Source organism: Rattus norvegicus, chromosome 3 (assembly GCF_036323735.1).
Source record: "Rattus norvegicus strain BN/NHsdMcwi chromosome 3, GRCr8, whole genome shotgun sequence".
NCBI classification, from domain to species: Eukaryota; Metazoa; Chordata; class Mammalia; order Rodentia; family Muridae; genus Rattus; species Rattus norvegicus.
Window position 1 is genome coordinate 3,160,412 of NC_086021.1, and position 72,089 is coordinate 3,232,500.

The 72,089-nt window shown below is 41.7% G+C and overlaps 1 pseudogene; it reads left to right on the plus strand.

Annotated features, from left to right (window-relative positions):
• Positions 45,431 to 46,069, plus strand: Olr1789-ps (olfactory receptor pseudogene 1789; annotated as a pseudogene).

Below are 72,089 nucleotides of genomic sequence, written 5' to 3' on the forward strand. Positions count from 1 at the left end.
GGTTATGTATGGACCTTGAATTCCTATTCTTTCCAGGACTTTTATCATGAAGGGGTGTTGAATTTTGTCAAATGCTTTCTAACCATCTATTGAAATGATCATGTGGATTTGTTCTTTCAGTTTGTTTATATAATCGATCATGTTGATGGTCTTTCGTATGTTAAACCATCCCTGCATGCCTGGGATGAAGCTTACTTGATATTGGTGTATGATTGTTGTGATGTGATTTTGGATTCAGTTTACCAGAATTTTGTTGAGTATTTTTGCATCGATATTCATAAGGGAAGTTGGTCTGAAGTTCGATTTCTTTCTTGGGTCTTTGTGTTGTTTAGGTATAAGATCAATTTTGGCTTCATAGAAGGAATTTGGTAGTGCTCCATCTGTTTCAATTTTAGAATAGTTTGGATAGTATTGGTATGAGGTTCTATGGAGGTCTGATAGAATTCTTCACTAAACCTGTCTAGACCTGGGTACTTTTTGGTTGGGAGACCTTTAATGACTCCTTCCATTGCCTTAGGAGTTATGGGTTTGTTTAACTGGTTTATCTGTTCCTGATTTAACTTCAGCGCCTGGTATCTGTCTAGGAAATTGTCCATTATTAATCTGTAAGTGCGCCAACACATACACAAACACATACACACACACACACACACAAACACACACACACAGAGGACAAAGGACAACTTGTGAGGGTCAGCTCTCTCCTTACACCATGTGGTACCTGGGTATCAAATTTAGGTTGTCATGCTTGGGACAAGCCTGGGTCAAGCATATTCAAACCATGATGATGCCTTTATCACTATAGCCTAGTTTTTGCTTCCTGGAATATACAGATTGATTCAGGATACAAGCTCTTGTCCCTACTCTCTTCTTTCAAGATTTCAAGTTCAGTCCTAGCTTATGCCTGGCTGTATGGTGGCTATGAGCTTTCTTTTGGCTCCTTCCAGGCAGAGTCATAGAGCAGGATCAAAATAGTTAACCAGTATTTTCCACACATTACTGTACTAACATGGGTCCCCAGGGCAAGGTCTATCAAGGCAGAGCAATAACCAGGCTAACTTTTACTTGTTCCCAAGAATGTTTTTAAAAATTCTCTTCTAATCACCCTCGTCTACAAAACAAGTTCCAGGGCAGCAAATGCTACCTTGTAAGATCCTGTCTCAAACATAAAGTGCAACAAAATGCAATAAATACAATAAAATATAATAAACACAAGACAAATAAAATTTTATAGCTATAATCATAGAAAGATTATTTGTCCTTAACATTTATGCTTGCATGTCAGAACAGGATTCAATGTACAATGGTCTTAACACTCTTCCAGGCAAGCCACACATCCAGGGAGGGGCTGATGTGAGTGGATCCACACTGAGTTGCAGTAACCTAAATCTCAGCTGTTCTCGCCATACTGAACGTGTTACCTTTCATCCTCTGTGTCTGAGACCTTGTATGAACAACCCTAAGAAACCTAGTCTCTCCTGTTCTGTCCAACTCATTAAGTCTCTCAGAAACCAAATTAGGAACCCCAGTGTGTTCCATTACCATAACCTTTCTCTGCCTGAGGCATCTCATCTGTAAAATAAGAATAAAAAGCCTCTTTGTTTAACAAACACTTAATGTGGCTGAGACCCGGGAGCTGCCCCAGGTGCTGAACACAGAGTACAGCCAGACACAGGTTCAGTGCTCATGAGAGTTAAAAGCAGAGCTGGGAGAGATGCATAATCAATACGATCAAATATGTATATAATAAAGAACTTGGAAGTGGAAAAAATCTTGAAAGAAAAAAAATAAAACAAGGAAAAGAACAGAGAATCAAAACAGAAGGTACAGTTGTGGTTAGACTGGAAATCACGCCCACTGCAAAACAGGCAGGATGGCACAAGGTCACTTCCGAAATAAATAACTCTAAAGTTCCAGTTCTGTGCTCAGAAGAAAAAAAGTGCCTATTAAAGAAAAAACTTTTAAAAAGTTTTGTTTTTTCCCAGACAACATCTAATGGAATTGCTAACCAACTGGACTAATTGAAGGAATGATAAAATGGTGCCACAGAGACGACATAGTAATTAAGAATGCAAACTGCTTTTACAGAAGATCTGAGTTTGGATTCAGGCTCCTGTGTCCTGTGACCCACAACCACTTGTTATTTCAGCTCCAGGGGATCTACAACCCCTGCTGGCTTTCTTGGACATAGTGCTCATATGTGTACACACACACACACACACACACACACACACACACACACACATACACAGACACACACAGAGATAATTAAAATTTAAAAAGTAGACTTTGAAAAAGAATGTTACAGAAGATTCATTTAAGGAGACGAAATAAAGTGTCAGAAATTGATATTCATACACAGAAATCAGTGCATGAGGGACAGGGTAATTAAAACAGGACTAAAATTAACATTTTCAGTCATGATTGCTCTGTAACATGAAATAATAGCAATATATGTTCACATCTGAAGTAAATATAAAATAGACAGCAAGCTAGAGCAGATAGGAAGGAGTAACTGGAAATATAAGATTCCACAGGCTACGTATTAATACATATAAATTAATACAAATAAAGAAGAATTTAAGTAGAAGTGTGTCTGGATTCTTTGACACATATTGTAAATACCAGGTGTGGTGGGAACACATAAAACAAGTGCTTTATTTTTTTAAATACATCTCGATGCTGAGGACCAGGGATTCCAGAACATCTGCTTACATCCTGCTACTAGAAAAAGAGTGGCCTCATCTTTAGTGCCGATTCTTGGGAAGGTGAATAAAAAACCCGGATTATGTCTACTGGGTTGAAGAACATGTGGACTGTGACGAGTTGGTATCCAGAGTGCCTGCAACATCCACAAAACAAAGTACTGGGGAGAACAGTGAAAGATTCAAAGAAGATCACACTGTGTCTGGGCCTCCTTCTGCTGACCCTTCTACTGACAAACTGGGACAGGTAATTTCCCCACTCATTCCAGGTTCACATAAACCTTCCTCTCTTGCCATAGAGATCTCGGATCTTCCACTTTTCCAGGAATTTCTGAAACTATCCATATGTTTCCAAAGATCTATAGGTCATTCCACATTTGCCCAGGTGTCCAAAGTCTACCCACAGATCCTGAAAAGAAATCATACATTCTCCTCTTCCAGAAAGAGTGTTTTTTTCCATCTATTAAATTGGGTATTTCTTATTTACATTTCAAATGTTATTCCCTTTCCTGGTTTCCAGGCTAACATCTCCCTAGCACCTCCCACTCCCCTTCTATAGGGGTGTTCCACTCCTGATGCACCCCCACATTCTGCCCTTTCCCAGCAATGCCATTCACTGGGGAGTTCAGTCTTGGCAGGACCAGAGACTTCCCCTTCCACTGGTGCAGGACTCCAAGCAGCCGAGATGGTTCTTTTCTGCGCATGTGCACACACGTGTGCTGATGAGCCTGCAAACCCTCTATTCCTCTGGGAGAACGTTGCCCTAGAGATATAACAGCCAGAATATAGGCATCGAGGCCCTGGCAGCCTGAGAGTCCTGCAGAGGCTGACAGTCTCCACTGCCCCTTCTGTGACAATTAGTGTTGAATGTCTGGGAATTCTGAAGTGGCTTTTGTTGTATCGACTGACTTATTAGCAGAAATGTGAGAGCATCAGTAACCCACACAGAGGTGGATCACATCTCACAGGTGACAGGCGTTGTACTTGTGCTTGCCCAGATGCCCTTTTAGGGTGTGGATGTGTTTCTCTCCCTCTCCAAGCAGGCTTCGGTGCAGGGAAAAACACCGTTATCTCTCTCTCCATAAAAGGATACTCAGCTCTGGTTTGAAAGTCAAACCAACAGCCATGTGTGCTGTGGAACAGCAATGAGGACAGATTCCTTTACGTATTCAAATGTATTCCGAGTGATACTTTGGATTTATAATTGTAAGATTATTACTAGGAGGTAATGAAATTAAGATTTAAATATCGTGCTCCACTTTAATGGCAGTTAAGCTTTTGGCTGGATCAGGAATCATCACCTTGTTGATTAAATACTAATCGGGCTGTGATGACATCCTGTAATTAGTTAGGGCTTGGGGGGAAAATAAGATTTCCTTTGTTACCTGCCATTTTAGCTCAAGGCAAATTTGAGGCTTCAGGGTTTCCATTAGAAGGAGGAGATGGTTGAAGCAGTTCTCCCATCTCCGGGTGAGAGTCTAATCCTAGACCTGGGTAATTAGATCAACAGTTAGATCTAACTGCAGACACACATTAGGATGCAGTTCAGGCTGATTAGACACACAAAGCCATTAGGTGGATCAATGAAAAGTCAGCATTTCTCTTCCTGAGCAGAACAATCCACACTGCAGCTGCGCGTGGGTGGCTGCAGGCTCGAGTCTCTACAGGTGCTCTCTGAGCCACCTGCAGGTATAGGATGGAGTACAGTCTTTGTCCCAACCTACAGTGAAGAGGTCCTCATCCTGTCTCTGGGCTAGAAGGAACTGAAGTTCAGAGATGTCTTTGTTCAGGTCCACACAGCAAAGGGCAGGGCAGAGAGAGATTCACTTTCGGTATGTCTGACTCTTTAAAACATCCTCAGAGACACTGCTGCAGATCTCCACCCCCAACCATTGATCCCAAAGCAAGAGTGACCATCAAGATATCTAAGACTTGACTTCCACTGTGCACGGAGAAAAACTTCTGTCCGAGTTGAGGTCTCTTCTGGGGTGCACAAGGAAAACCTTCCTCCAGTCTCTCCCACCAGCTCTGGGAGGGTGGGAGAGGGAGCAGGCAGGGTCCCCCCATCTTGACAGCTGCAAGGCTGTTTCAGGCTCTGTCCCGGGTTTAGGGTGGGTTGGGGGTGGGGTTTTGGAGAGCCCTGCCTGAACTATCCGAGATTGAAGAACACACAGAGGGGCTCCAGGCCACGTGCGCCCTCTAGCGTCAGTCAGATGGACGATATCTCTGTGTGATCTCACCTGGGAGACCTGCATCCACCTCTGACATGGGCACAGCAGTATCCCTCCAATTTGAGAGGGAAACCTGCCCTTTGTAGGTCCGTGAGCTCCTAATAGGGCTACAGGAAGAGCGTTTAGCTGCACAAGGTCTTGGATTGGGTCTTCAGCGCTACTTAAAGAACAAAACAGGGCATTTCGACCAACCCCTTTCTTTTTACATCAAAAACGGATAAATGGAGCCTAATTGCAGTTTCTACTTATGTATTTAATCTATCCATTTCCTCCCCTTTCTTTCTCTCTTTCTCTCTTTCTTTCTTTCTTTGTGTGTGTGAGAGATAGGTATGTGTACTCATGTGTTTGAATGTGTATTGTGCAGACATGTGTGTATGTGTGATATGATGTCATAGATTTTCATTGCTTTCCTATCAGATTCTCCGCAGCAAGGTCTTTCAGTCAAAATCAGACTCATTGATATGACGAGTTCTGCTTGTAACTTTCCTCCCTTGATTCCCTAACTCTGCGGTCCCAGGCTTTAATTATAGGCAACCTCCACACCCACCCCCTCCGACCCCTCCCCCCATTTATGTGGGTTTCCAGGGGAGGGGAGCTGTACTAGGTCTCTGTGCTTCGATGGAGAGTGCTTTAGTTGTGCATCCATCTCCCTGGCTTCTGCAGTGTATGTCGGATGCTCATATTTGACTGAGCAAGTATTTTGAAATTTCAAAGGAAAGATACCAAAGCCATTTCAGGCGGGGGGCCATGACTCTTGGTGCATTTGAAATGTAGGTGGCGGTCCTCATCCTCTTCAGTGTCTCTGACGTTGAAATTGTAACCTTTTCTTTTTCTTTTTCCTTCTTCATTTTTTTTATATCAGTGTCAATTCATTATCCACAGTGCTGGGTTGCATCAAGACAACTTCCTTTAACCATGTCATGTGCTTTACCCTATCTGAACTTCCTGCTCACCCCATCCCCCACCCCTGACCTAGTCTCCTTCCTTCTCCAGGCCTTTGTCTGCCTTTGTTTCATATGGACATATTTTTTTTCCGGATCTGTTAAGAACCCATAAAGATTCTGTAAAGAATTACAGGACTCACAAACGAGACAAAAATTACAGTATTTGCTTCTCGGTGTCTGGTTGATTTTGCTTAATGCGGTGGTCTCCAGTTTTCCTACCAAAGACTTAATTCCATCCCTTATGTGGCTGGATAAAATTCCATTGTGTATGTGTACCAGGACTTATTCAATGGTATATCAATGGATGCTCAGGCAGATTCCACATCTTGGCTACTGAGAATGGTGCCACAGCAAGCCTGGTGTGCAGGTGTCCTCTGATGTGTTGCCTCTGAGTCCTGTGGGCTCGGTGTCCAAATGCTCAGGCTGACAGTCATTCACCGAGAGGCTCTGAGCCTAAGCTGTGTGCTGTCCCTTTGGATGGAGGCTTTGCATTAGATGACTGTGTGTGCGTGTCTGTGCGTGTCTGTGTGTGTGTGTGTGTGTGTGTGTGTGTGTGTGTGTGTGTGTGTGTGTGTTCGGTGAATGGCTATGCACCCTTACATTGGGACTCTTCATGGAGTTTATGAAAGCTATAGCTGTGTTGGTGAGCATTGGAGATAGATGTTTACAGCACACCATCCCTCTATCCCTCCTTACCCCTCTGCTTCCTTCTGCTCCTTTTCCCTTCCCCTTCTTCCTCCACTCCCCTTTCAAGACCGTGTCTCACTATGTCGCCAAGCCTGGCCTCATGCTTGCAACGATTCCCCTGCCTCAGCCTTCCAAATACCAAGAAGTCCTTTCCTTGGAGGAAGCGAGATACTTTCAGAGGTGCAGTTGTGGGCATGGGTTGCCAGGAGAGGAGTAGACACCAGACTGTCTGTCTTTGTACAAGGAAACTAGGACCAAAGCAGATAGCATTGGGGAAAGTGAGGTTGGCCACTGTGCCCACTCCCTGTCCCCCACGCATAGAACCAGAGCTCTGGCAAGTCATGTTTTCTAAGTCATCAAGTCATTTCAGTGGTCAGATAGAACATGGCACAGGGATCCTTGGGTACATGTAAAGCAGAAATTACTACCTACAATTTCTAGTCTAGGAGAAGAAAGGGCACCCAGGTTGTGTGTGTGTGTGTGTGTGTGTGTGTGTGTGTGTGTGTGTGTTCACGTGTTGGGTCATAGCAGGAAACAGGGTGGATAGCTGGATTTCAAGAATCTCTGAAATATGAGTATTTTCCTGAGCTTCTGGGTAGAGATATGGCTGTGTGGGTCTGTTTGGTATCTGATCCCTTAAATAGAGAAGGGCTTACATGGGGAGGGTCCATCCCAAGCAAAATGGACAAATACCACTTGGTTTCCCTCACTTTGGGGGCCCTATAATTCTTTAAAGATTCATTGTGCTCATAAGAAATGGGAGAAGCAGGTCTGGGGCTGGAAGGGGGTTGAATAGACCTTGCTGGATGCAGAGGAAGAGGTGCTGCTCCTCTGTTAGCCAGCAGACTGGCCAGGACAGCATCAAGTGAACAGGCAAACCATGTTGTCATCACTTGGGGGAACCATGGTGAATTAGGATGAAAAGCATCTCTCCTGTCCTAAGCCAGATTCCCCAGGGCCTCTGGGCCATCTCAGACACTGACTAACAAAGACATCAATATCAGAGCTGAGAGATCCACATGTGAAACTAGTCACATTACTCAGTTTCCCCTCTGGAAGAAACAGATCAATTACAGTCAGGACCAGCTTAGGCACAGCCTAAGTTCCAGCTGCCTTTTCCAGCGCCACCACCAGCCTTGTTAGTGAATGTGATCTGGCACTGATGAGTGGGCTGCATTCTTGGGTTATGGTTATTCTAATACAACCACTATAGGGAACATCTGTTGCTGGACATAGCACCGTAGGCATGTCCATGCCTGGTTGGTTTCTATTAATATCATTCATAAATCACAGGCTTAAGTGGATGGAGGGGTGAAAAGGTTTGTGGCTGTGGGACCACTTCACTACTGGGGACTTGGCAGGACTTGGTCTACCCTGGACTTTCTCCAGGATCCTCCCATTATTCCCTTTCCAATTAAGGTGTTAAATCAGAGAGAGAATGGGTCCAGGTGGTATCCTGGAGACCTTGGCTCTGACATCACGGAAACATCATGTGATCAGGCTGAATTAGCATACACTCGATGTTCTCATGCTCTTCTTCAAGCCAGTGACCCTTGCACTGAATCCCATGATTATAGATTAGAGAGTGAATGTAAGACTGAAAGGGGGTGGGGCTGCAGTATTGCCCTGTACAGGGCAGCTGGATGTCTTCCTGTTGGCAGAGCCCACATCGGAATGACTGCGGCTCCAGACAGAGTGCCCAGGGCTGAGAATTTAAATTATGATCCTTGAATCCCTAACGTAATGAGCCATCTCCCAGCCCCTGGTGTTTTGTCTGATGAGTCTGCAAGTTGCATGTTTAATATGTAAGGAATGGGAACCATGAGGAATGGGAAAAAGAGAGTGTTTGTCTCCTCTGCCCACCCTCTCTGCTCCCAGGGAGGTTGTGGCAATGTCAGGGTGCCCTCATCTTCTCAGTGAACTGGACTTCGTGGATGTTCTCAGGACCTTGGGGAGGGCCAGAGACGCTGCTTTGTTCTGCAGGATGTTTCTGACTCTTGAAGGTTCTGGATGAATTCCAGGTGAATGGATACCTTTACCTCACAGAGAGGGAAATCAAGAGGCTCGATTATTGCAACAGCATCTGGGGTCTGTGGGACCCGTGGGGAGGGCTCTGTCCTTTGTCAGCATTGGTGGGGACACTGGATACTGCAGTCACAGCCTGAGCAGTTCCTGTCCCACTCAGGGTCCTCCATTCAGGAAAAGCTGGATCCCCTACTAAACCACAGGGGGAAATCAGTGAGTTTATTACACAGAGAAGGTGACTGTCACTGTTTCTGATTTGAACATGGGCATTTAGAGAGAGCTTTATACACAATTCTGTGGCATTTCGGGGACCATTGTTCAAAAGATATAATTTACAGCAAGGTTGAAGGATAAAGTGAAGTTTAAAAATTAGGTAAAATATAGTGATTGAATATACTTGTTTTATTTAAATTTTTTTTAGATTTATCTTGTTATTTTATATGTACCTGCACCTATGTGCCTGTGCTATATGCATATGGTACCCTTAGAGATCAGAAGAGGATGTCTGATACATTAGAACTGGACTTATGGATGGTTGTGAGCTGCCACGTGGGTGCTGGGAATGGAACTCGGGTCCTCTGCAAGAGCAGCCATTGCTCTTTAGGACTGACCCATCTCTCTAGCCCATCACTTGTTTCTCTTAGGTGATTTTCTTTTTGTAAATAAAGTTCCAAGATGGTTTTATGAGTTACATCGTTTGGATCTAGGAATGAGAGTGGATTAGTAACAGCATGAAACCAGAGGCCATACACTTCCTGACCCTCAGTTAGAACAGTTTCAATTGTGTGTGCACACACACACGCATGCACGCGCATGCAGATTGTTTGCAGATTCCCTTGGAGGCCAGAAAAGGACCTCAAGTTCCCAGGAGATGATTTACAGGCAGCTGTGAGCTGCTTAAGTGGATCCTACGAACAGAATTTGGATTCCCTGCGAGTTTGGAACATGCTCTTAACTGACGGGCTCTCTCTTCAGGCCCATGTGTTTCTCAACCTCGACTGAGATATCTTTAGGAAAACGTGCACTATCTCTGCAGGCATCCTTGGCTGGGTCGGTTGTGTTGATGTTTCTGATGCTCAGCCATCAGGTGACAAAGGCTAGACCCCAGAAGATACCTTCTCTCCATTTTAGCGTCACCCTTAACTCTCCAGTTCCTCTATCCTGTCTTGATCGAACCACAAGCACAATGCTGCTTCCTCCAGGACTCTGGAGGTGTGTTCTCGTCAGTTGAGCAAGGACGTGAGGCTATGAATAAAGGTCGGCATGACTCAGTGCCTTTCGCTGTACTACGTATGAAATGTTTTGGCTGAAATTAGGGCTGGGGCTGGTTCAGGTGTGTAAATTAGAGAGAGTCTCAAAGTCTCTTGAGTTGAGCCTCTTTTATAACTTAGAGTCTCTCTGGGGAGCACGTCACCAACCATACCACCTTTACCCCCGAAAGGATGGCTGAACACAGGCTTTGGGGGCGAGATACTTCTGCAAGCTGTGAGACTGTGGAGTCAAACTGCTGTCGGGTCCTCAGCTTCCCAGCTTCTGTCACATGCAGCTCTTCAGCTTGACATCACAGACTGGAGGGGAAGAGAGCTGGGAGCTCATTACCATGGGTGTCTTGGAAAGTTTGGGGGTGAGTTCTGCATTAAGTAGTCCTCATTTGAATAATGAGCATATGCTATTTATTTTCTTGGAGAGCTGCTCTGAGGGAAGCAGAGAGGCTTCTCCTACAGGAAGCCTGGTGGCCTGTGTGCCCGCCGCCCATCACTTGGGGGAGGGTGGGGGAGGAAAGGGTGCTATTTTAAAGTCTCTGCTATTGAAGGAAACACCCATAACTGGAACATTGTGGGGCGATTGTCAGCTGTTTCTGTGAGAAAAGGCCTGGGGTCAGCCAACATCTTCTCCAGTCCTTTCAAGGCTGCTCTCTGCCGTGCATAGGAGATGGTCTAAAATCTGCCCATCTCATCTCCCCAAATCATGTGCTCTTCTTCATTTTTTATGGGAATGAGTAGAATGGTGGTGAACTTGGGATCATGTGGCTACCTTAGTGGTCATGAAGGGGACTACACAGGAGAGAGGTGTTCTCACACCAAACACCCAGATCTGTCTGATCTTTCCCTGGGTGCTTAAAAAGGACGGCATCTCTGCACCAAAAAGCAATGATTCCTCTGTACACATGGATATTTAAATCTGATCGGGGCTCATGATCTAGTCTAGGTAAAACAAGCATCCTACACGCCTTTTCTCTGTGATTTTTTTTTTTTTTGCAATTGGCTGGGCAGAGTGACTTCATCTCTCATGTGGTACAGGAAAAAACGAGCCAGATTCCTCCATCTCTGTAATTAAATCACATACCTTCATGCCTTTGGCTGCACCCAGCAGTCTTCCTTCCCAGAACTACTTGCCCATCAGTCTAGGCCAGAGTTCAGTTCCATAAAAAAAGTACAGAAGGCTCATGCCTGATTCTGTTGAGTGTGCGGCTCAAGAATTCACACATGCCGGCTCTTACGAGGCTGCACACTGGAGCTGCACACACTTAACATTATGATATTGCAGAGGATGGGAGGGGCAGTGCACACATGCCAATTTCATACTTCAGGGTGATAATGGACTTCATGTTCTTGGGGTTTTAGAGCCACCAAGACCCAACGAATGATCTTCACGCAAACATCATGAGTCTTTAGCAAGACTTTATAACAACGGTGTAATTATCATATATGTGAAGAGACCCTGTGGTGGTTTGAATGTGCACTGCCCAGGAAATGGCACTATTAGGAGGCTGTCCTCCTTAGAGGAGGTGTATCCATGTGGGGGTGAGTTCTTGAAATCCTCCTCCCAGCCATGTGGGAGACAGTCTGCTCCTGGATTCTTTTAGATGAAGATGTAGAACTCTCAGCTCCGTCTCCAGCACCATGTCTGTCTGCACACTGCCATGCCCTGTGCCTTGATGATACTGGACTGACCCTCTAAACCTGTAAGCCAGCCCCGATTACATGTTGTCCTTGGTCATGGTGTCTCTTCTCCACTGTGGAAACCTAACTAAGACCCCAGACTGGATAGTTCATGGGATTGCTCAAATGTCCTTGTCACCATCACTCTTTTATCTTCTGCAATGGCCCAACCCAATCTCTCTCCAGTCCAGGGTGCTCCTCCAGTCTTGGTTCTTACAGGATCCCCTATACAAGGCACTTTCCCTCAGAGTCTCCTAATGTCTACAATACCACCAGCCATGGCATCCTCTTCATTGATAGGGTGAAGTCTATTCTCGAGGATGGTCACCAAGTCTCCATGTGGTTTTGTAGAGTACCAAAGCATCTCCAGGGACAGGGCACAGATTCTGGGGCTTCGAGAGACGGCTGAGCCACGAAGAACACGTGTTAGTCTTGCAGAGGAGCCAGGTTCTATTCCCAGCATCCATATGATGGCTCACAATTGAACTGTTAGCCAGTTTCAGGAGATCTAATGCCCTCTCTTGGCCTCTTCAGACATCAGGCAGGCACCTGGTGCACAAAGTTCCGTGTAGCCAGAACATTCACACATTCGATAATATAAACACATCTGATTTTTAAAAGGTATGAGCTTTGAGTTATGGGCATGGATGATGCTGAGCCTGGATTCCAACAGCTCTCTTTTAAGGGGAGGAGGGACACCAGGAGTTGGGTTCCCGGTGGCTGTAGGTGAGGGAGCAGCGTATGGTCATGTCAGTATAATGCCTCCTGGTTTGGAAGTGCTCATCTCAGGGCTCTGATGGTGCCCATGAGGCAGAGGTCTCAGCACTGAGCTTGGGAGCAGTCAGCACTGGGGGAAGGCGGCAGGTGAATGACTATGTCTTTCTTCAAGTACAATGAAAGAGGTTCTTTTCCCCGTGTTTTCTGTCATCATAGAGTTATAAAAACCCCTGTGGTCCAGATGATCTTAATTTGAAAGTCATTACAATGGAGATGGGGGGTGTGTGAGCTGAAAGTTCATTAAGGAAATATTTGATGAGCCAAGAAAAAAGTGCCAGAGTTAATATTATAAACACGAATAATGAGCAGGGTGGCTGCAAAAATACATAAAAGAAAATAACAACACAACACGCAGGCCCTCCTCTCTGTTGGCCCGACAGGCTTCTGACAGTGTGTCCTGATTTGTTTGTGTTAAATGGTTGAGGCTCTAGGCTTGCCCACATGGCCAATGTTGTCTCTCATCTGAACTTGACAGGATAACTTTATGTTTCTGTGTACACACATTCCTAATGCCTTAATCGCTTTAGCTGATGTGGACTCGGGTGTTTGCCAGCCAGTCAGGGATGAAGAGGCTTAATGTGTTTCTTCTTTAAAAAAACAACAAAAACAACAACAACAACAACAACAACAACAACAGCAGCAGCAGCAACAAAACCCCAAAACAAACAAACAAAAAACCAACAAGTTTGTATTTTTATTAAAACCACAACAACTTAATATTCACCAGAAAAGTAAACTGGAATTTATGTTGTCTGGTGGGTACTTGTTCCTCTCTCTAGAGCACTATTGTATTAGGGTTTCCAGAGAAACAGAAATGGCAGAATGAATACACATTGTCTTAGTTAGATTTCCACTGCTGTGAACAGACAGCATTGGCAAGGTAACTCTTTTCTAATTTAAGGCTTGTTTTATTTTAATGACTGATCATGTGAGGCCACAGTGAGGTCACTATGCACAGACGTGAAGGAAGCTTTATTTCTTGGTCTCTTCCTCCTTGGACAGAGTCTTGATGGTCTCCTCCTTCTTGGCTTGGAGGTGCTCCTCCCACGCGTTTTTGTGCTTCCCTGGTCTTAGACCTGTGAGCCTCAGGCTGGTCAGCCTGTAGCTTCTTGCGGGCCTCGTCTGCCTTCAGTTTGAGGATCTGCTCCATAAGAATCCATTGGTTTTTGGATACATTCCTTTTAACCTTAAGGTACAGGCTGTGATAAATATGGCTGTCAATCTTCTTAGATTCCCAGTATCTCCTGAGAAGCCGGTGCAGGATCCTCGTCCTTCTCATCCAGGTCACCCTCTCAGGCACCCAAGTGTTGGCAGTGCCCTTTCCCTTCCCTATGACCATATGCCTGCCCTTCAAGGTGTGTTTCTGTTAGCGAGTCTGAGGATGGTCAGTTACAGGCTTCCAGATGATCAGTCCATCTTCAATCAGCTTCCTGATCAGCTGACAGGAGTTGGCATTGGCGATTTTATTGGTCTCATTGGGGTCCAACTGGACCTTCTTTTTACCACAGTGGAGGAAACTAGAGGCAAGCCTCTTCTGTAGTCGGAGCTAAATCCCCAACCCCCAACTTTTTCTTTTCTTAACTTTTATAACATTTACACACAAACACACACACACATTCACACAGAGGGAGAGAGAGAGAGAGAGAGACAAATAGACAGAGAGACATAGAGATAGAGAGATCTAAAGGACTAAAATATACTCCTAAGTCAAAGATAAAGGCCAGACACTTGTCAACAGGATGGTGGAGAGTTAAGTGTGGAATGACCGTGGAGCCTCCAGAAGGCAGGAACGAGAGACAGAGGCTCTACAAGGTAGGGCATCTACTCTTTTTCAATGCATTCATGACCAGGATTAGTGAATTGCACACTAGCCCTGTGTATTTTAGCCTGCAAAGTACACTTTGTATGGAGACTGATGTGGGCTGCCCAGGCTCCCTTGGTTCCCTCTCACGTCTAGGATTCCTAGGAGAGTACAAAATGTTTCACCAATTTCAGTGGTATTATACAAACTGCAGTCATGGGTCACTTTCTATGCTGTTAACTGTCTGTGGAGATTGGCACCAAAATTCTTCAATAGCCTTGAAAGGGTTTAGGTTTACCTCATTCTAGGTTGATCTGTCTTTGTTTTCCATAAAGGTTCTTTGAGTTAGATAGTGATCTGCTCCCAGGAGTGAACCAATGTCTTGAGCTTCTGAATCTTCTGAATGGTGTCCTTGGATGAGGTTTGTTAGAATGTCAACCTCCTTTCAACAGATATCTGTGCCTGGAAATTTATCCTTTATGTAGTTCTATTCCTCTAGTGTGTGTGTGTGTGTGTGTGTGTGTGTGTGTGTGTGTGTGTACGTGATGGTATCACAGAGAAGGCTGTCAAATCTGCCATTTATTTTTTTACTGTGTGGTGCTTTCCTATTTAAAATCGTTCTTAAGTGTCGTAAGAGTTTCCATACAAGCTTCATTTTTAGGGAGAGGATCTTCCAAATGCTTCTTCCTCTGGTCTCAAGAGATGAGAGTTAGTCATTATCATGGAGGGCTGAATGAGAGCTGCTGGTTGGGTCCCAGGGATGCTTTGGGCCCTAACTTTGTAAGCTCGGCCCTGTGCACCAGCCAGAGCCTCTGTATTCTTTGAGCCCCTCCTTTGGAGGTGAAGTATGCATTGTTTGTACTGTTTGCCCTAGCACTGAGCCTCTTTTCAAATTGTTTTCCCTGCCGCCCTAGACACAGTACATTGTAAAGTCCTTCCACATGGAAAATTGCTGGCCACATTGAACGGGGAGAAGGGAGATTCACAGTAAAATACAAATGAAGAAAGCAGGAGTGACAGCCATGTATGCGATACCCTGACAGCTAAGGGGGTGCAGAAACATGCAGGTGGCTGCAGAACTTGCAAAATTTGGTTTGCACTCATTCCTCCACAAAGCTCACACAATTTAGCACCAAATATTCGGGTCCTTTGATAGCTAAATTTCTGTAAACCCATAATTGGCCTGGGTGTGTCTTCACGTATATCTCTGCATGTGTGTGTCTGTGTGTATGTCTCTGTGTCTGTCTCTCTTTCTGTGTCTGTCTCTGTCTCCTTCTCTCCCCTCCCCTTCTCCTTCTCTCTCTTTCTCTCTCTCTCTCTCTCTCTCTCTCTCTCTCTCTCTCTCTCTCTCTCTCTTTCTCTTTGTGTGTGTGTGTGTGTGTGTGTGTGTGTGTGTGTGTGTGTGTGTGTGTGTGGATGTTCAGAGATTGTCCTCAGGGACAAGTGGTAATTTTGCTACCAGTCTTTGGCAATTTTGCTGTGATAAACTCTGAAAACGAGGACGGTCCTACGAGCCATTCCCTATTCCTGGCCTTTCCCGTACAAGTCTTCTGAATTCTCCTTTCTTGGTTTTACAGATTTCCTCTAGTTCGTTTTACCACACCGCACCTCCGTGCTTTTCTTAGTTTGATGTCATATAGTGGGAACCTCCGAAGTTTCAAACTCACTACTTGTGCTCCATTCTTCTGCCTGAGAAACCACATAATCTGGAAGCTTGTGCTAAAACTGGACTCTTAAAAGTTACTAGTTATTAGAAATTGTGTTGAAATTTAAAACCCATTTCCTCATTTGTGTGGCTCACCCGACACGTGTAGGCAGTGCTTACTGATTGATCATGGCGCCGTACACTTCCGACCTCACACAGACTCTGACAAGGATTACTTCCGGTGCTGTGTGACTTATTTCTTCTCCTTCCAATGAAGGTGCAGACTTGAGCCATTTCCGGTGTCAGCACTGAAACGACATAGTTCCGGTTTCTCACAGGCTTCCGGCATCTAGGTTGAGTCCTTGACATGGGATATCTGCGCCACGGCACAGGGTTCCGTCGGGCTGAGCAAGAGGGATCTCTGATTCGGATTGTTTTCTCTGCCCAGAGCACATGGATTAAATTCGCAGACGCCATGAGTCTATAGTGGCTTCTGTGAACTCTTTGTGTTATTATCTTTTCAAATCCTCTTAGTTCTTGGCCGAGTCGCTGACAGCTGCCTCGCTCTGTGAACTTGCTGCCGTTGTTCTACTACAGCGATTTGATCGATGTGTCGCCTTCATTTGTTAGCTCTCCTACCTCCATTTTCTGAGAAAGGCTACGTCCCTCTATGCGCATGGCCTCAGGTGTTGGACGCTACCTCTTAGGAGGTCTCAGGCCCTTTTTTTGAGGCTCTGCATCCCTGCAGACAAGGTGCTAAAGTCTTTGAAACAAAATCCAGTAACTCCACGGTGGCTCTTTCATGCCTTTTGAGAAATCCGAGGACAAGTCTTTCCACTGGCAGCTATTTACACACGTTACACTTTTTTTTTTGGTTCTTTTTTTCGGAGCTGGGGACCGAACCCAGGGCCTTGCGCTTCCTAGACAAGCGCTCTAACCACTTAGCTAAATCCCCAGCCCCACACGTTACACTCTTAAGTCGAGATATCCAACCTGCGTTTTCATCCTAATATCAACAAACACATGAGTTACCGGTAGATTTGTGGAAAGAATCAAGTATGAGTTTGGACACTCCTTTGTCTCTCTCTCTCTCTGGAATACAATTTTTCCCATTGAAAGCTAAAATTTCTAATTTTATTCAAGTCCATTAAAAATCCACATTATTCTTAATTTTTTGATGGGAATGACTTTAGTTATCTACAGAGTGACCTGCTCCACCCCCTCTTTCCATGACTAAAATGAAGGCTATTTTAAAAACAGTCTGCCTAATGGAAACCTAGTTTTTTTTTTTCTTTTGTCAAATATTATTTCTTGACCTCAGGAATTTTTTTTTAATACCAATAAGGCACCAACTGTTCTCTAGATGTCTCCCCTCCCCCATATTACTTTATTCTTTGGTAAACATGGGGTGAGCCCCTCTATGCTCATTATCAAATGCTTCAGATTCGATTTGTGGACAAAAGCAACCTACCGTCTGTCTTTTTCTAATGGTGTTCCTTTTCAGGGAAAGAGAAATACCAAAGCCTGCCTGAGAACTAGGATTTTTCAAAAGTCTCATCTCATTGTGGATTGCAATTTAGAAAGTTGACATTCATTAAGGGGAACGGATATGAACTTCCCATCACGATTTGGATGTGTATTATTATTTCTTGTTATATTTATTTTCTTTTGTGACTTGATATGTAAGATCCCCACAGACAAAAAGAGCTATCGAACCAAGTTCCCATCTTCCCCTCTCTGTAAGTTGAGATTTCTAAAGCTGAAGAGGAGAATAAATCAAAATGAAGTGAATCTACAGATGTTGTCCACGTACTTCCTAGAACAAGAAACAGAGAGAGACATGTTCCAGGAACACGTGTATCAGATGGACCAGTGAAACTGCAGGGGCCCTTGCTAGATCTAAAATACCTGTAAATGGTGTGTGTGTGTGTGTGTGTGTGTGTGTGTGTAAACCTAGTTGTATATGTATATGTATATATGTATGTATGTCTTAGGGTTTTACTGCTATGAAAAGAAACCATGACCAATGCCAGTCTTACAAGGACATTTAGTTGGGGCTGGTTTGTAGGTTCATATGTTCAGTCTATTATCATCAAGGCAGGAGCATGGCAGCATCTAGGCAGGCATGTGCAGGAGGAGCTGAGCGTTCTACATCTTCCTCTGAAGGCTGCTAGAAGACTGGCTTCCAGGCAGCTAGGGTGAGGGTCTTAAAGCCCACGCCCACAGTGACACACCTACCCCAACAAGGCCACACCCACTCCAACAAGGCCAAACCCCCTAGCAGTGCCACTCCTATTTGTCACTATTTGTCTTCAAACTTGAAACTTATTCATAAAACTGTTCAATGGACAACAGGTAACTTTAATGATATAAATACACAAGGATTAGAAAAAAACACAGGAAGATGTGTGCTGTAGTTACTGTTCTATTGCTGTGAAGAGACACCGTGACGAAACCAATTCATGACAGGAAACATTTAATTGTGGTCTTACAGTTTCAGATTGTGAATACGTGGACCATCGTGGTAGACACCATGACAGCAGGCTGGCAGGCAGGCAGGCCTGGCTGAGTAGTTCCTGAGAGCTCACATCGTGCTCCCCAGATGAGAGAGAGAGAGAGGGGGAGAGAGAGAGGGAGAGGGAGAGAGAGGGAGGGAAGGAGAGGGAGAGGTAGAGGGAGAGGGAGAGGGGGGAGAGGGGGGGAGGGAGAGAAAGGAAGAGAGAGAGAGAGGGAGAGAGAGAGAGAGGGAGGGAGAGGGAGAGGGAGGGAGAGGGAGAGGAAGAGAAAGAGAGAGAGGGAGAGAGAGAGAGGGAGAGAGAGGGAGAGAGAGAGAGTGAGAGGGAGAGAGAGAGAGGGAGGGAGGGAGGGAGGGAGGGAGAGTGAGAGAGAGAGGGAGAGAGAGGAAGAGAGAGGGAGGGAGGGAGGGAGAGAGAGAGAAACCTGGTGGGCTTTTGAAATCTCAAGACCCCACCTCCCATTGACACATCTCTTTTAACAAAAACACAACTCCCAATCCTTTCTAAACAATCCACAAACAGGAAACCAAACACATTCAAGTATTTGAACCTCTGAGGGTCACAATTATTAAAAATCCTAAAGTATGTTTTTTTTTCTTTTAAAAGAAATCAAGTAATGAGTGTCCATCCCATTTGTTACATTTCATTTCGTTTGTACATTACATTATCGTTACATTTCATTCCTCAGAGGTTAGGGTTATTTGCATAACATGTTTCCAATCAAGCCATCACTCTCACATAAGCCAAAGGCATCATACCTCCCCCCCCCTTCTACTTGATTATCCACATTGGCGTTACTTATCTGTTCTTAAACATATCCCTTCATCCTGATTTAGTTCAAAGCATGGGGAGCTATTGATGCGCAATTAATTGCTATTCATAATGGGATAAAACAGAAGCCAACATGATTGAGTCTATTGTTGCTGGGAGCTGAAGATTTCCCTTCCATTTAATAAAATGTGATCAATATGATTTTAACGCAAGCCTAGAAACCCCAACGAAGCCTTTAGTTTATATTTGTTTCAGTATTTCCAGATCATTCTCTGTGACACACAGGAACCTAGAGGAGGAGAATTGTGTGGAGTCACTGACACACACTCAACCAAGGATTCGTTTGCACAATAAGGAGATATATCGTGTCCTCTGAGAGTTGGCCCCAGGACTCCCAATGATCTAAAAGTCCTCAGTTTCCTTGGATAAAGCGACACTGCATTTGCATATAACCTCTGCAACCCTCTCGTATACTCTAGTCATATTTATATGTGTGTGTGCGTGTGTGCATAGAGACATGTAAGTGCAGAGGCTGGGGGAGGGTAGAACATGTTCTGCTCCTTCACTACCTGCTTTATTCCCTTGTGACAGGGTCCCCTGCTGAACCTGAGGTGAGGCTCACTGTCATGAAGCCCCGGTCATCCTCCTGTTCCCATACCAAGCCCTGGTGTTTGCTTGTGTGACCACACACTTGGCATTACCCCTCTTCCGTCTCCCCAGATCATCATACATTTTAAATAATCTCCGAACTACTTTTGTACTTAATGAAATGAAATCATGAGGGGCTGTTATTTAGGATAACACAAGAAAAATGGTTTGTATGTGTTCAGTACAGATGTGGTATTTTAAAAAACACTTTTATTAGTTCCTTGAGAACTTTGTACATTATATATTGATAGAATTTACTTCTCACCTCTCTTCCTAACTCCTCCCAGATCCATCCCCACCTAATCCCTTCTCCCAACTTTAAGCTCTCTTTATGCCCTCTGTAATAACACACTCAAGTCATTTATGCTGCCCATAAATTCATGGGTCTTGGGCAAGCCCCTGGAGCCTGGCCAGCTTATCACCAGCCTTATCTTTGTAGAAAACTGACCCTCCCTTTCCTGTCAGCTAGGGCTGAGGGATAGTGGTCCTGTTGAGTATAGAAGACACTGCTTTGTTCTGGTTCTCGCTGACATCTGTATCTTCTATTTCCACTCCTTCTTCTTTGAGGGTTCCTAAGACTCAACTCCTTCCCTTTTTGCCTCTCTCTATGAGTCTGTGTATATGCATGTGTGTATATATTATATATGTCCCATTTTACATTCAAGCACACACATGGTTGGTGGCGTTTTTACAATTGACTGCTGACGGTATCTCACCCCAGACAAAATGCTGCAATGCAGACATGGTGTACCTCAGTCCCAGAAACAAATAGGAGATGTTGAGAAACCTACCCAGCTGTTTCTAGTGTGAGGTGACGTTTAGACCTCTGACACAACCTTCTGGCCCTACCCTATGCGTTTAAGATACACATTGTCCCAGTACAATGTTCAAAGGTGGGACTATGAAAGGCGATTGGACCCTGTGGGCTGTAATCAGTGAGTTCATCTGTTGATGGATGTGAATGAAGGTGGCGGGAAACGAGGAGATAGGAAATTAAGGAACTTGGTCATTTAGGACATGGCTTGGAGGGTGTTTTTTTATCCTTGGTCTCTTCCTGTGTTGATGCTTCTTGGATGCCAGTGAGGTTAGCATTTGAGCTCTACCGTGCCCCTTTCATGGTCATGTGTCCATGGACCAAAACCTATGAAACCATGAACCAAAATAAGTTTGTTTACTATGTGAGTTGCTAGGCAACGTGTAAGAGTGATGAATGGGATTAAAATGAAAGTAGCCAAAAGTGATGCTGACCACACCAGGTCAGGTCCGGATTTGATGTAGGAGGACCCATGACTTAATCCTTTAAACTCTTTGTCTGGAGGCTGCACGCTAAGAGAAGACCCAATGTTTCCCGAGTGGTTTTATCCAGACGATTCTGCCAATGTATCTGTCATCTTAGCAAATCAAGAACTTCCTGCTTCCTGCTCTGGTCCTTCTGACTTCACTTCTGTGTTTTTAATAGACTTCGATATCGTATGAAATAGTGGGAAATGAGTATTTAAAAAAAGGGAAGGAAGTTATAAATTTTGCTGTAAAATCATTAAATTACAGACTTAAAATAAATGGATTTTTAAGTATGTAAATTATACTTCAATAAAGCTGCAGAAAAGGCTTGGCCAACTGTGATGCTTGTCGTGTGATTTGCTATTTGTCATAGTTCCTTTGACTTTTATCTTAATAGTAGTGCGTTTTAATACAGATGACTCAGACACCAGGGTAACCATGCAGGGAGAACACTCCATTCTGTCAGGGAAAATAAATCAAGTCAAATTCATTGGCTTTATTAATGAGGGATTTTCTTGTCGCAGCTGAGTTGGCTGGAAGTTGGACAGCTATTGGCTGAGAGCAAAGACGGAGAGAGCACAATGTCTACGGGGATAACTGAAGGTTGTGCTCACAAAAGGGTCTGAGTCTCATGGAGTGCATTTGCAGAAGCTCCAGCAGCTGGTGGAGCTGAGGCCTAGGAGCCTTGCAAGATGGCCATTATATGTTTTGTGATGTCATGGCCAAGTGTGAGACAAGACTAGATGAAGTAGAAACATTTGGGTATCTATGGAATCTCACTTGTGTCATAGGATGTTTTTCTGGAAGCTATGTTAGGAGAGCATGTTTTGTTGAAGCAGACACATGAGAAGGCATGTGATATTTCGCTGGAGCACACGCTTGAAGGGTGACAGGATGTTTATGTAGAACATAAATGTAATCGCACAGAGAGGGAGAGGACATCTTTACATTGCTACACCTTGCAAGGTTTCGGTGGACTTTGCTGGTCTTCATTCTGTAATGAGAAATTCACAAAAGAACCTGTGCTATCCGGGCTGCTTCTGGCTGCTTCTGATGCTTCTTGTTGGTTAGAGCCTTGTGGTCTCTGCCAGATCAAGGCACTGCTACTGATTCGTATTTTGCGTTTGCTATTGGATCGTACTGCACAATGAAGATTGGAGTTACCCCAAAGAATTACTTCTAAATAGGTCCACAACTCTCTCTTTTTCTATCAACTTTCTCTGCTACCTCTGGTTGGTGGGCTAGAAGGTTTAAGAAACCTAAATAAAGTAGGTTTTGAAAAAATCTAAGTGTACAGATAGATTCATGGGTTTTGAGAAAGGGCTATGTCTCTTGCTGAGAGGAGATGATATGTAGGTTGTGACTTTTTGCTTCTGTGGTCTACTGTGACCCATGAAATGGCCAGTGACTGACAGTCTCCCAGTAAGTGTAGCACACACTAAAATGCTTTTGCTCGCTGTTGGGAGCTGTAGAATGTATTCATTTCTTGTCACATATCCTCAAGTATTCATGTTGGTGACAGTAGTTACTCTTCAGTTCTGCCATACAGGGAAGTGGGTCTATACACTGAGAGAAGAGAGTGGCTGGTGGTAAGAATGTAACATGGAGTAAGAGAGACATTACGGTGCTGGTTCTTTCTCTTTATTTTTTCCCAATTTGACAATCTGGAATCAACTGATTCCCACAAAACTATCTCCCCAGCTTGCACTTTATCCCATGTTTCTGGCATGCTGGAGATCCTGTATTTTGTTTACTTGGCCCATAGCTAGACGCTCTTCCTTGGACTATAATTAAGTGATCTACCTTCCTAATGCTGTCACCCTTTAAGACAGTTCCTATGTTGTTACGTCCCTTGATGACAAAATTATTCTTGTTGCTTCTTCATAGTTGTAATTTCGCTACTGTAAAGAATCATAGTCGGTAATCATTTTGGAGACTGAAGTTTGTCAAAGGGATCATGACCCACACACAGGTTGTGAACCGCAGCTACAACGGGTTGGTGGCAAGACATATTTGAAGGACAAACTGGGGAAGACTACCACCAGCCCTGGGTCCTAAGGCCATCGTTTTATGGACCTAGGTCACCTCTTTACCTCCTTAAATATGGAGTCATGGGAGGAGCGTTTGTCACTTTGAATAAAACAAACCTTAACAGAGATACACGATGGATGGTTCTTGCTACTATTTTGTAATTTACTTAACTCAAACCCCAGATTGATTTTAAACATCATCAAAACCCAAGAAAATAGGCATAAAGGTCTGTGTGAGGTACTGCACACAATTCATTTTGTTCACCTGGGCCTCAACTTTAGAAGACTGCAAGTATTAGGCATTTGAGAAATCCACTTCCTGCTCATGTTTTGTTGAAAAAAAATCAAGTAAATAGAAACATAGTAATGGAGTGTACAGGATGAGTTGTGTGTTTAGAGCTCTTAAGGAAAGCTCGCACAAAGTGAGGTATGTCAACATACCTCAGCTGACTCAGTAGCAAACAGGTTAGGAAAATAGGAAGCCTTGGGCATGAATAAAAGGGATTTAGGAGTCTTTCCAAGGCAGAGAGAGAGAGCAGAGCATCCTTCCTTGGTCTAGTTGAAGTGAGGAAGCTAGTGGTTCTCCACCTAAGTCATTGCACACTGAGCCGACTCGTGAAGTTCTGGACCCGTCACTCTCCAGTGCCTGAGGTTGAAATGCAGCCGTCCTCCCCAACCCCCATAGGAACAAGCACTTGTTCCAAGGAGAGATGCTTGGAGACTCCATTCTTTGAAGCCATCCTCTCTGAAGGGCAGGTCTCCAATTCCTTAGCAAGAAAGGCATCACGTCTTCAACCTTGTCGTCTTTCCAAATCTGCCATCTCTGTGAAGCCCCATCTCGAAGGCCTTGGCCAGGACATCTGGCTTCCTGAACTGATGTCTCCAACAGGTTTCCTAAAGTCTCAGCTTAGCAGTTTTCGACGGATTACCTGTGCCTTATCTAGAGTGGAAACTGGGAATCAATTCTGGCTTATCTGAGTCCCTGGAGGTAGTAGATGCTTATAAAGAGCATGTGAAGGAATCATAAACATGAAAGTGCTAACCCATTCTTCGGGTGCGATTTTGCTAACTTTTTATACATTTTTTATCATTTAATAAAGTAAGTCAATATCTTCGACAGGGTTAATGTCTGGCTTGTGCACCACCCTCTCTTTTCATCCTAACTCCTGGCTGCTCAGGCTGTGATATCCATTGGAAGTAGAGTCATTGCAGATGTAAGTGGTTATAATGAAGGCCACCCTGGAGTGTGCTGGGCCCCTAATCCAATATGATCATCGACCCTATCAGAATAGAAGTGTTAATGGGCTGAATGGCAGGCAGGATGGATGGGTCCCGATGTCAGGCTGTGGTGGATTGGGAGCTGGTTTTACTTCCCAGCCAGGAGTTTGGGCTTTAGCCTGAGGTTCTAGTAAGCACTGGGGAATTTTTATCAGGGATTTCCCTTCAGGGATCACTCAGGATGATCCCCTGGGGATGTACAGAGGAGGACCTAGGGGAGGCTGCAAGGGCTGTCAGCTCAGGCAACACGGAAAGCTGTTGGCTTCACAGGAGGCACATGCTACAGAGTGCAGGCCAGCAGAGACAGTGACTGAGCAGTTAGTGTAATGTCCCTCTTTGCATCAGAGCACACCCCCCACGCTATCCTTCTGCCATGACGGACTTACATGTTCAACAGACCGTCAAAACCCAGTCTGACTGAAGGGACACCATTGCACTAAGGAATGAACACTGCATAGTACAAGACACAATGGATGGTGAGATGTTTCACAAATGATGGGAAACTGAAATAATGTCAGTTAAGATGGTTTGCATTCCTCTCAGAGGACCCTGTTTGAGTTCCCAGCAACTATATCAGATGGTCCCCAACTCTAGGGAGTCTGATGCCCTCTTCTGACCTCCGTGGGTCACTGCACATGGGTGTACATACATTCATACATACATACATACATACATACATACATACTACATATATATACACATATTACACACATACATACTACACACATACTACAGACATACGACATATATATTATGCAAGTGGGTTACTCAGTGATCTGCTATCCTTGGTCAGTGGATTACTCATGCCCTCAGGAACCCTCAGAGGAAGTGGAACTGTCCGTTTCTTCTTCTCTGTCACTTCCCTTCTGGGGTCTAGGGCCCTCTTAATGACTGAAGCCTTTATATGATCTTTGAGTTTCTGAAGCATTTCTGTAACACGAGCATCAGGTTTTTGAATCTCTGGTCTTCATAGGGTTTTGAGCTTCTGAACTTGTGTTGAGTCCGTCTAAGTAGTCCCGGAGGTGCAAAGTAGCTCGGGTCTCTGCTGTTCAAGTGCTTCCCGCGTTGGGGTAGGATGTTATAATCCGGTTGGGGGACCCGGAAGGCGGTCTCAGGGGGCGGATGCTGGGAACCCTCAAGTGCTTCCCCCATTGGAGTCCGGTGTTATAATCCGCTTGGGGGACACTGAATGGGCTTCCAGTCTGAGGAGGCTGCGGATCCTTCCACTGATTCCCCTGCTGCACTCCGGGGTTATAATCATCTCAGGGGACTCTGAAGGGGTTCCCAGGCCATGGAGGCTGGGAAATCGCTGGTGCATTGTCAGAGGGTAAAGTCCTGGATGAGGCTCTCTGTCCTCTCTAAACACTACCCCGTGAAGGGGCAGTGAAAGTACTCCGCAGTGGTGAGTCATGGTGAGCATCAGTCGAGCTGTATCCTTTGAGTATTTCTCTCTCTCCCAAGAACTGTGGACAAGTCCGGAAGGCAAAGCAGGGAAATCTCCAGTGACCATTGATCTCAGGAAATAACCAAAGCTCGAGAGGGGCTGTCCTCGAGTTTGCACGAGGCAGTAGCGAGGTCTGAATGGGGCAGTCCTGAGGTCTGAACGGGGCAGTCGTGAGGTCTGCACGGGGCAGTAGCGAGGTCTGCACGGGGTATTCGTGAGGTCTGCACGGGGCAGTCGCGAGGTCTGCACGGGGCAATCTCGAGGTCTGCACGGGGCAGTCGTGAGGTCTGCACGGGGCAGTCGCGAGGTCTGCACGGGGCAATCTCGAGGTCTGTACGGGGCAGTTGCGAGGTCTGCACGGGGCAGTCACGAGGTCTGCACGGGGCAGTTGCGAGGTCTGAATGGGGCAGTCTCGAGGTCTGCACGGGGCAGTCTCGAGGTCTGCACGGGGCAGTCGCGAGGTCTGAATGGGGCAGTTGCGAAGTCTGAATGGTGCAGTCGCCAGGTCTGCACGTGGCAGTTGCCAGGTCTGCACGGGGCAGTCGCCAGGTCTGCACGGCCCCGCCAGGAGCTGCCTCACTTGTCAGTTCTGCTTGTAGTAGCACGCGATCATCCAAGCTTTCTGAATGAGGAGGAACCATGTCGACTCTCTTCCTTTGAGTCCAGAGTGCTACCTGTTTTGTGCACACTGTCAGGGGTCGTGACTAGTGATTCCTGAAGGAGCAACATGAATGGAAAGGGCAAAGGGCGCTTCGGAGACTGTGCTGTCAAGCGCCTCTTACACCAGCTTTGGTGCAGGGATGTGTCTTGGAGCCTCATAACCGAGTGGGAAAGGCTGATCCAGACCCTTGCTCCTCAGAGACTGCAGGGACTAGAAAATCACTGGTGGACTGTGTTAGGGAATGAACATGTGATAGGATGTGAATAGAGCATAGAATGCATGGGATTGATATTAGAATTCCATGTGAGTTCCAGGTGTTACTGTGACGCTTCTACCTTGATGTCTCACTCACTATTTTTTTCTTGTCCTAAAGCTCTTAATATTCTTTCCGTGATGATATTTTTGAAATATTGAGTATGCTACACAATGGAAAGTATTTTCTCCAGTCACATATATTGAAATTCTAAATGTCTCTTGACATTGTATGCAGTTTCCTGGCCAGAAGTCCTGGGATGCTTTCAATTCTGGTAAGTTGATTTAATACAAACAGTTTGTGTTACAAGCTTTGCTTGTAAATAATTCTTTTGGTGACCCAAATTTAGATTGTACAAATGCCTCCTGCCTTTTACAGATATATCTACAATCACCTTTGCTTGGAGAAAGGAGTTAAGTGTTATGCCTTCTTTGAATGAAGAGGAAGATCTAAGTCTTCACTCCTCAGAGAAACAAGAAATAATGAACTGTAGGAAGAAATACGCATCTAGGCAACAATAAATGATCCAAGCTAACCTGTGGAGTAAAATAATGTATGGAAAACACCACTCCTTTATTATTAGTATCATTAACCATTGTATTTGTTTATATATAAAATATTACCCTCTTTCCATAAACTCCACCTTCACATATTCCACCTCTTTGTCTCTAAGAGGGTGACTCTGTAAGCCCCATTCATTCTTTCCTCACCCTCTAGAATCACTCTTCTCTGGGACATCAAGCATCCAAACGACCAAGTGCTTCCCCTTCCACTGGTGTGAGATGAGGCAGTCCTCTGCTACATACGTAGGGTACCAGACAATGTATAATCTATGGTTGGTGGTTAGGGCCATGGGAGCCCTGAGGGGTCTGGTTAATGGATATTGTTGTTAATTACAGTCTCCTTCAGCTCCCTCAGCCCTTCCCCTACATCGTCCATTGGGATCTCTAGGCTCAGTTCAATGGTTGGCTGTGAATATCTGCATCTGTGTCAGTCAGGTGCTGGCAGAGCCTCTCAGAGGACAGCCACACCAGACTCCTGTTTGCAAGCACATCTCAGCATCAGCAACAGTGTCCATTTTTGTGTCTGCAGATCTCCTGATGGCCTTTCCTTCAGCCTCTGCTCCATATTTACCCTGCATTTCAATAGACAGGGATAACTCTGATTTAATAAGAGATGGGTGAGTGGTCCCATCCTTACACTGTGGTCATGTCTATCTACTGCAGGTGGAGTCTTCAGGTTCAATCTCACTGTTGTTGTGCGTGTTGGCCAATGTCATCAGTGTTGGGTCCAGGGAACCTGTCGCATCCCTAGTATCTGGGACATTGTAGAGGTTACACCGTCCTCCACTGTTCCTTCTTTCTATACTCATTCTCCTGGTCGTCTGTGCTTCTCTCCTGTCTCTCCCCACATCTGATCCTGCTCTCCTGTATTTCCATTTCACTCCCCTCTCCCACACACGGTCCTTCCTCCATGTGCATCCCATGATAATTTTCTTCCCCCTTCTAATTGGGATTGAAGCCGTCCCTCTTTGTCCTTTCTTGTTGAGCTGCAGAGTGTATGTGAGTTTATTGTGGATATTCTGAGATCTTGGGCTAATTTCCACTTACCAGTGAGTGCATGCAATGTATGTGCGTTTATTTGTGTTTGTGTTATTTCACTCAAGATGATATTTTCTAGTTTGATCCATTTGCCTATGAATTTCATGAAGTCATTCTGTTTAATAGCTGAGTCCCACACCATTGTGTAAATGGACCCCATTATATGAATCTGTGTCCCTTTTGAGGGACATCTGGGTTCTTTCCAGCTTCTGTCTGTTATAAATAAGGCTGCTATGAACTAGTGGAGCACGTGTCCTTGTTGTAGGTTGCAGCAAGTTTTGGGTATATGCCATCGAATGGTACAGCCGGGTCCTCAGGTAGTAAATACTATGTTCAATTCTCTGAGGACCCTCCAGCCTGGTTTGCAGAGTGGTTTTAAGAGCTTGCAATTTCAACAGGGACAGAGTGTTCCTTTCTCTCCACACCCTTGACAGAGTCTGTTGTCACCTGACTTTTTATCTTAGCCATTCTTACTGGTATGATGTAGGGTCTCAGGATTGTTTTGATTTGCATTTCCACAACGATTAGGGATGTTGAACATTTTTAGGTGCTTCTCAGCCATTCAGTATTCATCAGCTGAGAATTTTTTGTTTAGAAATGTAGCCCACTATTAAATAGGATTATTTGATTCTCTGGAGTAAATCTTCTTGAGTTTTTTGTAAATATTGGATGTTAGCTCTCTATTGGATGTAGGATTGGGAAAAATCATTTCCCAATCTGTTAGTTGTTGTATGAAACTAAAGACAGTGTCCCTTGGGTTACAGAAACTTTGAAATTTTATGAAGTTCCATTTGTCGATTCTTGATCTTAGAGCAAAAGCCTTTGGTGTTCTATTCAGGAAATTTTCCCGAGTACCAATGTGTTCGAGGCTTTTCCCTGCTATTTCATCAGTTAGTTTCAGTGTATCTGGTTTTATGTGGAGGTATTTAATGCACTTTTACTTGAAATTTGGACAAGGAGATAGGAATGGATTGATTTGCATTCTTCTACATTCTTCCCTTCAGTTGAAACAGCACATATTTTAAAAAATGCTATCTTTTTTTCCACTGGATGGTTTTAGATCCTTTATCAATTTTCAAGTGTCCATAGCTGTGTGGGTTCATTTCTGCGTCTTCAATTCTATTCCACTGATCTACCTGCCTGTCTCAATACCAATACAATACAGTTTTCGATCATACATTGATCTGTAATACAACTAGAGCTCAGGGATGGTGATTTCCCCAGAATGCTTTTATTTTTCAGAATAGTTTTCTCTATCATGGGATTAATTTTATTCCAAATAAATTTGCAAACTGCCATTTCTATGACTGTGAAGAATTGAGTCGGAATATTGATGGGGATTGCATTGAATCTGTAGGTTGCATTTGGCAAAATGGCCATTTATACAATATTGATCCTGCCAAAACACAAACATGGGAGATCTTTCTAATTTCTGAGATATTCAATTTATTTCTTCAGAGACATGTGTTCTTGTCAAATATATCTTTCACTTGCTTGGATAGAGTCACACTGAGGTATTTTATATGCTTTCTGACTATTGTCAAGGGTGTCATTTCCGTAATTTCTTTCTCAGCCTGTTTCTCTTTTGATAGAGGAATGCTGCTGATTTGTTTGAATCAATTTTATACTCTGCCACTTTGCTAAAGTTGTTTATCAGGCTTAGAAGTTCACTGGTGGGATTTGTGGGGTCAGATCATCTGCATATAGTGACATTTTGAATACTTCCTTAGCAATATGTATCCCTTTACCTCCATTTGTTTTCTAACTACTCTGGCGAGGACTTCGAACACTATATTGAAAATGTAGGGAGAGAGTGGGTGTCCTTGTCTAGTTCCTGATTTTAGTGGGATTGCATTAAGTTTCTGTCAATTTAGTCTGATGTTGGCTACTGGTTTGCTGTATATTGTGTTTACTGTGCTTCAGTATGGTCCTTGAATTTCTGATATTTCCAAGACTTTTAACATGAAGGGGTAGGTTCTGTAAAATGCTTTCTCAGTATCTAATGAGATGATTGCTTGTTTTGTTTTCATTGAATTTGTATTTATAATGAGATTAGTTTGATTAGTGATCAGGTTCTGTATATAGAACCATCCCTGTATCTCCAGGATGAAGCCTACTTGACCATGATGGATCATTGTTTTGATGTCTTCTTGGATTTGGCTTGCATGTAATTTACTGAGAATTTTTGCAGGGATATTCATGAATAAATTGGTCTGAAATTCTCTTTCTTTGTTGGGTCTTTGCTTGCTTTACTTATAAGCATAACTGTGGCATCAGAGAAGGAACTGTGTAGTGTTCCTTCTAATTCTAGTTTGTGGAATAGTTTGGAGAATATTGGTATTAGGTATTCTATGAACGTCTCAGAGAATTCTGTACTAAACCTTTCTGGTCCTGGGATCTTTGTTTGGGAGACATAATGACTGCTTCTACTACTTTACGAATTATGGGAGTATTTAGATGGTTTATCTGCTACTGATTCAACTTTGGTAACTTGTATCTGTCTAGAAAATTATCCATTTAATCCTTACTTTCCCGTTTTGTTAAGTATAGGGATCTGATAATTTTTTGAGCTTCCTCATTTTCTATGGTTATATCTCTATTTCACTTCTGATTTTGTTATTTTTAATTTGAATATAAAGAATTTACCTATTTCTGGATTTTTCAAAGAGCCAGCTAGTGGTTTTGTTGATTCTTTATATAATTCCTTTTGTTTCTACTTGGTTGATTTCAGTCCGGAGTTTGATTATTTCCTGCTGTTTAGTCCTCTTGGTGTATTTGGATTTTTATTGGTTCTGAGATTTCAGGTGTTCTGTCAAACTGCTAGTGTATCATAGCTCATGTTTCTTTGTGGAGGCTCTCAGAGCTATGAGCTTTCCTCTTAGCATTGCTTTTTTGTGTTCCCAAGTTATGCCTTCATTTTCATTAAATTATAAAAAGTCTTTAATTTTTTTTCTTTATTTCTTCGTTGAACAAGTTCTCATTGAGTAAATCATTCCTCAGTTACCATGTATATGTGGGTATTTGGTTGTTCTTGTTGTTATTGAAGACCATTCTTAGTCTGTAGTGATCTCATAGGATGCATGGGATTAATTCAATCTTCTTGTATATGTTGAGGCCTGTTTTGTGATGGATCATATTATCAGTTTTGGAGAAGGTACGATGTGAGACTGAGAAGAAAGTGTCAGGAGCCATAACAGGACAAGCTAATAACTAGCATGTGATCATCCTGAGATGGACAGCCTCGGATTATTTTACTATCCACAACTGGTTCGCCCTTATTAAGAAAGGCTGTAAGGGATTCATTTTGGGAAAGTTTCCTGCTATTAAAATGCTATTCTTGTTGGTATTATTAGACATATATAACAATCATTGAGTAAGAGCACACCCCTTTGGAGCAGATCTCTGCAGGCCTACGAAGTTGTACTGTCCCGTAGTGATGCTATACAGACAAATAGATGAATCTTTATTCTTAATAATGATCCTACAATAATTCCTAAAATTATATCAATGGTTATTAAGCTCTTTTATAGTGGGACTGCTATAAGTCTCTTTCTAATAGTCAGAATTGCAGTGACAACTCTGCCAGTCTCCCACGTGTCACCAGTTAATTGTTCTGAGATAGTAAACAGACTTTCTCCTACTCAGAACACATTCCAAGAGGTTGTAAAACAGTCATCAAGAGTCATAAAAAGAGAACAAACGATTTGTTACAGGTGCAAGGACAGATGATAAAATACTGACTGGGTTTATCTGTAAATAACTTCTCTATCATCTATGGTTTTAGCTTCAGTGAACCTGTAGAGCTGACCCTGGTGATGAATGTTTAGCCAGATAATTACTCCTGATGGATATTCATGTAAAAATTCTCAGTTGTAAATTATATTTCAATTTATACTTTGATTTTTCATATGAACTTGTGATGAAGATAGTAACACGGGATCATGTATTCTGAAATATGTTTAAGCGCTGAGGAGAAAGAGAAGACACCCAGAAGGACTAGGGAGAAGGACTGAACGGGAAGGACAGAGACAGATGGACTGAGCTGTAGAGGGGCTGAGCTGAAAAGTCCAGTTTGAGCTAAGGAGAACTAAGCTTAGGAGAACTGAGCCAAAAGATCTGGGCTGAGAAGAAATGTATAGAGGAATAACTTAGAGACTATTGGTAACATGAGAGAGCAATCTGCAGAGGAGAAGAGGAAAAGAGAAGAACTGGAAAGAACAGAAGGTGCAGGCAGGTTTCTCCTTACCGTGGGACAGAACAGGTCATTATTTCATTTTCTTTTTTTTATTAACTTGAGTATTTCTTATTTACGTTTCGAGTGTTATTCCCTTTCCTGGTTTATGGGCCAACATCCCCCTACCCCCTCCCCCTTCTTTATGGGTGTTCCCCTCCCCATTCTCCCCACATTTCCGCCCTCCCCCCAAAAATCACGTTCACTGTGGGTTCAGTCTTAGCAGGACCCAGAGCATTTGATTACATAATGCAATATTCTGTCATTTGTTTTTCGTTTAACAATGTGTCTTAAATACAGGTGCATGGGGAATCTTCATGGAATATCATGCATTTAATAAATGGTAGTATACTCATTTGTTTAAATAATAACCTAATTGTGCCTTTCAGATTATTTTCATTTTCATTAGCTAAAGTTCGCTACAGAAAATCAGCATGGACACTGACTCAGGCACAGTACTCAATGGTGATTATTTACATTATATTTTGTATAAATTACAAAACACGTTGTTGGAATGATGTCAAGGCTGTTAAGTAATGCGATACTTGTATAAATATTGCCAAATTTCCATCTCAGAAGACACTAATAAATATATATTGCCATCAATTTTATATTTGAACCCATACTATGCCATTCAAAATTAAATGGTACACATCTTTTAAAAAGGTATCAGTCTCTGACTTCTGTCAGTTCTTTAATTAGGGGAAGGCTTGAAGAAGTTGAAGGGAGGACAACCTCTATAGGAAGACCAACAGTCTCAACTAATCCGGATCGCTGAGATCTCCCAGACACTGAGCCACCAACCAGGCAGGACACACAAGCTGGTGTGATGCCCTGACACATGTATAGCCGAGGACGGCCTGGTCTGGCCTAATCCTTGAGAGACTTGAGGTTCCAGGGATTATGGTGCCTGGCAGGGTCAGGGGAGCATCCTCCTCAAGTCAGGGGAGGAAGAGGTGGAATGGGATCAGGAACTGAGGAGGGGACATGGCACAATGGCAGGAATGTAAATAAAAATAAATTCAAATGCTAGTTACTTTTTAACATCTTTATTGCAATTCAATCGTGAAGTTATAGCGTTTTTGCTTACTGAACTGTGTAAGCATTAATCCTTAACTTACTCTTCATACTATTTGTGATTTTTTCCAATCTTATTACTTTGCATCAATTGTATTTGCATATGTAGAAGGCTTACTATTCATAATATGTGCAGAAAATACATTCATGAATCTTTTTTATTTTAATGATCTGTTATGTGTGAACGTCTATGTATAGATTTGTTCACATGAACACAGACACCTGGGGAGACCAGAAGATGTCAGATCCCTGGAGCTGCTTTACAGCTGGTTACAAGTGGCTTCATGGATGTTGGAAACAGAACATGTTTGCTCTTAAGAGCAGTAAGTGCTCTTAACTACTAAGCTAATACTACAATATTTATTCCATAATAAATTCAACCTATTTATCATTTTCTCATGTATTTCAAGGTATCTTTAAACTTGAGACATCTTGCCACATTCTAGGTGCTGAGACTACATTCACGCATTATTTTTTCAAGTTTTCTTTCCTTTATCATAGTAAGATGTGTTGGATTAAATATGTTAATATTATGCACTAAATCCTTCAAATGTTTACTTATAGAACCTTGGTTTAGTGTCTGTTTCTTTCCTTTGCAATGAGTATGTTAATTTTACAGTGTGCAGTTCTCTATTTCTTTACAAAATCCATCTCATGTAATTTTGCTTTCATATAGAATGAAGTAAAAGCCTTTTAGTTTTTCTTTTCATAGTTAATGTACTAAGGAAATGTGTTGAATTTCGTATTTTAAGGCCAATACAATACATTATTTCTTTAAAATGTTCCTAGAGTTTTGTTTTTACTTTTTCTTATTATTATTGTTCTCATTAATCTCATTATTAATATTCTGTGTAAGCTTTTATGTGTTCTGGTCATGTAGTGAATATAGAAGTCTTCCAAACATATATGTGTAGGTATCAAATTTAGGTTCTTGGTTTTTCATGGCATGAAATTTTATCTGCTAAACCACCTCACTGGAACACACTATGACATTTTAAGGTGACATTTAGCTCCAGGCTGCTTTTATATATAAAATGTTTTCATCATTTGGTTTTTAATAAATATTTTTTGATTATTATAATATATTTTTCCATGTCCACTTGGTAACTCTACTATGCTTATTTTAATATTTAATTAATAATTTAATCATAGTTATGCATTTGACACCTAGCTAATATGAAATTATATTAGATACAATTGAATACATGCAATTAGTTACCTAAAGCATGAAGTTTGGTACAAAATTTTGTTCATTATTACTATGCAATTGCATAAAACAGAGAATATTTCATCGTCACAATCTTGATGCCAATTTTACACAATATGACAGCTAACAACTATCTGTGACTTTTAATCACTTAAAAGGAGTTAGTATTATATTGTTAAATGATATTTCCACACCATCAAGTAAATAGATTTTATTTTGCTTCAATTAATTAAACATGGTATAGCAGGAAAATTTTAATTTCCTCTTTTTGGTTAAGACTAAATTTAACTTTTAAATCCTCCTGCCTATCAGAAAGTCAATATTCTTATACAGGAAGATGTGCCAGGCACAGGTCTAATTTCTGGTATAACCTGTGATTACAATCATCATTCTTGTCAGGTTCAAGTGATTTTTCACATGATGCCTGTAAAACATAATGATCAACATGGCAGGATAACCATAAGGGCAGTGCAGTGGCATAAATACCTTGGTGATAGCCAACAGCTCTCTAATTTTGCTTATGTCCTGTTCAGTGAACGTGGATGGTGCTGGAATTTACCCACATATATAAGGCTATTGAAGCTGTGGTTATGGGGGAGAATGTACAGCCTCTTACTTACTTAAGCCAGTATCATACTTAACAACAATCAAAGCCATGTGTCCTTATATACAGAATTAATTACAGTCTCTGCAACAAAGATCACAGTGAAAATCCCAGCCATTCAAAATGCAGGATAGAAAGTTCAAGTCCAGTGTCAATGACTCTATCTACAAAACGTCACTTGATTCAAGGCTGAGGAACATTACAGAAGAGGGGCAAGGAGATTGTAAGAGACTAAAGTTTACTTTGGGATGGTGTCTCAAAGTAGCACCAGAAAATACACTTATAACATCTCACTAACACGACTGCCTCAACAACAGCTGAGGAAGTGAGGGAATGGGGAGAATGAAAGTTTCGTTTTCTTTCTGTTTCAATTCCCTCTTCTTCTTTCTCTTCCTCTTCCTCTTCCTCTTCCTCTTCCTCCTCCTCCTCCTCCTCCTCCTCCTCCTCCTCCTCTTCTTCTTCTTCTTCTTCTTCTTCTTCTTCTTCTTCTCCTCCTCCTCCTCCTCCTCCTCCTCCTCCTCCTCCTCCTTCTTCTCCGTCTTCTCCTCCTCCATCTTCCTCCTCCTCCTCCTTCTCCTTTTTCTTCTTCTCTCCACCTCCCCCTCTCCCTCCACCTCCCCATCCTCCCCCCTTCTCTTGCTTCTTCTCTTTCTCTGTCTCTGTCTCTGTCTCTGTCTCTCTGTCTCTCTCTCATTGTTGGGTATTTCCTGTTTACATTTCGAATGTTATTCCCTTCCCAGGTTTCCAGTATGTAAGCCCCTTAACCCTTCCCCCTACCCTTCTATAAGGGAGTTCACATCCCCACAAGGACTCCCCACCCCTCCCCACATTCCCCTTCACTGGGGGACAAACCATGTCAGAAAAAAATGTTTCTCATTCCATTGTTTCCAGCAAGACCACCCTTTGCACCATGCAGTAGGAACCATGAGTCAGTCCATGTACAGTCTTTCTGTTGTGGTTTGATCCCTGGACGCTCTGGGTGGTTGACATTGTTATTATTATGGGGTTGAAAATCCCTTCAGCTCTTTCAGTCCTTTCTCTAATTCCTCCAACTGGGGTCTGGTTCTTGGTTCAGTGGTTTGCTGATGGCGTTTGCCTCTGTATTCGACATATTCTCATTGTGTCTCTCAGGAGGGATCAATATCCAGTCATTGTCAGCCTGCACTTCTTAGCTTCATCCATCTTATCTGCTTTTGGTGTCTGTATATGTCTGGGCTACATGTGGTCCAGGCTGTGGACGGCAGGTCCTTCAGTCTCTGCTATAAAGTTTGCCTCCTTATCCCCTCCTCTGGGTATTTTGTTCCCCTTTTAAAGAAGGAGTGAAGCATCTGCATTTTGGTCATCCTTCCTGAGTTTCATGTGGTCTGTGCATTGCATGATGGGTAATTCAAGCTTTTTGATAATATCTGCTTATCAATGAATGCATATCAAGTGTGTTTTTCTGTGATTGAGTAACCTCACTCAGGATGATATTTTCTAGTTCATTCCATTTGCCTAGAATTTCATGAAGTCATTGTTTTTACAGCTGAGTAGTATTCCATAGTGTAGATGTACCACATTTCTGTATTCATTCCTCTGTTGAAGGGCATCTGGTTCTTTCCAGCTTCTGGCTATTACAAATAAGGCTGCTATGATCAGAGTAGAATATATTTCTCTGTTGTATGTTGGACCATATTTTGGGTATATGTTCAAGAGAGATATAGCTGGGTCCTCAGTTCATGGAATGTCCAATTTTCTGAGGAAACTCCAGACTGATTTCCAGAATGGTTGTACAGTCTGCAATCCTATCAACAATGGAGGAGTGTTCCTCTTTCTCCACATCCTCGCCAGCATCTGCTGTCACCTAAGATTTATATCTTAGCCATTATCACTGGTGTGAGGTGGAATCTCAGATTTATTTTGATTTTAATTTCCCTGATGACTAAGGATGTTGAACATTTATTTAGGTTTTTTTTGGCCATTTGATAACCTTCAGCTGAGAATGTTTTGTAACTCACTGTACCCAATTTTATTAGTATATTTTTTGCTTTCTAGAATCTAACTTCTTAAGTTCTTTGTATATTTTGGATATTACCCACTATCAGATATAGGATTGGTAAAAATGTTTTCCCAATCTGTTGGTTGTAGTTTTGCCCTAATGACAGTGTCTTTTGTCTTACAGAACGTTGCTGTTTTATGAGGTCCTATTTGTCAATTCTTGATCTTAGAGCATAAGTCATGTGTGTTTTTTTCAGGAAATTTTCTCCAGTGCCCATGTGTTCGAGACTCTTTCCGACCTTTTCTTCTATTTGTTTGAGTGCATCAGGTTTGATGTGTAGGTCCTTGATTCACTTGTACTTAAGCTTTGTTCATGGTCATAAAAATGGTATAATTTGCATTCATCTACATGCTGACTTCCTGTTGAACCAGCACTCTTTTTGGAAAATGCTATGTTTCTTCATTTGGATGGTTTTATCTCCCTTGCCAAATATCAAATGATAGGTGTGTGGGTTCATTTTGGGGTCTTCAATTCTATTCCACTGGTCTATCCATCTGTCTCTGTATGAATGCCATGCAGTTTTTATCACTATTGCTCTGTAATTCTGCTTGAATTCAGGGGTGATGATTTCCCCAGAAGTTCTTTTATTGTTGAGGATAGTTTTAGCTATCCTGGCTTTTTCTTATTCCAAATGAATTTGCAAATTGCTCTTTCTATCTCTATTAAAGAATTGAGTTGTAATTTTGATGGAGATTGCATTGAATGTGTATATTGCTTTTGGCAAAATGTTCATCTTTACTATATTAATCCTGTCAATCCATGAGCATGGAAGTTCTTTCTATTTTCTGAGATCTTCCTCAATTTCTTTCTTCAGAGACTTGATCTTCTTGTCATACAAATCATTCACCTGCTTGGTTAATCCCACACCAAGATATTTTATATTATTTGGGACTATTGTGAACTGTGTGATTTCATTATTTTCTTTCTCAGCCTGTTTATCCATTGAGGAGAGGAGGCTCCTGATATGTTTGAGTTAATTTTATACCCTGACACTTTGCTGAAGTTATTTATCAGGTTAAGAAGTTCTCTGGTGGAACTTTTGGGGTTACTTATATACTATCATGTCATCTGCAAATAGTGATATTTTGATATCTTCCCTTCCAATTTGAATCCCTTTGACCCCCTTTTGCTGTCTGGTTTCTCTGGCTATCACATGGAGTCCTGTTTTGAATAAATAGGGAGAGAGTGTGCAGCCTTGTCTGGTCCCTGATTTTGGGGGATTGCTTCAAGTTACTCTCCATTTAGTTTGATGTTATCTAGAGGTTTGCTGTATATTTCTTTCACTATGTTGAAAGAAATGGGCTTTCAATTCCTGATCTTTCCACAACTTGTATTCTGAAGTTTCACACCCACCTCGTCCGGCAAGGAAGACACCACACGGTCGGATTCTTCTCTACAGCCTTTCTGGCAGGACCACCTTTTTGCTGATACAGGGACCTCGAGTGGCAAAAGTGCTCGCCTTATATATACAACAGGCTGTGGCTATGCTAATTGTCCTTCAGGGATTGGTGGAGCACGAATCACCCCACTATCACCCCTGCTACTTTTCCTTCAGGGATAGGCGGAGCATGAATTCCTCATTAGCATATTACCATCCCATCGAACTGACGCCAGTAGCAAAACACGCTCATGTGCAATACCGTTGATCACCACAGGAGGGCGCCGGATCACCTCATTATCCTACAGCCGCCCTGGCAAGGGGACAAGCCTGCACATGCGCAATAAATCATTTACTACCAGACGAGACTGGATGTCGGCACCATTTATGTTTTACCGAGACGCTCCCTACACTGAAGGGGTGTTGAATTTTGTCAAATGCTTTCTCAGCATCTAATGAAATGGTCATGTGTCCTTATCTTTGAGTTTGTTTACGTGTTGGATAACATTGATGGTTTTCTGTATATGAAAACATCTCTGCATTCCTGATCATGATGGATGATTGTTTTTTAGATTCGGTTGGCAAGAATTTTATTGAGTATTTTTGCATCAATATTCATAAAGGAAATTGGTCTGAAGTTCTCTTTCTTTGTTGGGTCTTTGTGTGGTTTAGGTATAAGAGTAATTGTGGCTTCATAGAAGCATTTGGTAGTGCTCCATTTCCATTTTGTACACTAGTTTGCACAATATTTGTATGAAGTCTTCTATGAATGTTTAATAAAATTCTGCCCTGAACCCATCTGGAACTGGGTTCTTTTTGGTTGGGAGAGCTTTAATAACTGCTTCTATTTCTATAGGATTTATCTATCCTATCTATCTTTGAGATAGTTTATTGATCCTGATTTAACCTTGCTACCTGGTATCTGTCTACAAAATTGTCCATTTCCTTCATATTTTCCAGTTTTCTTGTATATAGACCTTTATGGTGGAATCTCCTGATTTTTGGAATTTCTTCAGATTCTGTCGTTGTGGATCCCTTTTCTTTTCTGATTTTGTTAATTTGGATAGATTCTCTGTGACCACAGGTTAGTCTGGCTAAGGGTTTATATATCTTCTTGTTTTTCTCAAAGATACAGCTTCTGGTGTGTTTGATTCTTTCTATGGTCCTTTTTGTTTGTACTTGGTTCATTTCAGCTCTGAGTTTGATTATTTCCTGCCTTCTACACCTCTTGGGTTCACTTATTTCTTTTTGTTCTAGAGATTTTACGTGTGCTGACAAGCTCCTGACATATGCTCTCTCCTTTTTCTTCTCCCAAGCACTCAGAGCTATAAGTTTTCCTCTTAGCTCTGCTTTCATTGAGTTACATATGTTTGGGAATGTTGTATCTTCATTTTCATTAAATCCTAAGAAGTCTTTAATTTCTTTCTTTATTTCGTCCTTGACCAAATTGTCATAGAGTAGAGAATTGTTCAACTTCGACGTATACGTGAGTTTTCTGTCATTATTGTTATTGTTGAAGACCAGTCTTAGTGTGTGGTCATCTGATAGAATGCATGGGATTATTTCTATCTTCCTGCATATGTTGAGGCCTGTTTAGTGACCGATTATATGGTTAATTTTGGAGAAGGTTCCATGAGGTTCTGAGAAAAGTGTATATCCTTTATTTGTAGGATGGAATGTTCTATAAATACCTGTTAAATCCATTTGGTTCATAATTTCTGTTAGTTTCTCTACATCTCTGTTGAATTTCTGTTTCCATGATCTCTCCAGGGATGAGAGTGAGGTGTTGAAATCTCCTACTTTTATCATCTGCAGTGCATTGCATGCTTTGAGCTTTAGTAAGGTTTCTTTTATGAATGCAGTTGCCCTTTCATTTGGAGCATAGATACATATGATTGAGAGTTCATCTTGGTGGGTTTCTCCTTGGATGAATGTGAAGTCATCATCCTCTTTACCCTCCATGTCATTCCTTATCTTTTTTAAAGACTTTTGGTAGAAAGTCAATTTTATTTGACATTAGAATCCCACTTCAGCTTGCTTCTTCAGGCAATTCCCTTGGATATTTGTTTTCCAGCCATGTACTCTGAGGTAGTATCCGTCTTTGTCCGTGCGGTGTATTTCCTGCCTACAGCGAAATGCTCGATACTGTTTATGTATCCATTCTGTGAGTCTATGTCTTTTCGTTGAGGAATTGAGCACATTGATGTTGAGGGATATTAAGGTATAATGATGGTCACTTCCTTTTATTTTTCTTGTTAAAGGTTGAATTATGTTTGTCTCTGTTTTGAATTCATTACAAGGAAAGTATATTCTTGCTTTCAGTAAGATATATTTTCTCTCCTTGTGTTGGAGTTTTCCATCTATTATCATTTGTAGGCCTGGATCGGCTGAAAGATATTTCATAAATTTGTTTTTTTTTTCATGGAATATCTTGATTTCTCTGTCTATATTAATTTAATATTTTACTGGATACAGTAACCTGGTCTGGCAATAGTGCCCTCTTAGGGTCTATTTGACATCTGTCCGGGATATTCTCAATTTCATAGTCTCTAGTGAGTAGTCTGGTGTAATTCCTATAGGTCTGACTATATATGTCACTTCACCTTTTTCCCTTACTGCTTTTAATATCCTCTCTTTGTTTTGTGCAGTTGGTGTTCTGACTATTATGTGATGGGAGGTATTTTGTCCTGGTTTTCCTGTATGTTTTGGGCCAGGAACTTTTTGTTTTCCTTTATCTTCATCAGTTGTGTTGATGATTTCTATGGAATCTTCTGCCCCTTAGATTCTCTCTTCTGTCTCTTGCATTCTGTTGGTGATTGTTGAATCTATCCCTCCTTGTCTCTTCCTTTGTTTTTCTATCTCCATATTTGTCAATTTTGTGCATCCTTTATTCTTTCTCTTTCTATTTTCAAGTCGTCCAAGTGTTTGGACATGTTTCCTGTAATTCTTTCATGGATTATTGTGTTTCCTCTCTAAGGGATTCTACTTGTTCACTTGGATTTTGCTGCATTCTTTTAAGGGGATTCTTTAGGTTTCTCTTAAATTCCTCCATCATTATCAAAAATTGCAATTTCAATCTAAATCTTGCTTTTCTGGTGAGTTTAAATATCCAGTATTTTCTTTGGTGGGATAACTGGACTCTGCTGATGCCAAGTAGTCTTGGTTTCTATTCCTTATGTTTCTACGCGTGCCCCTAGTCATTGGGTTGTCTCTGGTGTTTGCTTGTCTTGCTGCTTCTGAGAGTGACTTGACAATGCTGTAGTCCTCTGTGTCATCACTCTTGTAGAACTGTTTTCCTGATTGCTTTCAGCCTTTCCTGGGAACAGGTGTTCTGATTTCCTGAGTGTAGGCTCTCCTATAGACCTTTCTCCAGCTCTAGGCACAGGCAGGAATCAAAGGTTACTGCCCCTGATTGCTCCTGTATGTCCTTGCCCTCTTAAGGGCAAAGTTCGCTCTGTGTGATACCCTCTTGGGTCTGTACTGTGAGGAGGTGGGTATTCTACCCTGACTTCTCCGGATTATCCACACCCCTGAGGGTCCAGCATTCTCTCCCATGGGATTTGGGTACAGGGAACTGTTTGGCCGTTCAGTGCTGTCCTGGGTGCAGAACAGAACCATGGGTACAGGGGGCTTCCTGTTCCTATATCCCAGTGTCCAGAGGCACTGTTCAATTTCTCCTTGCACCCGGGATGTGAACTGAGGTGCGCAGATATATCAATCTGTCCTGCGGCCTCAGGATTAATCGAAAATAATTTTTATTGTACAAAATTAAATGTAAATATAACATTTTTGTTCTTGAGTTGATTTTCTGGAAATTTAACTGTGAGAGGCAAGGCCTCACTCTCTAACTAGAGAGCTACATATACAAATACAGAAACTACTAATGAAAAGGAAGATGCTTTAAAAATATTTCAAATTTAGAAAAGTATTCATTTTCTGTTTTGTCTGTGGGAAGGTGGTTTATTTGTTTTTTGTTTGTTTGTTTTAATATGGAGAAATATTTACAGTACATCAAAATAAGTGCGAAATTCATCACAATAGAATCCTCTTCATTCCAGCAATTTTTCTACAAGAGCAAAGTCTACTGAGTGGTCAAGCATGTACAACAGACCTCCTGCTTCATAATTGTCAGAGCTTTAAATCTGTCGTATGTTCTCTACACTTAGATTTTTATAAGTTTTTCATGAATGGGTGCAGATCTAATCTAATAGATCTAATAAGCTGGTATACCTGACTATGTCGTCTGCTCCCATGAGAAAACTTTGTATTGTTTTGCTTTTTTGTTGTTGTTGTTTGGTGAGCTGTGTTTTCCATTATCCCCAATAGAAAATTAATCTAGTGATCAATTAGTGAATAGAAACGAAAATTATGTATTATGGTGAGAAATCCCCCAAAATAGAGTGTACACAAAGGTAAATCTGAAATGTTTGTGTGTAGACATGCACTCATGCTCTTGTCCCATGTAGCTGACAAGCATTCAACACCAGATCAACTTAAGTGATTTGGGAAATTAACTTATTTCACACAGAAGCAAACTCATGGGGAATACATTTTTTTTCTTAGTCGCATATTTAAGGGACCAAATGGTGAAATGGGATGTAAACAAATAATGTTACCCTGCATTGTTGTTTATACTAACATTTTAATTCATGTACAATCTCCATGTGCACTTTCTCTATTCTGTTTCTCTGTGTCTGTGTTTTGCATGAATGTATAGGCACACATGTGTATGTGGCATACATGTGAGTGCTTGTCCATGTGTATGTGTAAGTGTGTGTGTGTGTGTGTGTGTGTGTGTGTGTGTGTGTTTTATATGGTATTTGGAAACCTAGGTAACATGTGTATTTATAATTTGGAAATACGGAGACTCACATTTGATTTGTGGATCAACCATGCGACTGATCTACTCACATATCTCTGACGTTTCATTATATCAAGTGTATAGAGAGATCTTAATAGGCTGCTGGTATCTCCTATTCTACCCTTGGCAGGAAAAAGTATTTTTTGACAAGAAAGCCCAAACTTCAGCAAAGACATATACACCCCACAAAACAGGAAAGGTTATGTCATTTGAAGGGGAAAGATATCAGTCTAGGAGAAAAATGAGTTTGCCACATTCCAGTACATGAGAGCCATGAGATTGATCTTCAGAAGATACAATGGGAAGGGACAGGCAGAATCCCCAAGGATCCAAAGTAAGGTAAACCCTGGAGCTTCTCATTACACGAGAGCTCAGAGATTGGTGAGGATGGTGAACATAACGATAAGAACTTTGCAGTCCATACTCAGTCTCCATGTAAGGCTACATTGTGAACAAGATGAGAAGGAGTCACCACCACAGAGCTAACAGCTACTTTAGCAGTCACAGTGTGAAAAACAGAGTGTAACTGTAGACAGAAGAGAAGGACGATATTTGAAAACAGACATGGCTGTGCTGGAACTGAACAGTTTTCCATGCAAGTAACCAAACAAGCACACAGCAGGTGCCATATGCAAAAGTGAGCAAAGAGGAATGAACTGTGTAGATACTATGTATACAGAAATACAGGTAGTTTGGTGGAATTCTAAGATGTTGAGATGAAAGTATAGGAAGGAATTCCTATCAAGCCAGGCACCATGTCTTGCTCTTAGAATACTCACATTCAAGAGACTGAGGGAGAGAAATTAGGAATTTCAGGTTAGCCTGGACTACATATCCAGACAATACATCTTTTATTCTTGTTTTCTTTATTTAAAGCAATAGTCTGATTGATAGAATATCATGAACAATATTAAGAAAACAGACATTTAATGCCTATGCAGTGATATGTCTGCTAAGAAAACATATTCTATAAAGAGACAGTAATTATTAAGTTACAAATGCCAGCTGTCATATTGAAGGTTGTGGCATGAAGGGGTCTGGTGTTTTTGGTTGATCCTTCTTCACTTTCATTGCTCACATTACACATCTTAAAAATCTTCTCTGACGACCTCGTTACTGTGCAGACATCGACATGTGCCTTGTCTTTAAGTCTATGTATTAAAACCAGTAATCATTTATTTATCAAATGATTATTTGATTTTACTTTATCTTCAAAAATAATGAGTCTTGAGGAAATGATACCTTTATTGTGTGGGTTTGAATATTCATAATAACAATCAGAGGATAGTCGGGGCCCAAAAAACACACAGGGTGGTTGGAGAGACTATACCTGTGTCATCAGGAAAGCATAGAGATGAGTGGATTGATCAGTTTTTCTGTATAACACTGATAACTAGTTATTGATAAGAATGGGTAAAAATCGAGATACACTCAAGGTTTTCTTTTCCTTCGTTTGAATGATTGCTTATACAGCATGTGAAACTGAACTCAGACCCAAGGTAAACCTTCTGCCTGAGCTTCACTAGTGCCAGGACTACATGTTTCCACCTTCTATTGTAAGTATTTGGACACTTGGCTCAATGCTTAGCACACTTTGAAAAATCCCCTGGAGTTAAGAGAGAAAGTATTAGCTATGAAATTATGTGAGAAAAAATCTTTTCTAAGCTTTGATTTTTGTGACTGCAGACAAAGACTTTGACTCTGATGTAACTGAGCCTCTAAAATACTAAAAAAACATAATATCTCTCATCTGCAAAAATCCTACTAATGGCTTACTGCTCTGTGTTTCTGGAGATGAGTGTCAAGTGTGTCAATTGCTCTTTGTGGCAGAAAAAGTGCTTGTCTGTCAAATGCTTTGCAATTGCCAAGAACTGTGAGGTCCCTGGAGAATGCTCCCTCTGTTCACCCTCATTCTGCTCTCATGGCCTTTGCTATCTGCACCCGTCCATCTCTACACACCCCCATGCACTTCTTTCTGGGGAACTTATGTATCCTGGAAATTGGTCACACTGGCTCTGTCACACCCAAGATATGGAGAGAAGTGTAAGTGAGATCTGAGGAATCTCTCAGGAGGGCTGTGCCCCACAGATGTTGTTCTTCACACTTTTTCGTATAACTGAGTGCTTCCTATTGGCAGTCATGGCCTTTGGCCACCGTATGGCCCACCTTCACTATGCAACTCAAATGAGTTGTGAGGTATGTGCCCATTTGGCAATTGTTTCATGGGGAATAGGCTGCCTTGTAGTGTTGGGACAAAACTACTTGAGGCCCAAATCTAACCACCCACAAGGAGTTGATAAATTCTTGGTCATTTTCCATACCACAGTGACATCCATGCTGAACCCCATCATCTATAGCTTAATGAAACAAGAAGTCATGGCAGCACTGAGAACAACTCTGGGTCAGAAGAAAGTTCTGATAATAAATAGGTAATTAAGGATCCCAAAGTGCTCTTTCAAAAAGGTGCAAAGTCTTTGAAAGAACCTAAACAAAACCACTGTGATCTTTCTTGGTGTCTTGAAACAAACTTTAAGAAACATAACTTTGTTTTAGAGTTTTCTCTTTATTCCCCACAATGCTTAATTGCAAACAATTGTAAAGTTTGCTTGATACTAAATTACTTTAGTAGATCAGTCCAGTACTTAAGCGGTTTTCTCTGGACAGAGTTTAAACCACATGCTACTGTCTCAGGGCCTTGAAGATTCTCTGTATCCATCCTTAGCTATTTGGAAATCTACCAGAAATTGTTTGTAAATGATCTCAGCTGGTTATGCTACAATTCCATATTCCTCAGTACATGTAAATTCATTGCATTGGACTGGAACTGCTATGTAGTTCTCAGGACAGTGAATTGTTAGCCTCTGCTTTGTGTACCATTTGGTCAGTCCATACGTCAGTTCTGGGCACCCAGGGCCTATGATTTTGGAACAGGAGTCGTCTTTCCTCCACTGTTTGATTTCTATAGGGTGGAGGAAAAGAATTTCAGCCAGGTGATTCTCAACATCAACATCATAGTTTCAGATAAACACACACACACACACACACACACACACGCACACACACACATGCACACACACACACTCACACACACAAGCATGCATGCACACATTATACAGGAATTGAAGTAGGTTTACAAGTGACAGAATACAAATATAAAAGTCAGCTAGTGTCAGATAATAAGATTCAGGTTGCTATTCAACAAGAAAATAAAATAACAAAATTAGAATCTTGAGTCTTTATGAGTATAATGAAACACAAATAAAATTCCATTTAAATGTGCTGAAAATATGGAAAACAATAAGAAAAATTACCATGACACTAAAACTACAATAATGTTTTAGGCATGAGAAACCCAAACAGAAAGACAATAATTATATTCTCCTCGGACTCATTGTTCTGAAAGATTGTTGTTATGATTTGGTCAACCTACTGTGTTACTTTTAACATTTTTTTTCATTTTTCTGATTTTTTGAGAATTAGTCCTTAGATTGATTAAAGTATATAAAATTCAGGAATTAGTTTACAATATATAACCATACTGTTTCCTATCATTTAAATCTGATTTTCCTGCATAGTTTGAATTCTGCTTTATTTTTTGTATTTACTTATTTTATTAATTTATTTAAGTCTCAAAATCTGCCCTCCTTCCTGTTTCCCCCACAGAATACCTTACTCCAAACACCATCCCTTTCTGACTTCTTCTTTAAAAAAGACAAAACAACAGTATTTATAAGGCATAATAGTAGCTATAATTGATAATAGCTGTTCATTTGGCCGTGCATTTGAAAATCTACAACACTGATAGTGCATACATCAGGAAATAGCTTCAAAAATGATCTTCAAAAACTAAATATTCTCCAGTTATCAGCTATCAGCTCTCAGCTTGACAAAACTGGAAGAATCCAAGAACAAAATTATCCTTGTACTGTACATAGAGAAAACTGATCAGACAAGAAGGAAAACAGATGGCAACCTTCCTGGATTCAACACAGGAGGGCCTAAGTTCCTGTCTTGTATTCTGCATGCGTTTATAGAGTTTATGGGCTAATACCTGGAAATGAACTCCTACAAAAACCAACAACAAACTAACCACAAGCTGCAATATTTATAAAAGCCAAACAAATATGAGGAAAGTATTATTTTCAGCTCTATATGAGAATAATAATGTTTATTAATTTGTATATTAATAAAATTTTAATTTGATGACTGAAAAATTTTATTGCAAATTTTTAAATAAATAGATTTTAAGTGACCCATGTGATCATTAACATTTAGTGGCTTTGGTTGCACTATATATCAATAAAGTCTTTATTTGACTGTGATCATCACTACGAATATTCACGAAAATCAAATTATGTCAACCAGCGACTGCTCTTCTGTTTTTATACTTTTTGTTGTACATATGTAAGAGTTTTACCTGCTTGTTCACTTGTGCAACACATCCATGCCTAGTGTCCAGGAGGTTGAAGAGGGTGTGAGATTCCTTGATGCTGAAATTACAGCCACTTGTGAGCTGTCACTCGGGAGCTGGGGATCGGCCCCGGGTCCTCTGGAAGAACAGATAATGCTATTAATCAATGAATCATTTCTTCATCTTCCGCAAACACCATTTTTTTTGTAAGTATAGTGCCTAAGCTGTCCTGTCTTCTGCATAGACCACTGTTTTCTCAAATGTGATAATTTAATATTAAACCCACAGCCACCAGCTTCTTACTTTCATATATATATATATATATATATATATATATATATATATATATATATAGACACACGCACACACACACACATACACACACAGACACATGCATAACAGCTCTTGCCTTCTTTACTTACACACACACACACCTGCGTCTTACCTTCAAATTCACTTAGTTACACACACACACACACACACACACACACACCTGCTTCTTACCTTCAAGTAGACTTAGTTATTTCCATAGTTATTTGTTTATGTATGCACTTTACATGGTGCACACTGCCCCCCTCCAGTTCATCCCTCTCACAATCCTTCCCCCAGCCCTTTCTCCTCTGAGCAGGAGAGGACCCCACGGGTATCTCCTCACCTTGCATATCCAGTCTCTGTGTTCACATCCTCTGCTACTGAGGCCAGACACAGCAGTCTAGATGGATGGGGTGGGGAGGTAGAGGTCACATCCAGAAAGAGGCAGAGAGCTGGGGTAAGAGATGCCCATGAATCATGGGTGTTTGATTAGCTGAGACTCACAGCCTCAGTGATATGGACCTGAAGAAGCCGTCTCCTGGAGCCGAGAGCAACCAAAATGGAGAGATAGAGACACCAACTTTAGACCCAAAATTTATTCTGACCACAGGACATGCAGGGGCCGTGCATAGAGCAGAGAGTGAGGAATGATCCACCAATGGTTAGTGCAGACTGAGACCCACCCCGTGGATGAGCACCGATCCCTGACACTATTAATGACGCTCTGTTATGCTTGCAGACATGAGTCTATCCTGGCTTCCCTCTGAGATACTCCACTAAGCCGCTGACTCAGACAGAAGCAGAAACCCACTATCCAAACCACGGGTGGAGCTTGGGACTCTGATGGAAGAACAGAATGAAAGGGATTATGGCCTCTAAGGGCATAGGCCCTCAACAGGCTTTGTCTTCATGTGGGTGTCAAACAACTAGAATTGGGCTTTCCCAAAACATGTAGTCTATAGATGGGGCATCCGTGTCTTTAAAATTCATTTATTTATTTACTCACTTTATATCCCAATATCGGTCTCCATCTTCATGGGATGCCAACACCCATTGTCGGGGGAACCCGTAAAAAGACAAAGCTACACATTTCCTTCCTATGTCCTGGGGGCTCAGGTTCAGTACACGTTCACTTTCTGGTTTGTGGTTCAGTCTTTGGCAAACCCCAAGAGTCGCTGTGAGTTGACTCTATTCGTCTTCCTGTGGAATCCGTCATACCATCTGGGCCTCGATTCTTCACCTGTTTTTGTTTATGTGTTTTTAAAGACTCCCCAAGCTCCAGCTAATATTTGGTGGTGAATCTTTACACTTGTTTCTCTCAGCTGTTGGGTGGAGTCACTCAGAGGACAGTTATGCTAGGAATCTCTCTGCAAGCACGATAGAGAATCTTTAATAATGTCAGGGATCAATGATTGCCCTCGGGTGTAGAGGGCCGCAATAACATTTGCCACCACTAGATGGCGCTGGCTTCCACTGCACCCCACGTGGAAGGCCAGGATAGCCTCCGCCATTACAAGATGGCGCCAACCTTCGCTGCGCCAGCCGGCCCCCTTTCAGGAAGTTAACTGTGTGCGCATGTGCAAGAGTGCCTTCATGCCAGGTCTTTGCCCACTCCGGGGCGTGCCTATTGAGATCATGGGTAAGCGACCAATCATGTGTTGATGCGCCGCACTAGGGTGTTTATAAGCGCGCCATGTTGGCGTGGCGGGCGCTTCTCTTTAAGATTAAAATACAGTTTGGTAATAGCAAGGATTTCTCAATGTCCGCGTGCTTCTTGCCAGCGGAAAGTCACGCACGGTACACTCGGGGTAGGTCTCAATCTGCGCTAACCATTGTTTGGACGTTCCTTCCATGTCTGCTCTATCTTAGTCTCTGAAGATCTTGTAGTCTGTGTTCACTTTGGATTGAATGTTTTGTGGGTGGGTTTTGTCCTTGTCACATCACTGGGAGTCATGCCTGGCTAGAGAAGTGGACAATTAAGGATCTGTATCCCCATTGCTAGAGTCACCCCAATAGACACCCTGGGGATTCGCCTTTCCCAGGTCTCTGGCACTTCCTAGAGATGTGCACCCCACACTTGTGATTTCCATTACCTTTTCCCTGCATTCACTATACCTAATTCCTCCAAACCCACTCTAATTCCTCCTACCCTCTCCCTTCCCTACCTCCCCTCCCATTCAGTTTCCTCCCTCCCTCGATCTGCCTCAATATCTATTCTGCTAACTGCATTTTAAAGTCAATATTTTGGAAAAAACACTGAGTAAGTATAGGATGTATCCCATAAGTAATTGTGGTGGATGTTTAGGCAAGATATGCACATATTAAATTTTATAGAGGCCAAAATTACTACATATATTGATATGAGTCACTGTCTTTATTACATCAACTTGAAGGAAAACCATTCATATATTCTATTAACTTATACAAGGGAATCTGTTAAAAGAGATACACACATCACACAACTTTATTACTTTGAAAGCTCTCTTTATTGCAAATATTTACACAATGAAAAGTACAAAGGTTTAAACTCATGTGAGTGTACTTTGTTGTAAAGTTAAAGTTTATATACAGGTTGATGACAACAGTCATCTCAGATTCACAGGGATAAATACATCAGGGAGTCATCTATTACCTTATCTGTCTTCTTTCCTTCATTCCTGATGAAGACTCATCTCATTTGCAGCCTGTATGTGAGGGATGGATCAGAAAATGCCTGAGAGTCTACAACCCAGAATCCATCGATAGAAAAGATAAAAGACAACATCTCCAAATAGTATATTCAATCGAAACTTTCTTGTAGATCTTGAAACAAAATGCAAAGAAGAAACGCACATCCTAGGATATTACCACATATAGGAAACGGTAGCTGTAGGAAGCATTCTCAGGGGATTTTAAACTTCTGCACCTAAGACAAAAACTGCCTCCGGGAACATGAAGATTTATTCCTTTGGTAAGAAAGTCAGTCTGTCTCTTGACAGTCATGTCGTCTGTCCATCACTAGAGCGACAGCCATGCTTTATGAATGTGTACAGATAAACACATACCGGTTTTCACATGTTCAAAGAATTTCAAGAACCTGTATTAGAATATATAATGTTCCAGAAATGAAATACAGGAATTTAAATTAGCCAGCACACACATGTTGTTAAAATTTTCTGCCTACTATTATTTAATAATTTTGACTATTCCTGCTATGAATGAAAAGGTGGTTATGTAATGTCTATCAATCCCCAAAGCCCGAAACATTGTGAAAAACTGCCTTATTTCTCCCTAACTTGGTCTTTGGTCACCAACCTTTTCATTGCTCGTCTAAATTCTGTTTCTTAAGTAGATCAGAGGACTACGTGAGGGTGTCACTCTCATGTAGAAGACCAAGGAACTTTCTGTACTTGCATGTACTTGCTCTTGGGAGCATATAAATAAATCTTTCAGTTCCAAGAACAAAGACATGGCCGTCCAATGGGACCCACATGAAACAAAATCTTTCTTCCTGCCTTCAGTGAACTTTAGCACACTGGTAACAATGGAGATAACAATATAATGGAATAATCCTGTAGTAATAATAATAATAATAATAATAATAATAATAATAATAATAATAATAATAATGGAGTAATCCCCTCAAGGGATCACAGACTAAGGAAAGTAAATGTTGAGATGTGTTTTTCAAGGTTTATTGTATCAAGGAAAGAAATTTTCACAAGGACAGACTCCTCACACATTAAAATCACTCAAACTGTCATGACTTCACAGAGTGAGTTGAGAACAAGAGTGGTTTTTTATGACAAGAGAAAGATTCGCCAACCTTCCAAAAAGAAAAGCAATTCCGACAGTCTGTGTGAGGATGGTTAGCTTATGCATGACTAACACACACACACACACACACACACACACACACACACACACACATATGCACACACACACACACAGAGAGATACACAGAAACACACACAAAGAGACCTAGACAGTTAGAGAAACAGACATACACACAGAGAGACACAGACAGACAGGCACAGACACAGACACACATACACAAACACACAGACACACACACGTATACACACACAGAGAGACACATAAACACATACAGACTCACAAACAGACACACTCACACACACATACACACACATATACACAAACACAGACACACAGACGATAACCAATGTACAGATGCACACAGACACAGACAGAGACACACACACACAAACACACATATGCACACACACAAACACACATACACAAACACACATACACACAGACACACACACACACACACACACACACACACACACACACACACAATACACTCATTTCTTGTCTCCTTCGTAGAGTGTCCAGGTAGACAACAGGTGTGGAATTATGAAGAGCGACCAGGAAACAGTCAGCAGAAGATTGTTCTGCCTGCAAGTGTGTTGGTGGTTGCTCCAAGGATTTCCATGTCACAGCTCTGTTAGAAGGTGTTCAGGGACGAGCTGTGAGCATATATTTTACTCAGGGTGAACGAGGGCTACACAAACCTTGGAGAGGGGGAAGGGGTTTTCGGGTGCATTGACATCGATGGAGGCTTAAGGTACCAGGAAGGCCTCATTTGCTATATCTTTATAATCTCTGTCCCAGCCTCGGTCTGCTGTTCAGGGATCTCCATGTGACCTCCTCAGACACCGACTCCACTGAGTGTGCCCCATCCCCACCCCTGAGGTCCTGCTTGCTTGATTTCAAAGGATTGCAGGTTCAGACTCTGCGTTCTCTGTCAGATTAAATCCTCCGGAGTTTGCCCTCTAGACACCATGAATTAACCAGCGCATCCATCGAGTTTCTGCATTAACCCGTGTGTCCCCTAATTCTGGCCGGTTCTCTCTGCACCGCGCTCTCCCTCCATCGTCCCCACCGACCTTCCTCTCCTGTCCTCAGTCGCCCTCACTCACCCACAGAATCTGTTCCAGTTTTCCTTTCAGAGAGGTCGGTGCTTTCCCCCTCACGGGCCTTCTCCTTTCCTGTGTCCTCTCTGCATGTGTGGATCGTAGATAGAATAAGATTTATCTCACAGCCGATACCATCCATAGGTAAACGCCGCCATGTTTGTGTCTCTAGGTCTCAGCTACCTCTCGGGCTGGTTTCTTTCTTTTAGTTTCATCTATTTTCTCTTAAGATTCATGATGTCATGCCCCCATCCCTATGATATCATTCCTCAACTCCATGATGTCATGTCCCACCCAATGATGCAAATCCCACCCTCATGATGTGATGTCTCCGCCCCCGCGATGTCATGCCCCACCACCATGATGTCATGCCCCACCCTAATGATGTCACACCCCTGTCCTTGTGATGTCATGCCCCACCACATGATGTCATGCCACACCCCCATGATGTCACACCCCTTTCCTTTTGATGACATGTCCCCGGCCCCTTCCTTGACAGAATGGTTGTATCTATTCACCAGGTAACACTCTGAATGCGGCCCTGTCACCACACCCCTCCAGGCTTCCACCATTTACAGTCCCTCCTCCTATCCTCCCCCCTTCTTCTCTGAGAGAGTAGAGGACCCCTCTGGGTGCACTCTCTCCCCTGGCACATCAAGTCTCTGTAGGACGAGATTCATCGTCTCCCACCAGGTCCTGAAAACGCAGCCGGGTGGGAGAACAGGATCCACAGACAGGCGACGGGTTAGTGACCCCACGTGAAGACCATTGTGCTCCTCTGCCTCTCTCCGTCCTTCCCTCATCTCCTCAGTGAGACTCACTGAGCTCTATCCGATATTTGTCCGTGTGTCTGTGCTTCTGTGTCAGTCGGCTGCTCGGTGGAGCCTGCAGAGGACAATAACGCTACCCTCCCGTCTGCAAACATGAGAAAGGACCATTAATAATGTCAGGGTTTGCCGTCTGCCCATAGGATAAGTCTCACATCCGGTCACGTATCCTGTCAACATTCCCTCATTTCCTCTTCCATCTCTGTCCCTGTGTCTCTTATAGAGGGGGCAATTTCTGGGTCAAAATTTTGGGGGTGTGTTTGGTTCCTTATCCTTCCACCTGGTGTCCTCTGGATACAGAAAGTGAGCATTTCAGACTCCATATCCCCACTGCACCGAGGCTCAGCTAAAGTCACCCTCATGGACACCAGGGCAGCCTCACCCGTCCCAGATTGCAGGATAATCATAGAGATAGCGCCCACCCTGGACAGTCACTGATTCAGTCTATTCTCCTGCCCTCTGTCCCTCTTGCCCGTCTGTCCCAAGAAATGATTCTCACACCCCATTTCCCTTCCCATCCCCTCAGCCACCCAATCCTTCCCTTCCATCTGCCTCCTCTCATTCGTTTATTTCTCCTTCTGAGTGAAATTCAAGCATTTTTCTTCTCCCTTCCTACTTGTTTATCCTCTTTGGTTCCGTAGATCGTAGTGTGTGAATTCTGTACTTTATGGCTAATACCCTATTTTAAGTGAGTGTGGACATGTTATTTTGTGTCTCAGTTACCTCATTCATAACAATACTTTCTCATTCCATCTACTTGAGTGAAGCTTCTCAATGTCCTTATTTTTCATATGTGCATAGTATTCCATTGTGTAAATGGACCAAATGGTCTGTAGCCATTGTTTGGTTGAGGGGCATCTGGGTTATTTCTATTTTCTGTTCATTATGAAGAAATCCACTAGGAACATGATGGAGTACATGTCCTTGCGGTATGGCAGGTCTTTTCAGATATAAGACCACGTGTAGTATAGCTGGGTCTTAGGAAGAATATTTCCCATTTTCTCAGAATCCACTGCATAGATATGGAAAGCATATACGGATTTGCTCTTCTCCCAGCAAATGCTGTTTGTAACCTGATATTTATCTGCTTCCTCAAAGGAGATTTCCCCCCGACTGGACCTCTCTCATGGACTCAGGTGATCGTATATGAACCTTCTTCGCATTTTAACCTGTCAGTAAATGCTAGAGCCTATTACTGAGAGCCGGAGGGGAAAGTTGGTATGAGAGGTTTGACGGTGGGGTTAGGTAGAGAGGCAGAAGAGTGTAAGAGGGGAAGGGAGAGGACTGAAGAAAAAGAGGAGGAAAGAATGATGGAAACAATCCATATGGCCTGGAGAAAGCACATGTAGCAAGGGGTTTTATGGTTGGGGAATACGTTATGATAGCCTTAGATCTACCCAATACACGTTTATAGATTATAATTATAATAACCAGATTCTGTGTTTTCTTTATGGGCTCATTGGGTTTGGAAATGCCAACAAGCTTTCCTCAACAGTATGTATGAAAAGATGTTTTCCATCACTATTCCCCTTAAACTATAAGCTGAATTTGTATTAAATAAACCTATGTAAATACACTTTGAAGGCTTTTCTGTGATTAGCTAAAGTGTTTTTATATTGTGAATGAAGAATGGTGGATTTCAGGCCAATACCACCTGCTCTCAGAAGATAAGAAACAGAGAAAGATAAGCAATAACGTATGCTAAGGAACAATGAACTGGGAGAGACTATTCTATGGAATATATAGAACAATAAATTTGACCCGTCTGTTACTGGTTAGCTGGGGACTTCATTACGCACATCTATGTACTTAAAATGTTTTCTTTTCCTTCTTAAGTTTGAATGGTTGCTCTGAAAACTCTGGGTTTTGTTTTAAGATCTTTGCATATTTAATGATAGTTTTGAAATATTAGTGTTATAATCAAAATCCGTGCTTTGTACATACTTTTTAAGCAACAAAAAAGAGAAGTGTCTGCTTGGGTTTTATGAAGAAATTTAGTATGTTAAACATGAATATATTTTTCTGATATACACCTTCTCTTTATATACCATGTTGATGAAACCTTAGCACATAGGAATGCATAGTAACCATCTTAGTAGAGTTTCGGGATTGTATTGTATCTTGTTTGACATGTGCACTTCTATTAAAATGCTATATCTTTTCTAAGTCTCTTAATTTAACTGGAGAGGTTTTCAATAACTTCTAGTCCATTGTTAATTCATATAACCGGTCTTTGGTGTTGTTATTGAATTTTATGACAGTAACTTCTTAATGTTCTTTATTTTGAATATATATATATATAACCAAAAATTTTATAAAAAGATTAAAGTTTTAGCGGAAATATCACTTAGTGATGGACAATTTTATAAGCATTCTCTAAAGTATTGAATATCCTACAATTTTAATTAGTATTAAAACATTATAAATACCACATCCTTTATTAATGTTAAAATACACTGATCTAGTTAACATAGCCACAAATTTTTATCTTTGGAAATTTTTTCTTAGTTTGTCAGTAATTAATCTTGACTTCTCTATCTTCGGTTTCTCATCATTTTTCACAAAGAAATCTATTGCTGTTTTATTGAGAATAGTAAGGAATGTTCATTGATACGTAGATACATAAGAATATGACTATATACACAACGGTATTTCATTCAGCCCAGGAAAACTAAACTATGATGGTTTCAGGAAAATAGATGTAACTAGAAAATATACCGAGTAAGGAAACAAAGACTCAGAAAGGCAAATACCATGTGTTCTTTCTCATGTAGATAATAGAATCTCCTTTTAATATACTTGTATTTATGAGAAGCTGTGGGTGGTTTGAGTTCATTTAACTGGTATAGGTCACAGAGTTTAGAGCGTAGGGTTTTAAAAAGTGTGGTATGGAAGATATTGAACATGTTGGATATGAATGTAGAAGTAAGAATAATGAAGAGAAACTAGTATAAGTGGTGAGGGTCCTAGGGCAGGAGGGAACAAAGAACTGAGGAAGCGAGGATGAGGTTGAATGTCTACAAAAATAACATAAGGCAGCCTGTTACTTTATAGGTTAGGTTAAAATAAATATTAAAATTTAAAACTAATACCATAATGTTTAATGCTATATTGTATATCATGTTTGAGGAAAAATGCCAGCAAGTGATATCAAAATGAAAACAATATATTTATCTTATTTGATCTTAGTCATATTATCCATAATTATTTGGTAAAAACATCACTTGCCTGCCAAATTTTGGTATCATTTAAAAAATCACCTGTGAGACAATAATCACTCATGGTAGTAGAGTATTATTATTATAAGAATATCAACTGGTAAAATTTGTGATTTGATTTATGTTTTAAGTTGGTTTTTACTTAAATTTGCTCCTCCTGACATTCACTCATACTAAACTATAATTTTCAATGTTAACATACTACTATAAAAATATGATTCAGCAGGGTTGTTGAAATTGCTCAATTATAAGTAATATTATCCATAAACTACAGGACGTCGTCCACAAAGCTCATAGATACAAAGAAGATAAACAAGAAGAAAGGCCCAAGTGCATATGATTGACTCTCATGTTAATGGGGAATAAAATAGTCTTGGAGGGAGATTGAGGGAAGGAACTAGGTGGGAGAAGGAAGGAAGAGGAGAATGGATCCTGCGTGGGGGACAGGAGATACGACCCGATAGTCAGGAGAAGGAAAGGAAATCTTGAACTTTTAGAGATGAGGAGGTGGGAGAAACCTCCAGAAAGAGAAAGAGACCTGGATAAGGGAGGTACCCATGAATCAATGGGGTGACCTAAGATGTGACTTACGTTGGTGATATGGAACATGAGGAGGTCAACTCCTGTACCCGGGAAGGACCACCAGTGGAGGGATAAAGACACAAATACACCCACAAAAGTCTCTACGCAAAATTTTTCAAGACTAAAAGAAATTCAGAACCGCATTCTAGGCTCCATGTTATCCTTTGCTTTACTGATGGCTGGTAATTTTTGTATAAAATAAGGATTTGGGAGATTATCATTTGAAGTAGGTATACAATATTTAATACTGTTATATTCACTCTTTAACTGGGCCCACTTTATTGCCAATATCATTGCAAAAAATAAAATTGGAAAACAGAATGTTGGAGTACACATTCAGGAATATATATAAAGTCCCCTTTCAAAGAATGTACAATAAGAAAATGTAATACAATATTCATTCAACTAAACGTCTGGAGGGAAAATATTGGACTTTGGGAAACAGAGAAAACCCAGGAACTTGAACTGTCTGTCACAGGAATGGACCTGGGAGTGGAATTATTATCCAGAAGAATCTCCTCCACCCCATGTTCCTAGATCTTTTTTATACATACCGAGCACCTGACCAACACTCTCTATTCCGATCATGTAAGTGCTAATGAAACAAAGAGAGGTCTCTAGCTTTAGAGATATATAGTATGTAAAGGTTTCCAGTGTGTCACAGGAGACACTCCTGGAAAGGGCACCCTCAAGTCTGGTCAGTGCAAGGAAAATTGTTCAGCAGGTAGGACATGGCGGTTCTCAGTGACATCATCATTAGGCCCTGAAAAATCTCTTGTAACCTGGAGAGCCCTAGCCTCTTCTGTGACGTCACAAGTGTTCTCCTGACTGCAACTGCCTCTCAGATATCCCTTCAGTACCTTTAGGGTTTACTAATTAGCCTCTAATTCAGAGTAAATATCCATTTGAGATGGAGAACAAAGAGCATGAAGAGATCAGAGATGGGCGAAGGAAGCTGGCCTTATGTCTTGTATAAAGAAAGGAAGGAAGATGTGGTGTATGGGAAAGCTCAGTGAGACATGGGTAGGCATTGAGTGGGATCACTGAAGAGATAGCCTTGATCTGAGCCTTCCACATATGAGGATAAGGAACAGGGAACCTCTCAGAAGCATCTGGACTTCCCTGCTTGTTATTTTTCTTGGAAATCAGAGAGTTTATATCAATAATTTCCATATCCCAAAAGCCAAGTGTTGGAAAGGGCACAGTTGTTTTTCTGAGAGCTTATGGCCTCTGTCCTTTTTGGCCAGAGGAAAAGTTCCTTAGGATGAAGGGAAAGACAAGTATTGTGTCCTGAGCTCAGAGTAAACTCCTCCATGCTTTGGATTCCTACAGTGCAGTTTGTGTCTCACACTGATATCTGGGAGAGAGAAGTGCTTCTACCTGAGACTTTATCATCTCAGTCTCTCCACTAGTATTACTCTACCATTCCCTGACAACGACCCTTTAGATTTCTGAGTCAATAGTTGTGATTAGCTGGCAGATTTCTCTTCTTTTATTCTTTCATTTTTTATTATTTTTTAGCAAATTATATTGCTCTTTTAATTGGATATTTCTATATTTACATTTAAAATATTATTTGTTTCCCTATTTCTTGCCCATAAGATCCCTAATCAGTCCCCTCTCCTTCTTCTATAGCCCCCCTTAATGCGCCTTCACATTCCCTTTAACTGGGATCAAACCTAGGGAGGACCAAGGGCTTCTCCTCCCATTGGGACCCAAACAGGTCATCCTCTGCTACAGGTGCAATTGAGGCCTAGGACTGCCCATACATAGTCTTTGAATATTGGTTTAGTACATATGTATTTATATATATATATATATATATATATATATATGTATGTATCTTTTTGTCCAGAAGAAAAACCTCTCATATATATATATATATATATATATATATATATATATATATATATATATATATATATATATACACACATATATTTCACTGGTCCTCTAGCCATTCTTCTCCCTGCTCATCCTCCATTATCTTATGTTTGGCCTTAAGAAAGAATCTTGGTAAAACATCCAACCCTCAAGTCTTGCACAGGAACACATTAAGGTTGCTATTGTAGTACTGATATCAAATGGGAATAGAGAACTGAATTCTATAGTCCATGTGGTACTTTGCTGTATTAATAACTGGTAATCTTTGGATAAAATAAGGATTTGGGAGTTTGTCATTTGAAGTATGTACAAAATATTTACACTGTTATACTCACTCTAGAGCTGGGCCCCCTTTGTTGTCAAAATCATTGAAGAAAATGGAATTGAAAAACTTAACTTTTGAGTACACATTCAGGAATATTTATAAAGTCCCCTATCAAGGATTGTACAATAAGAAAGTGAAATACAATGTTCATTCAATTGAAGGTCTGTAGGGAAAATACTGGCCTTTGGGAAACAGAGAAAACCTAGAAATTTGTACAGTATGTCACAGTAATAAAACTCGGAATAAAAATTTTATCTAGAAGAATCTCCTCTGTTCCATGTTCCTAAATCTTTTCTACCCATGGCAAGCCCCTGACTAACTTTCTCCATTCAGAGCATGTAACCACGAATGAAGCAAAGAGAAGTCACTAGCTGTAGATAGATGTAGTACGTAAAGGTTCCCACTGTGTACCAGGAGACACTCCTGGAAACGGCATCCTTGAATCTGGTCAATCTAAGGAAATCTGTTCAGCAGGTAGGACGTGGCGGTTCTCAGTGACATCATCATTAGGCCTCCCTGAAAACTCTCTTGCATCTGGAGAGCTCTAGCTCCTTCTGTGACGTCACAAGTGTTGTCGTGTCTTCAACTGCACCTTGGATATTCCTTAAGTACCTCTAGGGTTGGGGTTGGGGATTTAGCTCAGTTGGTAGAGCGCTTGCCTAGGAAGCGCAAGGCCCTGGGTTCGGTCCCCAGCTCCGAAAAAAAGAACCAAAAAAAAAAAAAAAAAAAAGTACCTCTAGGGTTTACCAATTAGCCTTCTATTCAGAGGAAACAGCCATTTGAGAGGGAGAAGAAAGATGATGAAGATATCAGAGATGGGGAGAAGGAAGCTGGCCTTCTGTCTTGGTATAGAAAAAGGAACATATACGTGGTCCTTGGGAATACTCAGTGATTCCCGTGTAGGGGTTGAGGTTCCACTGAGGAGATAGCCTAGACCTGAGCCTTCCACATATGGGAATAAGGACATCGGAGCCTCTCAGAAGCATCTGGACTTCCCTGCCTGTTATGGTTCCTGGAAATCAGAGAGTTTATATCATTACTTTCTTTATTCCAAAAGACAGGTTTTCATCTTGGCACATTTGTTTTCCTGACCGCTCATGGCTTTTACTCTTTTAGTCCAGAAGAAAAACTTCCTAAGGAAGAAGAGAATGACAAGTGTGTGTCCTCAGCTCAGAGGAAACTCCTCCATGTTTTGGATCCCTATAGTGCAGTTTGTGTCTGACACCAATATCGGGGAGAGAGAAGTGCTTCTAGTTGAGACTTCATCATCTCAGTCTTTCTACTAATATTACTCTGACTACCATTCCCTGACAGTGATTCTTTACATTTCTGAGTCCATAGATGTGGTAAGCTGGAAATTCTCTTTTCTTTTATTTATTTCATTTTTCTTTTAATTTTTAACAAAATTTATTACTTTTAATTGGATATTTCTATATTTATATTTCAAATGTTATTTCCTTTCCCACCTTTCTGTCCATAATATCCTTAACTGGTCCCCCTCCCCTTCTTCTCTAATCCCCCTTAAAGTCCCTTGACTTCCATTGAAATATCAGTGAAACCTATGGAGGACCAAGGGCTTTTCCTTCCATTGGTGCCCCACAAGGCCGTCCTCTGCTACATATGCATTTGGAGCCATAGGTCTGTCCACGAACACTCTTTGATTATTGTTTTAGTATCAGAAAGGCTCTGGTTCATTGACATTGTTGTTCTTATGGGGTTGAATGCACCATCAGATCTTGTAATTCTTTCTCAAAATGTACCAACAAAAGGTCCGGTTTCAGTTCACTGGTTTGGCACTAGCATTCACTTCTGTATTTGACATGCTCTAGCTGTGTGTGCAGGAAAAATCTATATCTGGTTCCTGGCAGCATGCACTACTTCTTAGCTTAATCGATCTTTTCTTGTTTTGTGGTGCATATCTATTCTCTTGTACTTCTCTGACTATCATTCCCTGACAATGACCCTTTAGATTTCTGAGTTGATAGATATGATTAGATGGCAGTTCTCTGTTCAGGTATATTATCATAGACTAGCTATGGAAGAGGCTTTGATGAGGGACAAACTCACCTACACATCTCCTCCAGCCCAGGTAAGGATATGTTTGTCCTTCAGTCAAATGAGGCCAACATTCTTTTCTGCCTACTGTCCTGATGCCTTTGCTGAAAAATCAAGAAAGTGTCACCCCTGTGTGCTAAGCTGGACAGTCAATGATGGAGAAGAAAGTGATATATTCACGAATAAAGGCCAAAGACATGTGACAGGTGGGCGGTGCCATTAGTTGCTGCCTTATCCCATGAAAGACCCTGGCTGAAAGATTCTCTTGGCCATGTGACAAATATCACTCCAACCTAAGACAGACAAAGTTCTCGAGGGGTTCATTCCAGAACAAGCACGGCCATTTGACACCTATTCATTTCACTATAAGGAAGGGGTAGATGTCAGGAGTGAAGCCATTGAAGCCCTATGTTGTTGATGTTATTATTAGGGTTAGAATTAAGTATGACTGGGTTCATGGAAAATACCCAGCCAGGTGCAGGAGCCTATTACAAATCTGGTGGTCAAGAAAAATAATAATGTGATAAAGTTGTCCTGATGACTAAAAATATGACAAATCTGTGAACTCTCTGATATCCTGTCGACATTTGCCGATTTTCTGACCACAGGAATATTGTTTCCTTGAGCTGCATAAATGTTTCTTACTCCCCCCTCCCTCTGTTACCCTCTTATGGTATAAATTCAGCCATGAAGAAAAATAAAATTGACGCGTGGTTCAGACTCTTGCCTTGGCATCCTTCTTCGCGTTGCTTGTCCCCAATTCTCTTCCAGGTACCCTCAGACCCCTCACCTACACAGCTTTTGCAAACCTTTCTCAAAATCTACCAACAAGAGGTGCATTTAAAGGTCACTGGTTTGCCAATATCACTCACTTCTGTATTTGACATGCTCTAGCTGTGTCTCTCAGGGAAGATCTATATAAAGTTCCAGGCAGAAAGCACTTCTTAGCTTCATCATTCATACCTAGTTTTGGTGATATACATACATACATATATATATATATATATATATATATATATATATATATATATATATACACACACACACACATTTGGTGGCTCCTACGGCTTGGAGGTTAGGTGGAATTTTTACATGGATTCTGAGCAACTAGGTCAAGAATGTAGAAACCACAAATGACAGTGCCAAATAGACTCCATCCTTTTCTGATGAAACTGTTGATGTTTAGTTTTCCCTGGACCTCAAGCCATTCCTCTCCCTGATCATCCTCCTATATCTTATGTTTGGTCAGAAGAAAGGATTATGGTAAAACATCTAAAACCCTCACGTCTGGCCGTGGGAACACATGAAGGTAGATATTAGAGAATTGAGATATATATATATATACACAAATATATATATATATATATATATATATATATATATAAGTTTTCCAGGGTTTCTGGATGCTAACGGGCATAGATATCATGAACCCGTTGACTTTAAGACTATGAAGCAATTGGCAGAATCAGTCAGAACCTATGGGGTCAGTGCAACTTTTGTTACGGCTCAAGTTGAGGCTGTTGCTAGGTATTGCTCATCCCTGGGGATTGGGAAGTCTAGCTAAAGCCTGCCTCTCCTCAGGTCAATACTTAGATCGGAAATCTTATCTTTTTGAATACGCTAATACTCAGGCCGCCATTAATCTGGCCTCATGAGTAGACCCTCAGTGACATTGGTATACTGACATGCTTTTGGGTCTAGGGGATTCGCTCTAGCCCAGACTGGTTATCCAGAGCAAGTTTATAGCCAAATTGATGAGATAGCCATCAAGGCATGGAAAGCAATGCCTAATAAGGGTGCAGTCTCCGGGAACCTTACCAAGGTTCTGCAAGGGCCCACAGAACCGTTTTCAGATTTTGTGGCCCGCATGGTAGAGGCTGCTACCAAGATCATCGGAGACCCTGATACAGTCATGCCTCTCATTAAGCAGCTAGTGTACGAGCAATGTACAAAAGAATGTAGGACTGCTATAACACCATACAAACATAAAGGTATAGAAGTTTGGATGAAAGTTTGCAGGGAACTGGGAGGACCATTGACTAATGCTGGCCTAGCAGCAGCTGTAGTACAGCTAGGGAAAAATACCATCACGGATACCTGTTTCAAATGTGGCAGTAAAGGGCATTATCGAAGACAGTGTCCAGAAAGGAATAAGGGGAGAACTAGTGATAGACCTAAGCAGCCTGGACTATATCCACGATGTAAAAAGGGAAGGCACTGGGCAACTGAGTGTAGATCTATGAAGGACTTGGATGGCCGACCCCTAGCGACAAGATATGGTGGTGCACGGCCAAAAAAATGGACAATGGGGCCCATGTCCCCAGGGCCATCAAATATATGGGGCTCTGCAAGGCGACAGACAGGGACAGGACAATCAGAGGCCTTGGCCTTTCCTTCGCCACCTGAAGGACCGAGGACAGCCGTTAAAGACTCCGCAGGACTGGACCTTCACTCCACCACCAGACTCATACTAACCCCCCAAATGGGAGTGCAGCCTGTAGATACAGATTTTAGAGGACCCCTCCCTAAAGATACATTTGGGCTATTGTTGGGACACTCCTCCTCTGCACTGGAAGGTTTACAGATTGTTCCTGGAGTAATTGATCCTGATTATTTAGGTACAGTAAAAGTGCTGGAAGCCTCCCCCCAGGGAGTCACTGCCATTTCCCCAGGAGACAGAATCGCTCAAATGCTGCTTCTGCCTAGCTTGCATAAGCACTTTCCTGCTGAAAATAGGAATAGAAGGGATAAGAGCTTGGGATCTACAGGTTCCCGATTTGCCTTTATCTCATTGGAATGGGTTGATCGTCCAATGTTAACATTGACTGTGGAGGGATGTTCATTCCATGGCCTGTTGGAAACTGGAGCAGATAGTATTATTATCTCTCCTCATGAATGGCCACCCAGATGGCCTACGGAAACATCATCTCAGGCCCTGTGTGGTTTCAGGTACGAAATGGCTCCTTTAATGAGCTCCAAAGAATTGACATGGAGAGATACAGAAGGAGGTCCGGAAAGATTACTCCCTATGTTACAGATATTCCAGTGACACTGTGGGGCAGATATGTTTTAATAAATCTAGATATGAGACTGACTAATGATTACTCTCCGCAAGTCAAGGATAAGATGGCAGAAATTGGAAACGTGCCCAGAAAGGGTCTAGGAAGAACTTACAAGGACGAGATGACCCAGTACTGTCAAAAGAAAAACATGACAGGACGGGTCTGGGTTTTTCCAAGGGTCTGTTGATGGGGGAATACCCATTACGTGGAAAAGAGAGGAGCCTTTATGGGTTCCTCAATGACCTCTATCCTCTGAAAAATTAATTGCAGCTGCTGAATTAGTATTCAAACAATTACAATTGGGACATATTCAGCCAACCAGGTCACCATGGAATACGCCCATATTTGTCATTAAGAAAAAATCTGGAAAATGGCGAGTATTACATGATTTAAGAGCTATTAATTCTCAAATGCAAATAATGGGTCCCATACAGAGAGGTTTACCATTACTCTCCAGCATTCCTGCAGAATGGCTTATTACTATTTTTAATATTAAAGATTGCTTTTTTTCGATCTCTCTTGCCCCGCAAGATAGGGTTCGATTTGCATTTACTTTGCCATCTACGAATAATGAGGAGCCTGATAAGCAGTGTCAGTGGGGGTCTTGTCTCAAGGTATGGCAAATAGCCCTACTATGTGTCAACTTTATGTAGGACAAGCCCTACAGCCTGTACGTGACCAATTCAAAATTAAGAATGATTCATTTTATGGATGATATCTTGCTTTCCGCTAAAGATTGTGGCACCGTAGAAGTGGCCTATGCGAATGTGATTAAGGTGCTTGAAAACAATCAATTGTTCATAGCAACTGAAAAGGTTCAGATGGGCCAAATGGGAGAATATTTAAGAACTGAAATCACTCCTCATAGTATTTCTCATCCAAAAATTGAATTTGGAAAAGATCATTTAAAAACATTAAATCATTTTCAAAAATTACTAGTAAGCATAAATTGGACTCGACCATATATGAAAATGCCCAATTTAGTTTTACAACCACTTTCTGAGATCCTGAAAGGGGATTCTCAGATTACTTCACCCCGTGCTTTAACCAAGAAGCACAATTACCCTTGAGGAAAGTAGAAGAAAGATTAGAAAAGACAATGCTTAGAAGGTACAGTGAAAAGGAAGATCTGCTTTTGTGTATACTAAGAACCTTTCGTCAGCCTACAGGAGTATTATGTCAACAAGGTCCACTTCTTTGGATATATCCCCATATTTCTCCTAATAAGACCCTTGAATATTACCCTTCTGCTGTTGCACAGCTTGCTGTGCTAGGCGTTAAATCTTGTATTCAGCATTTTGGTATTTTACCCAAGACGATTATTATACCATATACAACTGCTCAGGTAGAAACATTGTGTACCTTGATAGATGATTGGGCCATATTACGCTGTAGTTTTGATGGAGAGTTTGACAATCATTATTCTAAGGATCTGTTGCTACAGTTTTTTACTGAACACCCAGTGGTCTTTCCTAAGATCACTGCGTCAGAGCCTTTGTCTGGAGCGTTAGATATTTATACAGATCGCTCCAAAACAGGTGTAGGTACCTATATGGTTAATTCTCAAGAACCAGTATTAATTCAATACAGTCCAGGTACCCCCCAAATTACAGAATGTAAAATCGTATTGGAAGTTTTCAAAAGATATCATGATTGTTTTAATTTGCTTTCTGACTCTGCTTATGTAGTTAATGCTGTGCACTCACTTGAAATTGCAGGGCCAATTCGGTCGACTAGTACTGTATGTCAAATTCTTTTAGAATTACACAATTTTATTTGGGCCAGAGAAAATAAAATTTTCATACAACATATTCGATCCCATACTAATTTCCCTGCTCCCATGACCAGTAACAACACCCTGGTGGATGCTAGTACTCGTACAGAGTTTGTTTTTCATGCCGCTCTGGTTGATCTCACTAGAGAATTTCATCAAAACTTTCATGTACCTGCTTTTACTCTTCAACAAAAATCTAAAATCTCTAGAGCTGCAGCTTGTCATGTGGTGTTACGTTGCCAGAGTTGTGTTCAATTTCACCACCCCCTCATGTGGGGATTAACGCTCATGTTCTGATCCCACTAAAACTTTGGCAGATGGATGTCACACACATATCTCAATTTGGAAATATAAAATATGCTCATGTTTCTGTTGATACCATGTTCCAGTATTATACATGCTACTCTGATGACGGGTGAAAAAGCTCGTAATCCCATTAGCCATTGCTTAGAGGAATGGGCAGACTGGGGAAAGACTGAAGTCGCAAGACAGACAACAGGCCTGCCTACACTACAAAGTCCTTTCAGGCATTTTGCCGGACAATGCAGAAAAAACATACTACAGGATTCCCATACAACCCCTAATGTGAAGGAATTGTGGAAAGGGTACATCGTACCTTAAAAGAGCTTATAAAAAAACAAAAAGAGGGAATTGCCAGCGGATGAACACCAAAAGAACAACTTTCTTTGGCTCTTTTTACTCTATATTTCTTAATTCTGGATGCGCATGGCCACTCTACTGCAGATCACAATGCTACTACTACACCTATAACTAATGCAGAAGTAAAGTGGAAGGATGTCTAAACTGATAAATGGTGTGGCCCAGATCCCGTGATTTTGAGATCTAGGGGAGCTGTTTGTGTTTTTCTGCAGAAATCAAGAGAATCCAATATGTTTGCCTGAGTGCTTGACTCTAAGTTTGCCTTCTGCTCTTCCTGAAGATGAGACTACGAACCCTACTATTACTACTGGGAATGGTAATACTGGTTAATTCACTCACCCTGTGGTCTATTGCCAGATCCTGGCCGGTACCCATGCCAGTTCATAACAATTCTACTGTTTTGAGAATAAGACTGGCAAGCATAATCTCATGCCTTAGTTTCAATGGGTGCTGTCCAATGTGAAAGGGGCATATACATCCCTGACCCCCTTTGCTAGGTTGATGGGTAGAACTTTGTGGTGTATAATGTTTCAGCTACCAGAAAAAATGATACCAGGTTGACCAATGTTCAATATAATAACCTCTTGGCAAATAATACTGCCGCTAGTACTTCAGTATGTGTTAGATCACCTTTTTTCTTTCTGATAAGCACTAATGTCAACAATGGTGTTTTAAATTATAATAGCTCTGATGTAGTCTGCTATATGGCTGAATGATGGGATGGCACCAATGACACCGCAGTGATGGTTAAGATTCCCTCCTTTGTGCCAATCCCAGTGAAGGCAAACCCAGATAGCTTTCCTATTAATTAGCTGAGAGCTAAAAGAGATTCTGGAATTACAGCAGCCATAATTTCATCCATTGTGCTGTCTGCTGGCGCAGCTACCACAGCTGCAATCGCTATGACCAATCAAATACAGACGGCTGAGACTGTCAATCAGATTGTAGAAAGAACTGCAGTGGCGCTAGAGATGCACGAAGAATTTAATACCCATTTGGCATCTGGCCTTCTATTATACAATCAAAGGATAGATTTAGCTCAAGATAAATTTGAAGCACTGTATCATATGACGCAGCTGTCTTGTGTTTCCTCTTTTAGAGTTTATGCTCTATTCCTTTGCGAGTTAACTTTTCTCAGCATATTCAACAGTGCAAAGTAATCTCAAATTACCTGAAAGGAAACTGGTCCATGAAAGCAGAGCAACTATCAAGACAATTGCTGATGCGTATTGCTGTCCTCAGCAGCATGGGGCTGGACCCCAACACAGTTGAAGACTTTACCTCATGGATTACCAATACTTTCTCCCTTTGTCAAGGAGTGGGCAGGCATGTTTGCCTGGGGAGTTATTGTCCTCCTGGGAGGCAGAGTAGGTCTCTGGCTTATTGGCCATTCAAAAAGAGAACATGCCAGACAAAAGTGGTTGTTTACCAGGCTATGACCACCATTAAAAAGGGTGTTTCTCCAAATATATGGCTGGCCTCTTTGAAAGATCAAGAGTGCGCCCTAGATCATTTTTGTCACTGTCATGTGGAGTCATTGTATCCAAAGACATGCAGCTTTCCTCGAGCTCGGACCAACCTAATACATGGGGCCCGGTGGCAATAGGGTAACTCTACGACTGATAAGGCCGAGTTTGCATAAGAACGACCTAAGACAGGAGCAATGACAAGATTGATGTGACACCCAGATCTTGACCAGTCATTTTATTAAACAAAAAATGGGGGATGTAGGGCGCCCTCCTGTGGTAAGCAACGGTACTGTGCATGGGCATGCTTTGCAGCTGGCATCAGTTGGCCAGTAATATGCTAATGAGGGAGCTGTATCATGCTAATGAGTTGATTCATGCTCTGCCAATCCCTGAAGGAAAATTAGCATAGCCTAAGCCTGCTGTCTATATAAGGCGAGTGATCTTGCTGCTTGGGTTCCCCGTATCAGCAATGAAGGTGTCCTGCAATAAAGGCTGTTGACAAGGATCTGATGGTGTTGCGTCTTCCTTACAGGACAAGGTGGGTGCGACAACTGTGGACCAGGATCAGTCCATCATCAACAGAAGCAGGCAGAAAACCAGCTGGGATGAGATGGCGTCACCAGCCAATGTCCCTGACTGAGAGTCCCTAGTAGCACCAGGATGTTCTTTTCCTTCAAGTACCCTGGACTTTTCAGACACTCAGAAACCACAGAACATAGTGTGGCAAATGCCTAAGAAAGGATGTCTTGTGGGACATATTTGTGTATACAGGTTTCATGTAGCCCAGGCTGGCCTCAAACACACTGTGTACCCGAGGATGATTTTGACCTCCTGGTTCTCCTCCTGGTAAAGGGACTCTGGGCATGGACCACCACACCAGGCTGATGAGGTACTGTAGGTGGAGCCCAGAGCTGTGTGAGAACCAAGTGAGCACTCGGTCCACTGAGCTGCATCTCCAGCCCCACGGGATGTGTTCTGATAATTCAACAAAACTAAAATAGAAATCTTCAATGAGAGACAACAGGAGTCTCCCAGTCCAGAAACATTAAATTACACATTCACAAGTAATACAGATGTCAAGAAATAATGAAACTATGTAACAGTAAGAAAAAAAGTAGAAGATAGGAAACATATTATCAAAATGTGTGAGACATAACTATGAAGGTGCTAAGTGGAAACTTTATTTACAACACTAATTCATAGATTAGAAACAAAGAACAGCAACCTAAATTTTTATCTACACTAGAAAGTAAGAATATAATTATTTCAATGAAAACATAATTGTTAAACTGAACCCCAAAACACTAAAAATAATAAATTAACAAAAAAAGCCAAAGAAACACAATTAGTTTTCTTTTTTAAAGCAAAGAATGGTATTTTGTCGTCTCTATTAGACCTAGATAGAAAAATATAAGGATATAAAGTCCATTCTGTTTGGCGATTAAAAAAAAAGAAAGAAAGAAAGAAATTGCCGTGTTTTAGAGCCTATGCAGAACACTGAACCTGGTACCACAGACAAAAATTTAGAAAAAAAATATTCCTCGTTTAAACCCTTTTTAATGACAGTGTTTATACTCAACTTGTCTCTCCTATAATCTGTTTAATATCAGACAAGATTTCCAGGGATGCCATATGGAGATATGCAGTATTGAAATGGAAGCACAGTGTTGTATTCCCAAAACAGACTCTGGTTGAGAACATCATTGTTTTTATCACGAGGAAACTAGCAAATATCCAAGTCTAGTCTCCCGAGGCGTTGTCCCATCTTGGAGCCATTTCTTCAGACAGCACTTCCCATGTGTCATATTTTTCTGCAAAAATCGAAACACACTTGTTTGCTGCCTCTTTGGTTTGCAGTGCTGTTTGGGAGATCCTGGACCATCAGAGATGACAAAAGTTTTCCTCCACCACCCCAAACTACAGCACTAGTATCAATGTAGAGGAAATAGAGAGACAGAAACCAAAAAGGAAAAAAAAAACCTGTTGTTGTTTGGAGAAGATTCATGTAAGTAGGCCAAGCTGACCTTGGACTTTCTGTGTAGCCCAGGATGGCCTTGTAGTTATTCTGTAGCCCAGGATGGCCTTGGATTTATGATGTAGCCCAGGCTGTCTTTGGACTTACTATGTAGCCCAGGCTGGATTTGAACTTGTGATCTTCGCGAGTATTGAAAATATAAGTATGCACTACCACACTCAGCTTTGTATCCTTTTTTATGAGTGACTCAGGTGTGTCCCTTCATTTGCCAGCCTCCCTCAACATCAACAACAGCATCCACAATCACCCACTAGGATAATCCCATCCTTTAACTCATCTGTTAAGGTCAGATTCTACAGAACAGAGAGTCAGCATGGTCCTCCTCCTTATTTGAACACATTTGTGTCGAGGGATTTGAGTGATTGATTGAGTGAGCCAGTCATACCTTAACCTGGTTCTGATATTATGACCAAGATGGAAAAACAAAAAAAAAAGAATAAGAAAACAATAGTAAAGTAGATGGGTCCAACACTGGGACTTGAACCTTAGCAGGTGAGGAGATGGCTCACAGGTCTCAGGTAAATGATGGGTAGGCTTTGTGGCCCACACAGAATCCCAGTCCAGGGAGGTAGAGATAGGGCAGATCCACAGGGCAAGACAGCTGTCAAGACTAGTCATATTGGTGAACTCTGGGTTTGACTGAGAAATGCTGCTTCAATGAATAAGGTAGAAGAGAAATGGATTAGTCCCTACATTATACACAGCACGTGCATGTATGTACACATACAAACACACACACACACACACACACACACACACACACACACACACACACACGAAGAAAACAAAAAAACCTTGGACTTAAGGCATTGCCTCCTCTGTAGTACCACTAGTAGGAGGTAGGGATCTAAATAAGTGTTCCTTTCCACCCGCACAAAGACCAACATACTTCTGAACCCTCAGCCCTGGATCTGTACAAT